The sequence below is a fragment of the Prosopis cineraria genome, unplaced genomic scaffold, assembly GCF_029017545.1.
Source record: "Prosopis cineraria cultivar Desert tree isolate PC_DT_omini unplaced genomic scaffold, ASM2901754v1 PC2, whole genome shotgun sequence".
NCBI classification, from domain to species: Eukaryota; Viridiplantae; Streptophyta; class Magnoliopsida; order Fabales; family Fabaceae; genus Prosopis; species Prosopis cineraria.
The window spans coordinates 39,453,843-39,525,931 of NW_026555333.1; the positions used below are offsets into that span (position 1 = coordinate 39,453,843).

At 29.8% G+C, this 72,089-nt stretch overlaps 3 protein-coding genes across 6 annotated transcripts in view; all 3 read left to right on the forward strand.

Annotated features, from left to right (window-relative positions):
* Nucleotides 1-8,829: 8,829 nt before the first annotated feature.
* LOC129304064 (uncharacterized) lies at nucleotides 8,830-13,616 on the forward strand. 3 transcript variants are annotated; one of them, XM_054943693.1, is made up of 9 exons: nucleotides 8,830-8,988; nucleotides 9,356-9,493; nucleotides 10,691-10,793; nucleotides 10,959-11,018; nucleotides 11,334-11,396; nucleotides 11,516-11,716; nucleotides 11,807-11,918; nucleotides 12,285-12,499; nucleotides 13,224-13,616. In XM_054943693.1, exons 2-9 carry the CDS (start codon nucleotides 9,387-9,389, stop codon nucleotides 13,314-13,316), a joined length of 954 nt encoding a protein of 317 aa, XP_054799668.1. In that variant the 5' UTR covers nucleotides 8,830-8,988; nucleotides 9,356-9,386; the 3' UTR covers nucleotides 13,317-13,616. The 3 variants fall into 3 exon arrangements, with proteins under 3 accessions (XP_054799668.1, XP_054799671.1, XP_054799670.1); XM_054943696.1 differs by having other exon boundaries at nucleotides 8,839-8,983; XM_054943695.1 differs by having other exon boundaries at nucleotides 8,942-9,093.
* A 12,790-nt stretch (nucleotides 13,617-26,406) lies between these two features.
* LOC129303649 (ABC transporter G family member 15-like) lies at nucleotides 26,407-35,908 on the forward strand. Of its 2 annotated transcripts, XM_054943103.1 has the most exons (10): nucleotides 26,407-26,524; nucleotides 26,645-26,969; nucleotides 30,111-30,190; nucleotides 30,541-31,002; nucleotides 31,795-31,917; nucleotides 32,854-32,985; nucleotides 33,617-33,901; nucleotides 34,013-34,285; nucleotides 34,402-34,509; nucleotides 35,331-35,908. In XM_054943103.1, exons 2-10 carry the CDS (start codon nucleotides 26,675-26,677, stop codon nucleotides 35,685-35,687), a joined length of 2,115 nt encoding a protein of 704 aa, XP_054799078.1. In that variant the 5' UTR covers nucleotides 26,407-26,524; nucleotides 26,645-26,674; the 3' UTR covers nucleotides 35,688-35,908. The 2 variants fall into 2 exon arrangements, with proteins under 2 accessions (XP_054799078.1, XP_054799077.1); XM_054943102.1 differs by having other exon boundaries at nucleotides 26,470-26,969.
* A 30,321-nt stretch (nucleotides 35,909-66,229) lies between these two features.
* The window catches only part of LOC129301495 (ABC transporter G family member 12-like), an 8,078-nt gene continuing 2,218 nt past the window's right edge, over nucleotides 66,230-72,089 (forward strand). Inside the window, exons 1-7 of the mRNA XM_054940061.1 lie at nucleotides 66,230-66,506; nucleotides 67,527-67,603; nucleotides 67,693-68,154; nucleotides 69,198-69,320; nucleotides 69,603-69,713; nucleotides 69,996-70,280; nucleotides 71,307-71,579. Of these exons, the coding sequence (XP_054796036.1) occupies nucleotides 66,278-66,506; nucleotides 67,527-67,603; nucleotides 67,693-68,154; nucleotides 69,198-69,320; nucleotides 69,603-69,713; nucleotides 69,996-70,280; nucleotides 71,307-71,579 (1,560 nt within the window). The 5' untranslated portion in view covers nucleotides 66,230-66,277. The remainder of the gene's footprint in view (nucleotides 66,507-67,526; nucleotides 67,604-67,692; nucleotides 68,155-69,197; nucleotides 69,321-69,602; nucleotides 69,714-69,995; nucleotides 70,281-71,306; nucleotides 71,580-72,089) is intronic.

The following is a 72,089-nucleotide window of genomic DNA, read 5'->3' on the forward strand; positions in this document are numbered from 1 at the left end:
ATAAAAGACCATATCAGCCAATTTAATATATATTTTTAAAAAATGACGATTAATTTACTTATATTATATTATTTTAAAAATTATTAATTTTTAAATTATATTATGTTGCATCCTTTAATTTCGAATCTTGACTCCACCACTACTAATGAGATCATTATCGTAAGAATCATCCTACACAATAATGATTTGGATTGGTCTGAGCAGGTAGTGGTAATACTTCAGATTTCCTTAAGATTCTTGACAATTAAATAAAAATATTAAAAAATATATAGAAAGTGCATTTATAGGTTACAAATAATGCTACTTATTTTAGATTCCGTGTAAATGCCTGTGTTCTACATATATCATACTACTTGGAATTGAGATGAAAATGTTAAAAAAATTAATATATTTTTTTTATTTTCAAAAATAATAGGTCACAATTCACCCTTAAAAAAAATTATATTTGATTCCTATAATGAGAAGTTGAATTGGACACCATGGATAAATCATTTTTAATTATTAGAAAATTGCAAAATGACAAGTTATTTCTTTGGCCAAATTGCAAAGTGACAAGTTGATGACAACTTGCCAGAGAGAGGTTAGCATACGTTTACGGCTTTTCTTCACAGAATTTACTAACTTTTGTTGTTTCTTTTTCCTGTCCTTATAATTTAACTTATAGACAATTTTAGTATACATTCCTAGATATGATTCAAATCTTTTTATTTTCTAAAATGATTTTTTTTTTGTAATAAAAGGTTGTTCATTTTCACAAATCGGACAAGATAAATGTTGTTTGGTAGGGTAGTTGGCTCTCTGTGAATCAATTTGGACGCTTGATTGCTCCATAAAGCTACCCCAAAAAAAATATTGAGCTTTCAAATTCTTGCAAAACGAAAAAATTAAAAAATGAACAAATAAAGTTTAGACTTAGATCGTATAAAAAAAAGGGTTTAGTCTTAGATCAGAGCTTTAGAAAGCTATAGATTTTTTTTTTTAATGAAGTGACTCACAAATATTATTTTTATGAAAAATGAATAACGAGCTTTCTTTTTTCCAGGGTATTTGCACAGCTGGCAGAGACTAATCTGTCAAAACATTTGAACGCCATTTTTTTTTTTTAAAAAAAGATCTTTGGGTTTCAATTGGATTGAATGGAGTGTCTTTCATATTTGCTAAGTTTGATCAATACATTGAGTCTTATGAAATTAAAGGGAAGTTTGTGACATTGTATTTATAAAGTTATATATAGAAATATCAAAATTAAAGTTATAATTTATGAGGACATTATATAAAAAATATAATAGTACATTAAAAAAGAAAAAATGACAGTTAGGTCTCAAAAGAATTACTAATAATAGTTTGGTCCCTAAATTTTTTTTATATTAGCTCACTAGCCAAAAAAAAATTTGTGTGCCTAGAAAATATAGATTAAATTTTTAAAAATTTAAAAGTATGATTGGTTTACATTCATATATAAAGAATTTATCATTGATATATAAAGAGTTTATCATTAAAAATTTATAAAAGATTTATTGTTGATATATAACAATATATCATTGACAAATATAATAAATCGGTCATAATACAAAATATAATAAATTTTGAGTTGTTTGTTTGGCTTAGTCCTATAACATGAATTATATATGCAAAAGTCTCTAAAATTAATTCCAAATATTAATTTAAATAGTTGCAAATAAAAATCTTATTTTCATATTGAGAGTTATATTTGATGCTTAAATTCCTTATTTACAATTGACAATTTTGAATTTGCAGTTATTTAAATTCAAATTTGCAATATATTTTTAAAAAAATTATTGAAGACCTAGCTGTTATTCATTTGCTCTTTTGGGATATAATTGTCAATCTCTCTTAAAAAAAAAGAAATAAGATAGAAATACATAAGACAAATAAAGATCTTCTCACGTCAAAAAAAATCTTTAAATAGAGAACTATAGACATATGAAGCCCAAAGAAGTGATTGTGATATTAGAAAACTGGCCGTACTCATTGAACCAAGCTGATATTTTTTTTAGGAATATAATATAATAATATAATAATAGAATGGGTAAAATAATTGGTGGTGGTGGGGCAACAAGAATTGAAGTGAAGTAAAATTGTAAGGTTGTGTGGTGGATATCACATGAGAGAGCTCTTTGTCACAGCTCTCACACCTTACATGTGGACTTATGTGTTTAGCAACTCTCACTTTGTACATTTTATATCAACTCACTTGCTTCCTTTCACACTCCATCTTCTCTACTTTCACTTTATTCACCCCACAACAAATATAATATTTGCAGCCGGCATTTCATATGCCCACCTTTTTTATGTTTTTTTTTTTTTGCATTTTTTCGAAGTATGATGACATGGGAATTTTCTAGAGACTATTTTTAATTATCTAGCATGCAATAGTTAGTGGATGACTGTTTTTTTTTTTTTCCTTTCAGGTCGTGTTTGGATTGATCGATTTAGATTTAAATTTTAAATTTTAAATTTTCTATTTCAAATCTCACAATTAAAATTTATGTATTTAAAATTTTCTATTTGGATAGTTCAAAAAATTTTAAATGAAGAAGATAGATGTTGAGATTTGAAACAAAAAATGAAAATTGAGAATGATGAGTTTATCTCTAGTCTTTACTCAATAAGAGATGGGAATGAGATATGAGAATAGATACAAGAATTATAGATGTATCAATAATAAAAAATAAAAAAATTATATGCTTTAAGTAATTAGAATTTCAAATGACTAAGATATAGATAAAATTTGAAATTATAATTGAGGTATAAAAATAAATAGGTTTTGATTTTAATTAAATTCAAATTTATAAAATTTTATATATTCAAATAAAAGATTTGGACTAAATCTAAATTCATACTAGATTGAAATTACGTCCCGTCAACACACAATTAGCACATAGAGCAAGGTAAACACTTGAAGTTGGCCAGCCTACTGGATTGAAATTACGATCCATCACTAATAAGGACTCAATTTCATGCTACTAGATCACAAGGTTGTTGGCCGTTGTTTAAAATAAGAGTAACCTTAGGCAATGTAAATATCAATTTCCTTATGAATCTAAGTAGATAAAAAAGATAGATTTATTTTAACAGTTTTATTTTATACACAAGAATTAAGAATTAAATTCCCAATTTTGATGGTAAAAAAAAATCCCAACTTCATGTTTAAGGGACAAAAATTCTTTCTACTTCATGTCGTTCTAATTTTTTTAATAAATCATTTTTATAAACAAATTACAATTGAAATCATTGGTTTCATTAAGGATTTTTCTTAAGATAACGTATGTTTTGTCAAATCATTTTTTGCTGAAAATATATTTTTTCTAAATGATAAATGTCTATTTCTATTTTTAGTTGATCGTAAAAATTATTTTAGTCAACATTCCGTTGAAGAATAAAATAAATAACTATTACTTTTGTTTCTAACGACATGTCCCACAGAACCATCGACACCGTCCACCAGCCCACTGCCAGCATCCAACGTGAGTCTGTCATATAGCAACTACCCATTATTTTTGACATTATTACCATCCCTGTCATTTACTTACCCCCACAATCACATTATTTTAACACACTTATTTTTTGTTTTATTTTTTTTAAAATATTATTTTAATCCTCAGTTCTCTTTTAAAGGACTTGGAAGAATAACATTAAATTCTCAAAACAATTAAATTCCTAATAAAATTTTTTATAAAGTAAAGTTAAAATATTAATTCAAATAATTATGAATTTATAAGTTTTAATTATAAATAACATTTTTAAATTCTGGATATAACTCTTAAATTATAATTGAAATTCTTATTTAAAATTATTTGAATTATTATTTATAATTTTTTTAAAAAAAATTTACCAAAAACCTAACTATCATAATTTTTTTTTTATTTTGAAACTTTATTGTAATCCTCCCATATATTTTCCCAGGTCTATATGTGCAATGTTTTCTAGGCTCTTGCCAAAGTTAATGAAAGGATATGAAGTGATATTATTTATTAATTATAAGATTATTTCTCTAGTTTTTTGAGCTATGAAATAACTTATTAAAAACTGAAGGTTAAAGGAGAATTTTTCCCTTCAATTATTCATGTTGAAGTGGCTGCATAAATTTTTTTGTGATGCAATGTTCTCATACAACAATTAAAAGCGATACAATATTTTTCCTGTTGTTAAGAAAAATTAACTTTGATCATTAATTAATTTAAAAATTATAGAAAATGAGCTAAAATTACAAATAAAAAGAAACTAAAAAATTACAAAATAAAGACTTTATAATAAAATTAATTTTGATTAAGACTTCTAAATTACAAATAAATATAACGAGACACTCTCTCTATTAAAAAATATAAAATATTTTTTAAAGAATTGGATGTTAAAAAATATAAGAAATTTTTAATCTTTTAAAATGCAATCATTGTCTTTTTTTAAAAGTGCTCCTATTGATAATAATTTTATATTTATTATAGGGTGTTTAATAGGGATAAATATAAAAAAGATAATATTAGTTGAAAAGTGGTTAACTAATTTATTGATAGATGAGATTTAATTAAAAATACCTTATATTTTTAAATAGAGAAAGTAAGTGTTATTTTTTACCATATAAAAAACTAAAATATCATTTGACTAACTATTTTGATGGGCTATCGGATGATTGTCAGATCATCATTGATGGCAACAACATAGGTAATTAATTAAAAATATATTTTTTACTAATAACTTATTACAATATTAATTCTTTGATATTTAATAAATCTTACCGATGTTTTTGGCAATATAAAGAAATGATATTATGATAATCACTCCATAGTTGGTTAAAAATAGTTGGTCAAAATAGTATACTAGTTTTTTACATAGGTAAAAATAACAATATTTTCTTAAAATTTATTTATAATTTAAGTAATTTAATTAATATTAATTTTTTATACAGTCTGATGTCCTTGTGAAACTTAATCTTTTTAACGTAATTGCACCATTATTATAAATTTAATTGTTCTAATCAGTGACTTTCAATCCAAGTGAATCTAAATAGTATAACTATGAAAGAATGTTCCCCTCGTTATCTTAAAGGCATGAAAAAAAAAATTAATGAATGGAGATAGTTTTTAGACATTAGGATCATTTGAAGTAACCAAATGAGCAATATATAACGAATCATGGTAGCGAATAAGTTGTTATGCAAGCATTTTTTTATAACATTTATTAATAAACTGAACCACGTAACAAAATATAATAATAAAATATGTTTTAAAAATTATATTATATTGAAGGACAATAAATGTATAAGATCAAAAATGGGAATTAGCTGTGGGTAACCAAATAATCTAGGCTTAAGATATGGTGTCGGGTTCCGTGGTATCACCTGAGGCTGAGGTGGACGCCAATGAAAAGAATCAAAAGTTCATGAGGAATCATTGTAGCCCACTCACGGAACCTTGTGGGTTCCGTTGACTCAGGTTGGTTCATCTGTAAAATGGGCCAGCTCAACTTGTGCTCTAATGCACTAGTTGCCTCACATTCGGCTTAGTTCGAGGTAATACATCCCTAATCTTCTTGCCTTTTTTTTTTTTTTAAAGAAAATCGCAAACAAGAACTTGCAAAAAATGTTATTTATATATAACAAACACTATAAAATAAATTATTATTAAAATAAAAATACAGACTTGCTTTTTCTCAAATAATGGCTTGTTATTGGTTATTGTTTGCAAATAACATTCTTTATAAGTCCTCGTATGTGATTTTCCCTTTTTTATGGGATAAAATGGAATGCTTTGTTAAAGAAGAATGATCTAGTTGGTAAGAATTTAACTTATAATTTACAAGCTCATTCGTGAGATCAAATCCCACTATTAATGTTAGGATTTTGTTGATAAGCGATTTATAAATCCCACTAGTTGGTAAATGACTGGTGTTTATGAAAAGGATATGTTGTATATGATAGAAGAGTATTTTTGAAGTATAATAACTTTACTCACTTTTAGTTGTGCATGTTAATTAATAGTACTAAATTATTTGATTACTAAGATATTTATCTCATCCCTAGTTATATTTTACAGGTGAAAGCTCTAGTAGGGGCAAGAGGAAGGAAGGAACAATTAAAGATTAAAGAGCTTTGTGTATATAGCTCTTCTCTTTTCTATTTTGGGTTTGTAATGAATATGTCATGTTGTATGCCAACTTAAGAGTATCACATTGTTTTGTTATCACTTGTATAAGGATTTATGAAATATGTGCATTTCTTGATCTAAGCCTGTAGTAATTGTGATTAAATGAGTGTGTGCAACTAAGATACTAGTACAAGTGATATATTTTTTGATGGTTTATATGTTGAATTAACCAAAATTATATTTTAGTTGAATTTGATGCACCTAATTACATTGTTAATAATTGAGAGTTTGGTGGTCAATTTGAATATGTATGACTATTTGTGTGATATGATTGGCTATATATGCTATGTGTGGTCTATTTGAGTTGGTCAAAGTGATTCTAGAGCAAATGGCACTTGGTGTGGTCCATTTGAGTTGGTCAAAGTGATTCTAGAGCAAATGGCACTTGATGGTGTGAGTTGGACATCTTTGAATGTGTTTTAAAGTGAAAAAGGACCACTTTGAGTTCAAGTGTTCCTCTTTTTAATAGATGATTATTTGAGTGTAGGACTAGTGCCATTAGTTAAAAAGCTTAAAAAGCTTCATGTGGACACTTGGAATTGATGAAATCAGATGTTGGATGGAAAATGCAGTACTTTGGAACTTCAGAGTGTTGTCATGATAGTGGACTCGAGCCACAGCACATAGCAATTGCATTGCGGTGTAATGCGCATCAAGGGACCCGTCTCTCTGTGCCATCCGCTGTGGTGGGTGTGGCTTGCATCACGACTGATGGGCCAGTTTTTGGAGAAAATTCCAGACTATTTCACATTGTTTCAAATGCTAATTGTTTTTTATGCTTCCGTTATTCAATTTGATTTATTTTAAATCATAGTTTGAGCTCAAATAATTTTTTAAAAAGGGTTTTCTTGAATTCTAATATTTTAAATTAATTACTTTTAAACTTTTGGGTTGTAATAACTTTTATTTAAGATTTTAATTAATCTGATTTATCATAAAAGCATGCTAAAGTGTTGTTCTGATAATATCAAGGAGGACATTACAAATGTCATTATAGTGGTTGGAACTTGGCTCAAGGTTCAGATCTTACTCCAATAGCAAGAAAACTACCAAGAAAAAAGGTGGAGAAGAGAGAGAGAGAGAGAGAGGGGGGGGGAGAGGACTAAGAGAGCTTAGCAACCTAAAAAGTCCTCCAAACTTGAGCAAGACAAACTCTAACAAAGCTCCCCATAATCCCCTCTCGACCACTCACTCAAAAATTATATTTTGTCTTTTGTCCAAATGTAATACTACAGATTTTAAATTTCGACATGTTCACCATAGCGAATAATGCTATCAATCGCAATGAATGACATATTTCAAGAACCTTAACTTAAACTCAATAAATTAGGCCATGGCGAATAATGCTATCAATTGCAATGAATGACATATTTCAAGAACCTTAACTTAAACTCAATAAATTAGGCCTATGGCCTAATAACATCCAAGGTTAGAAATAAAACTTATATAAGGCCTTAGAGAACCCAAAAGCCATTCAACTAGCCCAAATTAGTTTGATTAGAGCCTGCATTAGTCATTTAAATTTCCTAATTAACTTAATCAACTTTATTTTAAAATTTGAGATGTTATAAGGTGTAACCATAGGCAAATCAATATCCATGCCAATAACATCATTAAATTTATATCTAATTTCAACAAGAAGCTTTTGCCTTTGTCTTTAAATTAGTTTTCTTCACTTCCTTCCTTCCTTTCTATCCATTTTGTCATTTCTTTGCCATTTTTTTACTAGCTAAGGAAAATGATAGTCCTTCCACGACCTACATAGAAAGACCGGCAAATTGATTGCATCGTAGTTGGAAGGATTTGATCTTCCTTGGTGTAGGTGATTGGAGGATGCAAAACCCTAGTAGAGGGTTCATCGCTGCTTATCCTTCCTCTATGTTGTCCAACAAAGAGGCAATTAAAAGAATAAAAAATCATATCATTCTTATGATCCAAGGTAAGTAGAAGTTTGTAAATAAATTATACTGAAGAGACCCACCTATATTCCCATATTTGTTTACTCTTTGTGTTGACTTGGAATGTGTTACCAAATTTAAGATGAAATGAAATGAAACGTTTATTAATGAAATGTGGTAGAAATGTAATGGAACGCAACGTAGAGGTAAAAGAAGTTGATTGTTTAGGAGTTTTATTGTGAACAGAAATATTTAGTTATTATCTAGGACTAACTGCAAAATGAATAAAAATGGAACAAATTATAATCTTTTCAATATTATTGACTAACTAATTTCGAGGAACATAAAAAAATTGAGTTGAAGATGTTGAGCTATTCCCGACCATTCCACTTCCAAGGGCTTATTAGCATAAGGGCAGGCCAACTTCTCTATTTTCAAATTTACCTATGAAAAAAAAAAAGACCTCTTTTACTTTTTAGCTATATTATCGGGGACTGAACCTCGACGACGGATTTGGGTATGCACCCCTCCGACCCGATCATGCCCCATCAATTTAGGTTGGGCCAACAATCCTAAAAAAGGAAAAGAAAAGAGCAAGATGGGCTGTCGAAACCCCTGCTGAAGATTTCACTTGGGGGACGTGGGCCTTTTTTCATTCGGCATCGTATTATTAGGCCCATGACCCAACTTCACGACATGTGAAAAATAAAAAATCGCCACTCCGTCAAAAAATAGAAAATAAAAAATAAAAAAAAATAAACAACTGATCCCATGCGATTATCTATTATTTACAAACACGATTGGCACTGTCGAATCTGGAAAGTTGGGAGGAGCACCTCGATCCAGCACCCAGGATCGGCTTAGCAATCTGTGTCAGAGATCATATTCGCTTGAAAATACTGGGCCAGGTGACTCGGCTGAGTTAGGTATCGTTCATTCTGTCTTTGTTTTCAGGATCGGTCTAACGGCTACTGGCTTTCGATTTCCTTAACTGATTCATATTTGGCCGAGAAGCTTCTCTCTGTCTCCGAGTACTTTCTCTAAATCTTTTTTTTTTTGCTGTCAAATTCACTCGCACGATCCTTGTTTTTGTGGCGGAAATTCGGGTTATTTTTTGATCGATAATTGGTCGAGAATGGTGAATTTGAATGTTCCAGTTGTGCGTATAATTTGCGTGACGCGCTACTTGTTATTTCACCTCTTCGACAACTTCAATTTTTTTTTTAATGCCTGAAAAATCTGGGATTTTTCTGATGATGCGTTTTTTTTTGTTTTTTTGAATTTACGGTGCAGGGCAAAGAGAAACGCAGTAGCTGTACCAACGATGGTGGTGCCGTTGGTTACCTTGCTCCTTGTTGCTTTTATTCCAAACGGGCTGTTAGCCTTGCCATCCACTGTGCCTGCATTCCTGTGGTCGCCCCATCAGGACTTGTGGGCTCACTTACTTCGTTTCGTCTTTTCTTTTTTGCTGTTTTTAGTACTGTTAAGCTGTGTTCTTCAGAAATAAGTAAAAATATATGATAGTGTGCGAGGTACTTTTATAGATGAATTCATTGCTTGAGGTGAATCCTTGAACTATTATGCATACCGGAAGCTTCTTAAAGGGAAACAAAATAGATGGCTAATTTTCTAATTACCCTAGTAACAAGCGAGAAGTTAATGGCTACGAAATCAGTAGTTGCATAATTTAAGTCTGAGTAGTTCAAGAATGTAAACCTGGGTAAACATTAGATATAAGTGGGGTAGCTTGAACAATAGGAGGTAAATCTGATGGAAGAAAGAGATTTCATGGTTAAATCTGGGTGGTACAGCTATGAAAGCTAAATGAAAGAAAGAATTGGTGAAATTCAGGCGCCTCGTGTTGGGGACTGGATCTACAAGTTGGGCCTAAGATGTTACAAGTGGCTGGGGATGAATCGAGAGAGGGGAGTTAGGGCTGTATGGGAAATGTTAATAGATGTTTGGATGAGAAACCATGTACCAAAAGGCATCAAGAAGATTGGGAGAGGAGTATATGTAGGAAAAATCCTAGGCAGGTTTCATATTTGTAAGATTTAAAGTTTATAATAGAAGGTGAAATATAATTTACGTTTAGATATTAGTTAGATTTAAGATTAGTCAGATATTGCTGTTCAACGAGTAGCAAAGCAGGATATTTTGAAACACGAGGTGGGTTTTGCAAAGACAACCGAAGAAAATACAATATGTAGATTATGCAAGTGTTAAATTATGAGTATTGTTTAGATCTGTAAGAAAGCAATATGTATTGTTTAGAATGGAAGGTTAGATTGCTTATTCGTGTACCTTGAAGATAACCTTTAGGCTCTAAGTGTTTTCACTTCTTTTTCAAGCTTAGCTTGCCGTTTGTAAGTCCAAAAAAAAATAAAGAAAGAAAGAAAGAAAGAAAGAAAGAAGGAAAGAATGGAAGGTTAGAGGACTTTTCTGGGCAATAATTATGCAGAGAGAATTTACACAAATTACGCGTGGAGCAATAATAATGAATAGGGAAGGAAACATGGATAAAGAAGCAAAAAAGTAACTTGGCCGATGAGCTTTAAACTTTCTTAATGTTTAAGATTTCTGAACTTGTAGAACTACTGATAATTGTTTTTGTATTGGTCATTACAGGGTTCAAAACAATGGGCTAGAGGGGACTGTAAATTATCAAATTATTTCTCCAAAAGATCTAGCAAATTCTGTTATGTCACAAGCAGGCTGGTCAAATTTACTGGTAGTTCACTGCTTTCTCTTGACTGATTTCTATTTATGCATGTTAAATGTCTCCTTAATTTTCTTCCTTAAGGGAATAGTGCAATCTAATACTTCGCTATTTTGTTAGTTTCTTTTTTATTTTGCTGTTGCTGTAGTGGTTCTAACTTTCTTTTGAATCACATAGTGCAAAGGAAAGGAAATGCAGAAACCTCTGGATTTGGCACTTCTTTTTGTTGGGAAAGCGGTAATATTCTTGAAGCATCTCTTTGAATAGTTCATGTTGATATTTTCATGTTTACGTTTCCAGTTTATTTGATTTAGGGATTCCTGCCCATGAGTTTCATTAATTGAATAACTGGTTCACGTTAGCCCTGCTTTCAAAATTAGATTTTGGAACGAGTCATTTTGTTTAGTTACATTATATAACAATAAATGATTACCAAATCAATGTGATGATCGTGTGGATGTGAAAGTTCAAGAAACCTTTGCTGAAACTATCATTGGTTGCACATGAAATGCAGTCCTTATATATGCTAACTTTGATTTTTCTCCTTTGCAGCTGCAATCTTCAGATTTAAGCTTCAACAAACATGCAGATCCATCTCTTTTAGAATTACTGAAGGTGTGAGAATTGCATCACACTGTCTATCAAGTTTTTGTGTAGAGTATACACAACTTCTGAGGCTTAAAGAATTGATGTTCCAAATTTTGGCTTTGACTTCGTTCCTTTCTCTTGAGCAGAGTTCTTTCACAAAGTCCAACTTTTCCATGGCATTCCCTTATGTCTCAGCATCAGAGGAGGAGAAATTGGAAAATTCGTTGGTCTTAGGATTTTCTAAAGCATGTGGAGATGATTTGGAAATTGATGATGTTATTTTCCTTGGATCTTGTTCCTTGGAAGATGCAAATCATAGAGAAAATGCTGCTGTGCATTCAATTCAAGTAATAACAAAAGTATATGGCATCACTTATTGTGGAATTTTGGATCTTATAATGATGACATGATTCTTTTTTGCCCGTTATAACTGTTAGGATTTTCTGACGAAGAGGATGGAAGATAGTCACAAAGGGGCAACAGATTTGGTTGTCTTTTGTAATGGAGATTCTTTACCTTCAGAAAATGTTGACAATGCACAGTCTGAAGGTAATCTACTGCAAAGTTACATGTTTACTTGATAGATACTCCTTCCAGTCCAAAATATAAGTATTTCCCTTTAGCTAACTTTAGTTCAAAATATAGGCAACCTAGTACATGAACAAAATTTTCACCATTTTATCCCTTGTACTTATTAACCTAGATATTTGTGTAAGTGAATCTCTCACTCATCATAAAGTGCTTTGGTAATTTGAACCAGGGGTAAAAAGGGAAAACAATATATGTTTTTATGGGAATGGGGACTTTATTGATATGTGAATTTTTTTTTTTAAAAAAAGAACTGCTTATATTTTGAACTGGAGGGAGTATATATTGTCTGTGAAACATATATGTATTTTCTGTGTGTATGTGCAGGCAAAATCGTATCTGAGTTTCTCAGTTCTGTGGAGAAGTCTGGAGCAAAATACTCAGTACTCTATGTGTCAGACCCGTCCAGGTCAATCCAGTATCCTTACAGGGAACTACAAAGATTTCTTGCAGAAAGCACCTCAGTGAATAATGCATCAAATGTTACAATCTGTGATGAAGTCTGCCAGATTAAATCATCGCTTCTGGAGGGACTGTTTGTGGTAAGGCCTTATTGCTCATTTTTTACATGTGCTACAGGTTGATTACTTGGGGCTACCAGATGATGTTTCATTCTCTATGAACATACTCATATTTGTTATGCGGATCTGCTGCTTATTTTTGTTCTTGATTTTGTCATACTTATTTCTTTCCCCTTTATCTGAGATTTTCCTTACTCCATATCTCTCTTGCTATGTATTCAAGGCCAAAATTATCTTTCTTGTCTATACAAATATTCAAGGTTCCTATGGAACATGTGGAGAGCATAGAATTGAAATTTAGAATTCCAGTATAGGATCTATTCAATGCAATTTCCTTGAGCAAGCCAATTTTATAAAGAATCTTCAATTGCTGAAAACTCCTAAATTAAGTATAGAATTGTAGAATCTGGCCAAGATTTGTTTTTGGAGATTAGCTGTGTCATGGCATGTATGTTTCACTTTTCCCATTTTCCTGGTCTATTGGTTTCATCTCAAAGTCTTTTTCGTGCACTGTTGGGTTTTCTGGTTCGTTTCAACTTATGATTTTGTTTTCACTTTATTCTTTCTTTTGTGTTCACGCCCTCATACATGGTGTGTGTGTAACAGCCTCCTGGAGGAGGGTTGATTACAAGGGGGCTTCAATAATTTTTTTCTTATTTTAACAACTTTTATCTGACGAAGGTCTTGGATATGTTGCACTATGTCTTGTGGTGTTCTAATATCAACGCATCTTGCCATGATCCAGGGGATAGTTTTGCTCATAATTTTGATATCTGGTCTTTGCTGTATGATGGGAATTGACACACCAACAAGATTTGAGACGCCACAGGAGTCATGATCTGCTCTCTGTTCAAGGTGATAATGGTTGCGAACTTGGCTCTGCTGGGGTACTGTTTTAATATTATATTAGATCTTCCTGTTAGAGTGGTCTGGTTTAAGTTTCAATCTTGTGTCATTATTGATTTATACCTGGGATTCTGTTATGTGGTTAAATAATCAAATAATTTGCATCCGGTATATAGAATCCAATCTAGGTTTCAGTTATGAACATGTACTGCGGGTTATGAACTTTTTGTAGCAAGAAGAAATTTGAAACGCATTTTGATAGTTCAATTTAATTTACCAAATTGAGCTTGTGTCTTCTACGCAATTGCTTTATGATTTGTTTTCACTTGTACTTAACTACACTTCACATGAGGTTTATCACAAGTCAACCACGTTTAGAACTGGTAATATGGGCTAACTGCTACCCGCAGTTGAGGTGACATGTAAAATGACTTTTGCAATTAAACACTTGTTTTGCAATGTTAAGCTCTGGAGCAATTATCAAGGAGCGAAAATGAGTTTCTGCTGTGTGTTTTACAGATCCATCCTGCAAGACTTGCATATTTCTCCGATTCCAAAATTTCCATACAGCAAAGTCCAGTTTAACTACGATTAATGGCAAGCTGTTTTTTTCACAATGAGATAAACCCATTCAGGGAGGCTTTTAGTGAAAAGTTTATTTCACCACGGTTTTTTTTTTTTTTTGGTGGGTAGTCAAAATCTTGTATGACATTTAAATTGTCTCACAAACTCAAATATGTCAGGAATTTCCTAAATCTTTAAGCTCGGTCAAGAAATTTTTTAAGTTTATTTGAGTTGGCTTGTTAAGCTTGACTCGAGTTATGAGCTCTACCCATTTGCCACGTCTTGCATTTGTAGGCATAATCCAAAGAAAAACTCTAATTCTCTGGACACCTTTCCATTTCCATAGAGAATTAAGGCATTATATATATATATATATATATATATATATATAAGTTAAGATTGTCAGCCAATTTTATTATTTGGGAGAATCATAATCAAGTTCTTACAATACTTGTTATTTAGTTCTCTCATTGTATCTGTAGATGTTATGATATTTAACTGTATTATGGGAATCTAAATATAATTTTCTCATTTTATTTTTTTAAATTCCCACCTTAATTCACGTGATTTGATTAAAAGGTTTTTACATTGAGGATTAGATGAAGTACTCCTCCTGTTAAAAAATATAAAGTATTTTTTGAGGAGTTGAATGTTTAAAAATATAAGGTATTTTTAATCTTTTAAAGTGTAATCATTGCTCTCTCTTTTTTCCAACAATACCTTTATTGATAATGACTTTATATTTATTATAAGATGTTTAATAGAGGTAAATATAAAAAGATAGAGTTAATTAAAAAATAGATAATTAATTTATTAGGAGTGAGATTTGATTAAAAATATTTTATATTTTTGAATGAAGGAAGTATTATATTTATTTAGTCATCACAAACACACATATCTCACTAATATCCAGACCATAATAGGATGGGGCCTAGCCACGTGACAATTGTTGCCGTGACAATTATTACAATATTAGAATTTTTCCCATTTTTAACAAAAAGCCTACGGGTAAGCTGTTTGATTACATAATTATAGGATCTCATACCTTCACATTTAAGTAAGGTAATCAAAACTAGATTAATTATTAAACTAATTAAGCCACTATTGATTTAAGAATTAATTGTTAAAACTGTACTTAAATCATAATTAAACTGGTCATGAACAAAATATTTCATTTTAGTTAAGGTACTAGTTTAATATTTTATGGATTCATATTAACCTGGTTTTCAATACTATGCATGTAGGTGATCAAGAATACTCACTCTATCCGATAGCATACCAAGAAATTGAAATTCCTTAAATAAAACACAAAAGAAATCAGGAAGAATGACATTTAAGGCTTTATAAAGGAAATTTATCATAATAAGGGTCCATAAATTTTACATTGGATATTATCGTATCAAACATCTATATGTTATTATTAAAAACTGAAACTATTTATTCTTTGAGTTATTTTTAAGGAATTGCTTGATATGAAGGATGGAAGCTGTTGGAAAAGCAATGAAAATAAAAAAAATAATTTTTTCAATTTAAAAATAATTTTCTGGCACAAAAAATTTAAAAATAATTTTCCTTGAATAAGAAGAAGAAAATAAAATTAATGATAAAAAGCTTTAACGAGAATCCAATAAATAAATATTTTAGTTATTTTTTGTGTGATAGAAAATGAAGAATTTTTTTCCCCCTCTTACCGAGCATGCACACGTGTAGAATCAAACGTTTGGGACCACCAAATGACACTTGGGTTCTGGACATTTGGCTCCCTGTTCTTTCTTTAGACAAGATTTTGGATTTGAAGAATATTATAAATAGAGGAAAATACTTTTTTTGGGGAAAAAAAATCATCTTCAAATATTAGTTGGCATATAACAATTCTGACAGTGAATTCTCGCGTGTGAAAATTTCAATTTTTTACTCTAACCTTGTGAAATTTAACTTCTCATAAAAGGGGTGAGAAGTATTTTTCATCACTTCTTCTTTATTTCTTTTAGCATTTTCATGACAGAAATTTTTGAGAATAGTCAAGAAATTAAGAAAACAACTTTGTTAGTTAAATTCTCTGAGGAAACACGCTGATAGCATATATTTATTGGTTAGATGAGACTTGTATTTGCCACTCTTTTAAAATTATCATTAATATTGCACAGGGAAAAATAAGAAACAAGAGTTTTTTAATTATAAAAAAAAGAAACAAGAGCTTTTTTTTTGTCAAAAGAAACAAAAAAATAAGGACTTGTTTGGTTTTTTTCTTTTCTGTGTTTAGAAATTATTTTGCAAACTAATTTTTAAAAATTATTAAAAAATTCCATTTAATTATGTTAATTTAAAAAAAAAATTTAAAGTTAAAAAAGACCAATAGTGGTGGTCATCAACAGCTAATGATGATGGTCTAAGATATATAGTAGTTCACTATAATTAAAGATAATTTACATTAGTCAAATATAATGTAATTTAAAAATAAAAAAATGAAAATAAAAACAGCTTTAAGTTGTTTCAAAAAAGAAAACAATTTTAAAAATATTTAAATTCAAAACACTTACACAAACATTTATATAATGCGAAGACATCATATATATCAATAATATCATCATTGATAATATCAATTTCACATAACGAGGGTTCAGATTATAGTAGTCTAAGACCATAAATGGCGGTACGAGTGAAAAGGGTAAACACAAGAAAATTTTGAGAAAGATGATTAATTAAGAAGATGAGAAAATAAGCCACAAATAATAAAGTCAATAAAAACATTTATGTATATTGGGAAAAAATATACCCACCTATTATTAATAGATGCCATACTTCATTTTCTGGTGAAACGTGTTTTGGGCCTAGGTATTCTTTGGTGTATGATCAAAGACTAATAATCTCTTTTTAAGTTATAGAGATCCATGAAGTCACTCTTACATGTCTCAACAATATCAATGAAGCCAATTTTTATGCTCATTATTTAGCCACTATTCTAATGCATTTAACTGGATTGGTGTTACCTACAATTTTGTTTAACCTCCACATTATTGTAGGAAGGTGGTGGATGAAGAAAAGTGTTGACTTAGCTTCTGATTAGGACGCGTTGTTACTCTCTTGAGTAATGGATATTTCTTCATTAAGAAAAACAATACTTCTTTTATACATATAGCCAAGCATCTCTCTTACTGCATGTTTTGGGGATCCAACTATCAATCAATTAGTGGAGAGACTTTTTTGGTAGACTTGAAATTTATTGTTTTTGCTAAGTAGTGCACTGAAATATTTTTAAGAAAAAATTAATCAAGTTTTTATACTATTTTTATCCTAAATTATAATACACTTTTGTAAGAGATTTGACGTCTCAAAATATGAGACACTTTGACAAAAATAAAGTTTGGTTAATGATGCTTTTATAATATTACCTTTCCCATTATATTATTTTTTTAATATTTTTTATAAATGGAGTATTAAATGAAAGGTATTTTTGAAAGTTTGTACTTTTATTTCAAAAAAATAAAACAACAATGTGTATTTAATGAGTTTTATTGGTATGTATAATTTTATCTAAAAGTATTTTGTAATTTGAAAGGGAGGGAGTAGTTTATTAATCCCTTAAAATTAAAATTATTATAAATGAAGGATTAATTTTCTCAAAACAAAAATATTTTTATAGTTTATAGAAAATTTGATATAATATCATGTTTACATTAATGTTGAATTTTTATGAAAATTCTAGATATATAAACAATATTTAGATGATACAACCTAATTATATGAATTTTGAATTTTAATAAATCTAATATATTTAATTATAAGAGTTTTTGAGTTTTAATAAATATAATGGATCTAACTATAAAGGTTTGATTAAAATAAATTAAATTATGAGGACATAATTTAAAATAAAAAAATTATAAAGACCTGTAAATTAATTTTTTTCCTATTTTTAAAGAAAAGTGGCAATTTCAACACCAACTAAGAAAGATATTGGTAATTTAGTTTTACGAATAATTTTGTGTTCATAATAATTTTAGGAATGACCTAGGAGTTACTTACTGGTAAATTCACGCGAAATTGTTGATTTTAACCTTTTAGGAATGTAATTTATTAAATTCATGGGATTAAAGTGACAATATATTCCTTAACTGGTAAATTGTTATTTTTCTATTTTTCACTAATTGTTATATGTGAATGGTTTGAATTTTTGAAATTTGAGAAATGTGCCGCACTATTTATATTTTATAAATAATATATTTCACTATATTTTGTATTTTATATTAATAGTTATTCTCTTAACTACATTTATGCCACTGGACAGGATGTATGTATACGTGTAGCGCAATTTTTTTCGGCCATCTATGAAATGCAATTATGTTATTCAATTAAAAAGGGATAAATGATTCAGACATTAAAACATATAGGTGAAATAATTTCTAAATTTATAATTATTTTAAGGATTAAATTTATTATTAAGTTTTATGTAAAAATTAAAATGCTAAAAAGTGAATATAAAATTATTTAAAACCATAGGTTTTCCAAACTAATAGAATTCAATAATATAAATAAATTTAATAAATAGTTAGTACTATAATTTAAAACTTTTCAAGTGAATTTTGGAAAATATTTAAATTATACTTGGCGGAAGGATTCATTGAAAATGGAAAAACATTGCATTGATTTATTTTTAATCAGAAATAAAGTAATTAATTTGATGGCCCCATAATCCTTTTTGAAATTCTCCACCCACTAAGGAGCTAACGTTCTGTCGGTTCTGGCCCCTCAACATTTAAACCCAATCTCATCTTCTCATTGGAACGTCGAACTTTCAATTGTTTACCATAAACACAATAATTCTTTAACGCTTAGTTAATTTGTAAGAGTTTGTATAACATTAATTATTTTATTTCAAATATGTCTTTCTTTTCAGTTTCTAATGAGGAGATAAAAAATATTCATTCCGTCCCAATTATAAAATACTTTTAAATAAAATCTCACATATCAATAAAGTTTTATTAAATACACTTTATTATCTTACTTTTTCAAAATTAAAATATAAAATTTTAAAAAATACTCTTTATTTAATATTTTATCAATGAAAGAATATTAAAGAGAGAGAATATATGAAAAATGTAATATTAAAAAAGTATCATTAATGAAACATTATTTTTATCAAAGTGTGTTATATTTTGAAACGTTAGATCTTCTTTAAAAGTATCTTATAATTTGAGATAGAGGGAGTACTTGTTTTTAATCTTTATGTTTCTTTTTTCACCCTAATTTATAAGATTCTTTTTTAAAATAAATTTAAGCGCACTTTATTAAATACACTTTATAATTTTTTAAAAAATATAAATATAATTTTTTCAAAAATATATTTTTTTAATATAATTTTATTTGTAAAAAATTAAATATATATATATATATATATAGAAATATAATAAAGAGGGAAATGTAAAAAAAAAAATTTGGCATGAGGGAAATGTAATATTAGAACAAGTATAATATGGCTGTTAGTATAATTTAATTTTATTTAATAGCTCAACAGAGTTTTAAAATTCTGTGCAATGATTAAATATTAGGAAAAAGCTTATACCCTTTCTCTTTTCAAAATTTTAAAGCATTTTTCTTTATCTTTTTATGTTCATGAAAATAGTTCATCATAAAAAGTTACTCCTTCCATTAAAAATATAAAACTTTTTTAATTAAATCTTACCCTCAATAAAATAATTACTCACTTTCAAACTAATTCTATCTTTTTATATTCACTCTTATTACCTTATAATAAATATAAAGTAATAGAGGCATTTAAAAAAAGACAATAATTACATTTTAAAAGATTAAAAATGCCTTACATTTTTTAATATCCAACTCCTTAAAAAATGTCTTATATTTTTGAACATGGGGAGTATCAATTTTATATTTATTCTTATTTAATGGAATATTTTAATCAGAAATAAATATGAAAGTTATTTCAAATCAGTGAATGAAGATTAGAACCATGGTTAGGAAAGGTTTAAAAAAAAAAACTGCCAATAAAAGAATACATACGCACAACAACAAAAATATGAAAATTTCTTAATTTCAAATATTCATTTTTTAAAAAAACCTCATCAACCAATCCTAAAAGGTACGTTGGTTTAAAAAAAAAAAAAAGCCAATCCTAAACGGTACTAAAATACTTTATGTTTTTAAACATGATATCTTTAAATAAATTCCTTATAATTATGAATGTAATGAGTACTTAACTTTATATATTTAAAGAATAATTATTATTATTAACGAATTCATAAGTATTTTAAGGATACTTTTAGCGTTTTTTGCATATCATATGACTTTTAACTTGAGACCTTAAGATTATTTGATTCCTTTAACCAATCAAACCCAACACCATTTAATTAAGGCACCTACTTCTAATTAAGATCAAGCATATGGATTTTTATAGATTATTTATATTATAATAAAATCTTGTTATTAATATTATTAACACCCTAAAATTTATTTATTTTAATTAGATTGGATGATAGTATATTAAATATATAAAGGTAGGCATATAAATATTTCACTAAATATTATTATTATACTATCTATTTACTATTTTTGTTCAAGATATTGCAATGGAGGGTTGCACGAGTTGAAGTCAATTTTTTAAGTAGATGCATAATTTAAAAAAGTTAGTGAACATTATAAAGTGATAAAGTAAAACATAAAAATGGTTTTATTTTTGCATAATGTATCAATTGATTATATTAAGAATTTTGTTATAAAGTGGTTATCATTTAATTAGATTTTGAGAATTAATTTATGAAATTAATGTAAAATATTCCTTTGTGAATGACCTATATGGGTGAAATCAAGTTTCTCATATTAAATATTTAATTAAAAATAACGAATCGGATGTGTATTTTGGTACTTCTAAGTTCTAACATGTTGGTACCCCCCAAAAAAAAAATTTATTGCACAAGTTTTTGAGTTTTTAACATATATTCCCTCTAATTTTATTTATAGAAAAGAGAGGGAAAAAATTTTTTAATCATATTTATAAGTTACATCATTAATTTTTTTATTATAAATTTTTTTATCCTCCATTAAATATTAGAGAGAGAAAATATATTATTAAAGTATATATATTTAATAAGAATAAAATTTAAAATTTATTAAATTTTAAAATAAAATTAATAAATTTTATTTTTTATATACTTATAAAATATATTAAAAATAATTTATAAATTAAATAAGAGGAATATATTCTATACTCTAACTCATCCTTATATCATTGACATTTACTGATTGGGGGGCCACTTTTTCCTAGCTTTGTTCCCCCTGTCAAGCGTGTAAAACGAGAAAAACTAATTGAAGCTTGAATTTTATTGCTTTCAATCATTAAATTAGAGCCTAATTTTTGACCTTTTGAATGTGACATTTTGTTTGGCTTGTTGACAATTAATAAAAAGAACTCTCTTCAGGCAGAAAGCTCAACTACCAATGTTAAAATATTTGATTTTAAAGTACAAAAAATATTATTTAAAATTAAAGATAAAAGAAAAATTTGTCTTATAAGTTTTTTACTTGATGCAACTAATATTTTTAATTTTTAATTAATACAATATTATTTTAAAAGTTTAAAAAATAATACAATGTTATCATACAGTAATATTTGATAGACATTGACTGATATTTTTGAAAATTATAGGAAAATTTTGTCTCAAAGGTTTGTTTAAAGAAATAATTACTATTTTAAACTTTTAGTTCAATCTTTTTGAATTTGTTTGGCCTTGGACCCCATCCAAATTAGAATAATGATCCAGTAATATGTTGTATAAACTTGCCAATGACAAGTTGCCTTAGTAGCAATGCCATGTCCCTATGGCCATGAGCCCCATGATTCAAACCTTATTTTGGCAATTGAGTGCATGGGTATGTGTTTAAATTGATCATTTCAAAAAATGTTATAACATAAAATCAAAAGAATATATTGGATTGAATTATATTGAATGCCTATGAGTCATAATTCAAGCTAGTCTATGTTTCTCATGGGTGGATTTAAAAAAGTTTGTATTTGCTCACAGTTAAACTTGTGTAACTTGAGTTTGCTCATGGACATATGTTGGGACTTACTCGTGAGCAAAATAAGAGCAGGTCTAAACTTTGCCCCAAGGAGATTCTATGGAGTGCTTTGGGTAGAGTTGATTGGTGTCCAAGTAATCTTGTGTAAAACCTCTTTATTAAAATTTAGAAATATGAACCCCTTTTGAACGTTAATAATGAGTTGTAAGATTTTTCTTTTTAATTAAATCTTAATAACCAAAAAATATTGTACTAATCAATTATTTATTCAAAAAAATTTCTGAGCAAAATTACTCTTTAACCTCATTAGAATTTTTCAACTAACAATCACTGGTTGTCACCCAGAGTGAAATTGCCCCATTTTCAAACTTTTAGGATAATTTATGTCAATCAAAAAGTTAAAGATATTATTTGCAAATTGATGAAAAACTTTCGGGTTAAATTTACCCTTTTAATCTTTTAAAATTTTTTATTCAAGTATTCTTTTCAAGTCAATGTTGCTTTCTTTGTATTTAAAAATGATAGCATGATATACTTGACAGCCCACTTCGATGACACGAAATGTTTGATCACAATTCAGGCATACCCAAATAATCATTGGCCACAAAAGTCAAATTTACTACATTTATTTTAATTTCGTAATAATACATTGCTTCAAGATATATATTTTTAAGAAATTGGGGCAATTTTGAGTATTAATTTTTTTAAATTGATGTAAAATATTTTTTATGCATGGTATATGGAAAATCAAGTTTATTACGTTAAACTGTTGGCCGAAAAGGTTGCTTACGTTAAATATTTAATTCCAAAAAAGAATTGACCCATTTTGCTGAAAAAATATTATTTATTCTAATAAAACATGCGGTTGTCTTTTAAAATGGTGCAAATTTGAGGATTAAATTTTTTAAGTTGATTTAAAATGCTTTTTTATGCATGATCTGTCGGTAAAGTCAAGTTTCTTATGCTAATTATTTAATTAGAATATAGAATAAGGCCCATTTTGCTGCAAAATTATTTACTCTAATAAATCATGTGGAATAAAAGAATATATGTAAGTTGTGTATATGTGTATTCCATTGCACTAATTACTATGAAAAATATTTATTTTTTATAGATAATTTGTTTAGGAGATAACTTTAATTGGTTCCAAATATACAACTTATATAGGTAAAGAGTGTATAACAACAATGAATAACTCATTCTAGTTCTTGACACTGATTATCATGTGACAATTGTTGCTAATAAAATATGGAGAGTAATAACTAAAAATGCTACTCTATACTTTTGGTAGCAAAGGAACAAATTGATAACACATAAAATGAAAATAAATTGTAATGTACTTGTTTTTTTTTAGCTATAGGTATTATGACAATAACAATCCTTTTCCACTAGTAAAGTCAGTTACATAAATTAAATGAGATATTATTTATATTCATGTGAGATTTGATAGGGCTTTTATGTTAGTTGTTAAGGATTTAACACAATCCTTCTCTTTTATCATGCGTTGAGATCGGCTATAAAATATAGATTATAAATAGATAATTGTTAATAAAAATGCAAATGAACGTTGGAAGGAAAAAGAAAACAAATAATTATCAGTGCTTAGCAGCCATATTCCTAACCTAAAGCATCTTCATTCAATTCATGTCTTGTATAGTGATTGAGAAACAAATGTCATAGAAAATTTTGTCTCATGTAATAGATTTTTTATTTTTGACTGATTGGAGAGGTGCATACATCCTCATTATATTTTTGTCATATTTCAATTAAGAAACCTGTTAACAAATGAAGATTTCTAAACTACCAACTTTAAGTCATTTGATAAATAGGGTAAATTCAAGTCCTCTTAATATAACGTTATTATAAAAACCTACCGCTCTATTGGAACAAGAAATTCAAGTTGAAAATTTGAAATAGAGTAAAATATTACATTCAAGGTTTATGAATATAAGATATTTTAAAAAAACGGTTCTCCCGCTTATCAAATTCATCCAAACTCAATTTTGAGAGGGGAAAATTTATATACTTAGTATTGTATATTTAAAATGCCTATTTTTAATTTAATCAAGACATGTGAATCTTTTATTTATTATTTATTCTATAACAAACTCTTATTAATAATATTATTAGCACATTAAACTCTACTTATATTGATTTAATTGGATTAAAAATATATTACTTTGAATTCAATGCAATCAACGCTAATATTAATATTAAATAAAAAATTATAATTCATCAAAAAGTAAATATAAAATTTATAACAAATTATACTATAAACAAGAATTTATAACAGATTATAAACAAGAATTTGATAGTGAAATTAAATAAATTGAAATAAAGATAGGATGAGTGAGTTGTGGATATAGATGAATATATTTTTTAACAAGTATGATCTGGGTTATATTTAAATAAATAAGTTGCTATACATACATACATACATATATTATTTTAATTATGTAATTATATATTGTAATAATTATTCACTCTCTTCATCCATATTATAAGTCTCATCAGTTTTAAGATTTGTTTTGTTCTCAAGAATAATTTTTATTATAGCATATTTTTATATGTAATTAAAGTATATTGTCAAAATTACCCTTATAGAAGATATCCCACTTTTTGAAATTTAAAACACTCTTAGCATTTAATTTAGGGTAGGAATGAGAAAAAAAATTTATAAATCACCCAAGTTTTAGTAATTTTTTTCTTCCATACGTGTGTTTTGAAAATTTCCTTATATTTTATAAAACGGCATAGTAAGATGCAAAGTGATTATGAATAAAGGCAAACTTTTTGGAACTTAATGAGCTCAGGATACAAGTGAGTACGTTATGAACTTGCTCATTGTCAGTTTGCATAAACTAGCTTGAAATTTGAAAACCTTAGAACTCTATCAACTTTTTAATATAAAAGAAATTATCATGTATTTATTTGTTTTTGTTTATAAGTAAAATTACAAAATTTTTCAAATTATTTCTCATTAAGTCAATGTTTATTTATATTATAAATTTTTTATTAATCATATGGATAATTTAGTCCAAATTTTTAATTTCACATATGATTATTCTTAATCAATTCTATATATAAGTTATCTATTTTTTTAAAACAAATTGATAGTTTTTTTAAGGTTAGAGTGTACTTTTAATTCTCTAACTTTATATAAAATTTTATTTTGATCCATTAATTTTATAAAGCATCTTTTCAACCATCTAACCTTAACATCATTAGTTTTTTTATGATTAATTTTTATCAATCATGGTTATTTAAAAAAAAAACTTAAACTTATATATCAACGTTTAAGAACATTTTGTTAATATTTAAAAGTTAAATGTAAGAACTTTTTGTTAATGAAACTAACTATATAAGAATTAAAGGATTAAAAAGACACTTTAAAAAATTTATAGGCCAACATTAAATCTTGTATAAGGTTAAAAGATTAAAGGTACTCCATAGTCTTTCTTTTATAAATCAATTTACAGAGAAAGATAAATTATTATTACTTTATTTCAATTTTACTTTTAAACAATTGTTAATAAGTAGAATAAAATGTTATATATTAGAAAATATATTTCTAAATAAATATAAATTAAAAAAATTATTTAGATCTTCATGACCAATGTAAATTTGTACTATAATATTTAAAACCAAATCCTCTCTATTTGTTTGAATCAATAAACAATTTATAGCCTGTTTGGATTCAGCCAAAAATCAATTATTGAGCTAAATAATTGATTTTTGCAAAATTTATCCAAACAACAACCAAAGTTAATAATTGATCATTGAGCTAGAATTATGTTTTGAAATAAACTCTGAAAGATTGTTTATAGATTTAATTTTATTTTTAAATAATATATTTTACTTCTTAAATGAAGTTTAAAAAATTTAATAATATTAAATACAACTTTGTCAATAATTTATTTTAAAAATTAATATCTTTTATGATAATTTATATAGTTAAAATTAATTTTAATATCCAAACAGATTATGTTATAATATAATTAATTATAATTAAAATTAATTATATTAATTAATTATTTTTATAATCAATTATATCCCGCTAAAACTTATATAGGCGCTAACTCATAACTAATAATTTAATTGTAGTTTGATGGCAATTTTGATTATTAATTTTTATTAAACTAGGGTCTTGAAAAGTTTAATGACAATCTGACTTTTAATACATTAGCTTGCAAGTTAACCAGGTAATTATTATCCTTTAATAAAACAAAATGAGAAGATTGCAGTTGTAATAGACATGAATCACGTCATGATTGGTTAATGCGTATGAAAAACAGTTAACCGGCAAACTGAAAGCAACACCGATTAGTTATGGAGGCATGACGAGGAGCTTAAGAAAAGTCATATCGTTTCATTTCATGAAGCACTTGGATTGGATTGGCACATCTATCAATCTCTCCTCATTAATATCCCTCACTCGCCACCTACATCTTCCTCATCTGCATTCTATCCTCTCCCTCCATTAATTCTCTCTCTTTCTCTCTCTTCATTACTCTCTCACTATCTTCCTACTTAACAAGCTTCTCCCATCCCTCCCGCCATTAATGGTTTGGTTTAGTTGTTCAGTATTTGTTACCAGTCACTCTGGTTAGTAAAATCCATGGCTATTCCGTGTTTCCCTCCTTCCCCTTTATCCTCCTTTTGAGACTTTTTTTTTCTTTCTTATATGTTCTTTCTCTTTGTTCGCTCTCGTCTATCTGCCTGAAGAAGGAGTTTGTTACTCTGCTTCTTGCTGTTATGGAGATAGAAGATGCGAGTGGTGGAGGGAGCAATAGAGGACGGAGATATAATGAGAGCAACGGATTCGGCGCTTCATCGACCATCGAGGCTTCCACGGCGGTGGTGTACGGTGGACTCGACAGAGGAAGCTGTTTGGTGTGGGAGGATCTGACGGTGGTGCTTCCCAACTTCGGCAAGGGACCAACCAAGAGGTTGCTTAATGGCCTTCATGGCTACGCCGAGCCTGGTCGAATCATGGCTATTATGGGTCCTTCTGGTTCAGGGAAATCTACCTTGCTCGATTCACTTGCAGGTTATTCCATCGTCTCCCTGTACTACTTCTTTCTTGTGCTAGCTAGCTCAATGAGCTTTCGATTTTGAATTTGGGGATTTTTTGAAAACTATCATAATCAGATTTAGGGCAAAGTTTCATTTCATTTTCGAGTTTCTCAATAGTTTGATTGATCGGAGCTCAGAGGTCACGCCCTTCTCATGGGGTTCGTTTTGGGTATCATGTGATTTATGATGCTATGCGATTTATTCATTTATTTATGGTGAACTAAAAAGTGATAGAATCAGGTCAATATTTGCCTTTCTATCTGGAACTGAAACGAAACCCTTGAAAGGCAGCTATTAGCTAGTATCTCTCTCTCTCTCTCTCTCTCTCTCTCTCTCTCTCTCTCTGCTTTGGCCTTTGGGTGATTTATCTTTTCATATTGAATCTTGTTGGGTGTTTTCTGGTTGATGGCTACGTTTCGTTTATTGTTGAGTGATTTTTATGTTCAAACATTGGATGTGTGGCCATCTGACCCAAAAGTGAGAGCTTCATTGATTAGTTTCGTCCTTGTTAGGGTAGTATAGGACGTCCCTTTTCCTTGAGTTATTTCGGACTCTTGGGAAATATGAAGCCTCCTGGTCTACCGGGGCTCGGTATTATCCTTGTGTTCGCGAGGGTTAGGGAATTCAATTAATTAAAGCTGCATAGTTTTCTTTGTTATTCACAATTTGCCCCCCAAAAAAAGCTGTGTTTCTATTTTGGTATAAGAAAATGGAATTCATATTGAATTTTCCTCCTTTTTTTTTTTTTTTCGTAACACAAGTCTGGTAAACCCTTTTCAGATCTTTCGTTAACTTTCCGAAGGCATCCTTATGTGCTTTTTATTGTTGGGTGCGAACCTTTTTTTGGGTTACTTTGTAAAATTAATATGCTTCCTTTCTGAATGAATTTTCAGCACGGACTCAGTTGTTAGGATGTTGAATTGTTATAGTCGATGTTGTGGATGGTATTTCTACTTTCTAGTCAACATGCCAAGTGTTTACCGAATATGGCTATATATTGTAATTTAATTTTTTTTTTTTACATCTTTAATCAATCACCGCCACCTGGCAACAAGAGGATGGTGGTTTGTTGATCAAAGATAACTACTAATCCTTCCATTAAAAAAATATAAGATTTTTTTAATTGAATTTTACTTTTTAATAAAGTAATTATCTATTTTCAAACTAACTTTATTTTTTTATATTTATTCCCATCAAACACTCTACAATAAATATAAAATCATTATTAATAGAGACACCTGAAAAAAAGGTAATGATTACATCTTAAAAGACTAAAAATACCTTAAATTTTTAAACATCAAACTCTTTAAAAAATACCTTACATTTTTAAACGGTTTCTTTCTTTTTTCCTATTGGTTATTAATACCAGTTACGTTTTCCATTTAAGAAAAAAAAAATCCAATAAATAATATTTCATGCTTAATGATATAACCTAATTCCTATGGGCTAGACTACAATTAAATACTCTATAATCACACAGTCAAGTATATGAAACAGAGGGGTAAGGGCCTGTTTGGTTTCTAGTTTCATTTTTTATTTTTAAAAACTGTTTTGTAATACAGTTTTAAAAAATAAAATGAAAATTTATTTGGTTATATCAACTAAAAAAGTTTTAAAATTTAAAAAAGAACTGATAGTGATGGTTATAGACAATTAATAGTGGTAATTAATAATAGAAATTTATTAAGATAGTTATAATTTTTAATAATCAAAAGCAGTGAATTTTAACAAGAAAAATAAAAAAAATAACTTCTATTAAAAAAAAGATAATGATTACATCTTTAATCAATCACCGCCACCTGGCAACAAGAGGATGGTGGTTTGTTGATCAAAGATAACTACTACTACTTTTATTAAAAAAATGTAAGATGTTTTTAATTAAATTTTACTCTTCAATAAAGTAATTACCTACTTTTAAACTAACTTTATCTTTTTGTATTTATTCTCATCAAATACTCTACAATAAATATAAAGTCATTATTAATATATAGACTTAAAAAAAAGATAATGATTACATCTTGAAAGACTAAAAATACTTTAAATTTTTAAATATCTAACTCTTTAAAAAATATCTTACATTTTTTAACAGAAAGAGTATCTTGTATTTGTTGTAGAATTTCTGTATGGCTTTGTTTTTTCTTTTTTTGTGGGATAAGGTTTCTTTCTTTTTTCCTATTGGTTATTAATACCAGTTACGTTTTCCATTTAAGGAAAAAAAATCCGATAAATAATATTTCATGCTTAATGATATAACCTAATTCCTATGGGCTAGACTACTATTAAATACTCTATAATCACACAGTCAAGTATATGGAACAGAGGGGTAAGGCCTGTTTGGTTTCTAGTTTCATTTTTTATTTTTAAAAACTGTTTTGTAATACAGTTTTCAATAATAAAATGAAAATTTATTTGATTATATCAACTAAAAAAGTTTTAAAATTTAAAAAAGAACTGATAGTGATGGTTATAGACAATTAATAGTGGTAATTAATAATAAAAATTTATTAAGATAGTTATAATTTTTAATAATCAAAAGTAGTGAATTTTAACAAGAAAAATAAAAAAAACAACTTGAAATTGTTTCTATTTTTTATTTTTAAAAACAAAAAATGAAAATAATTTTAAAAACAATTAAATGAAAAACAGTTATCCAAACAAATTTTAAAATTTTTTTATTTTCAAAAACAAAAAACAGTTTTTAAAGACAGAAAACAAATAAGCCCTAAGATTTGTATTGATTTACTTTGCTCACGTATTTTGTATTTTCTAGTCTTTCATTTTTCTTTTGCCAACATTTTCTAGTCTTTCTTTGACCATTATGGATAGTCAATCTTTGACTTTCGAGAAGGTAAAAAAAAAAATCGTTGACTTTGCATCCAAATCGTTGACTTTATAAGCCTGTGAACACCCTAAAAGCTAGATCTACTTAATTTACTGCTATTACTATTTGAGTTATTGTAGACGGATATCATGTTAAATTTTTTATCATTAAGAAAGGTTGTATTTGGGTCTATTTGATATTTTATGCTTTTGATGATGGCTAGATAATTTTTAATTCGTTGTTATACTTTGGTAGTATCATTATTTAAATTTACATTTCTTGATGTTGGTGCAGGGAGACTGTCAAAAAATGTGGTCATGACTGGAAATATATTTCTCAATGGAAAGAAGAAAAGACTGGATTATGGTGATGTTGTAAGTAATGCTATAGATAAAAAAAAAAAAAAAGTAACTTGGGACCAGTATATTTCGTTGATTCCTAGTCAACTACTCTAATCCAGACTAAGAAATGATTAAATTGATATTCACGCTATCTTTGGGAATCCAAAATGTGGTTTTCTCACTTCATCTAAACAAGTTTGGTATTGAACTTATGAACAGCATCCCAAATAGTATACAGTCTAATCTATCTTTCATACTAAAATAATAGGAATACTGATTAAATACTAATAATTATTAATATTTATTGATATCAGGTTAAGTATATAATACTATCTCTTACCAGTATGGTTTTCCTGTTTTTTTGCTCCATGTTTAACATTTAGGCTTATGTAACACAAGAGGATGTCTTGCTGGGAACTCTCACAGTCAGAGAAACCATATCTTATTCAGCACATCTACGTCTTCCGACAACAATGACCAAAGAAGAAGTTGATGGGATCGTTGATGGAACAATCATTGAAATGGGTCTCCAAGATTGTGCAGATAGGTTGATTGGTAACTGGCACTTGAGAGGCATCAGTGGAGGGGAAAAGAAAAGACTCAGTATTGCGCTTGAAATCCTCACAAGGCCTCGCTTATTGTTTCTTGATGAACCCACCAGTGGCCTTGATAGTGCCTCTGCTTTCTTTGTTGTTCAAACTCTTAGAACTGTTGCTCGTGATGGACGGACAGTAATCTCTTCAATTCACCAGCCAAGTAGTGAAGTGTTTGCTCTCTTTGATGACCTTTTCTTACTATCTGGTGGTGAAACAGTGTATTTTGGGGAAGCAAAGATGGCTGTAGAGGTATAAATTTCATCATTATGATAATAATTTATGACGTAATGAAATACATGGACTTTGAAAAATAAGCCACGCTGCTCATGATTTATATGCAGTTTAACTTGTTATAGATTTTATATCTTATATTGATATTGACATTGATTGATATTGCCTCAAGAAACTTGCATGACATATGCTGTTTTGACATGTCATCATCTAGTCACAAAAAGTGGTGTTAATGTGTACTCTACCATGGGCTCCGGCTGGTCGCCTGTGGTGGATATTTTTTTTAAAACAGATGAAGTAAGGATATTTTAGTAATTAAACATGAAATATATTTAAAATAAAAGATTTGGGACTTGGAGGTAGTTTGTCCATTTCACGAGACCTTATTGTGATTAGAGTCCCGACGAGGGACTTTGGAGTGCTTTTCCCTTATTCTTTTTTATCTACTCATCTTCACTACTACTGTCAGCTCACATTTATGTGCCTATTAATATTACATGAATTGATTCTTTCTTGGAAAGAATGATACCTGTACTGTAAATTAACCATTTTCTTAACACAAATAACGAAGAGATTTTCCTATTGAAAGGGGTTAGTTACAAATTTAAAATTGAGGAGTCTACAAAGCAAGTCCTCAAAGTTGAAAATATGGTTTTGGCCATACCTTGTGCAATCATTTTCTTTCTTGTGAAGTTTAATGTCAATTAATGGACGGTTATATTCAAGAGATGAAGATTCTACTTGATTGATTAAAATATCAAAGTGAAAGTCTCTTCATCAAAATGTAACATGGTCCAATTGTTTCAACAGTTCTTTGCAGAAGCAGGATTTCCATGTCCGCACAAAAGAAACCCCTCTGATCATTTCTTACGTTGCATCAATTCTGACTTCGACATTGTAACTGCCACTTTGAAGGGATCGCAAAGAATCGGGGTATGTAATAGTTAATAACTCCAACCATATTCTTTTGGACTGTTTGAAATTATTTTTATTTTATTATTTTAAAAATTAATATTTTGTAAAACATGTTTTAAATAAAAAAAATAAAAATAGGTGCTTTTTTATCCTTCTTTATTTTCCAAAATAATAATTACAAAACACTTAAAAGTTATTTTCATTTTTTTGTTTTTCAAAACAATATTTTATTTTTTTTATTTTTTAAAATACTTTTTGAAAATACATTATTAAATAAATTTTTTTGTTTTCTTATTTTAAAAAATAAAAAACTATTCTCAAAACATGTTTTCAAACAGGTCATGACATGTTTTTTTTTTTCTCCTCTCTTTCTTTCTTTTTTGATGAAAGACATTTGAAAATTGGACTCATTTTTCAAATGAACGTGCAAAACCCATAAATGTTGATGACTTGTGAAACCTAGCTACATTTCTTGTGAAACTCTAATCTGAATCTATCGAATCTTGAAAGCGAATGATTTTGGTGGTGATTTGACAGCTTTGAAAAAACTAGTCACAAGGCTTATGATCTGAGCATCAACTGAGACTAGCATATACTCATTATAGAAGACGACTGCCATTGTACTAGTTTGACGAAGATACTTTATTGACATATTTACAAAAGAGTATTGCAGCATGCCATAAAACTGCTTCCTTTATCTTAGATAAAGGTTTTAAAAACTAGGTCTCCCAAATAGCAAGGTGGGATCAATTAACTAATGAATTTGGTATATCATGAAATTCGCTTGTCACATTTGAAATTACATTCTAATGCGATTTAGCATTCTAGTGCAAAGCAGCCCTCACTTATGGCAACCCTCATTAATTTTCTGTTCATTTCATGGATTAATTGTTTTCTATTCTCTGTGCTTGTTAATGGCAACGCTAACTCTTGGGTTTCAACTGCTTGTTTTAGGATATTCCAAATTCAGCAGATCCTTTCATGAACATGGCTACAGCAGAGATTAAAGCTATGCTAGTTGAAAAATATAGGCGTTCAGTTTATGCTAGAAGGACAAAAGAAAGGACTCTAGAACTTTCCAACATTGTAAGAATTTCTACTCTGATGTAAATATATTTGATATTATTTCTAATGTTAAATTGAAACTCATTGGACAACATGTTTTCTTTCTATCATAAACATGATAGTCTTTGAACACTTTTCCATTGCATGCACTTTTACTTTAATCTAGCCAATGTGCATGATATCATTGGTACATTGTGTCATCCAAACCAAAGCATGATGCTACTTCCGGTCCTTACTATCGGTCACACTCTATAAGGTTTTTATGGTCCTATATGTAAGTCACACTGCAAATGTCTGGAGCATTATTTGTTTTCCACAAATACCTTTTCATTGGAAATCATATGTTAATTTCTCTCCTCAAAAAGTTGATGTGAGAGTTTAATGAATTTAATTTTGAGCAACCTTGCAAGGTAGTGATAATTTTTTTTTTAAAATTAAGTATATAAATTACTTTTAAATATTTTCTAATGTGTATGAAGTAGTTAAAAGTAATAAGAATAGGAGAACGTAACTTTTCTCTATGCAATTTGCTCCATTTACAAGTAGAACAGCGAGCATCCCTAAGATTATTTAGCAAGATGACTAGCATTGTAAAGCCTGGACATGATACAATCATCAGATATTAATGATGCTTATGGCTAACTTATTGCAGGATGGAATAGAAGCCGAAACACAAACTGGTAGTCAAGCTAGTTGGTGGAAACAACTTGTAACGTTGACAACAAGATCATTTGTGAACATGAGCAGAGATGTGGGTTACTACTGGTTAAGGATTATAATATATGTCATAGTTTCTATATGTGTGGGAACTATTTACTTTGATGTTGGGTATAGCTACACTTCAATCTTGGCTCGCGGGGCATGTGGTGGATTTATTTCAGGGTTTATGACATTTATGTCAATAGGAGGCTTTCCATCATTTATTGAAGAAATCAAGGTAAATAATCTGATATCTGAATGAAACACAGTAAATATTACACTGTTTCCATTATTACGTGGGTGCATTTTTATTCATACTTTCCATATTGTTGCTTTTCTTATGTAACAGGTTTTCCATCGGGAAAGGCTTAATGGATATTACGGAGTTGCAGTATATATTTTATCCAATTTCCTTTCTTCTCTCCCATTCTTGGCTGCAGTTGCTCTAACTACTAGCACCATTACTTATAACATGGTGAAATTCCGGCCGGGCTTTATTCACTTTTTGTTCTTCACTCTCAACATCTTTGGTTGCATAACTGTAATAGAGAGCCTCATGATGGTCGTAGCTTCACTCGTTCCTAATTTCCTTATGGGAATAATTGCTGGGGCTGGAATAATTGTAAGGACAGTAGCCTTACCATTCATAAGTTTGCATTCCTCCCTCCAGCTCTGCTCCATGTCAATAGGAATATCCCAGTGAAATTTATTTTTTCCAATTATTGGCTGTTTATGCAGGGAATCATGATGATGACCTCTGGATTCTTCAGGTTTCTAGATGATCTTCCAAAGCCAGTTTGGCGCTACCCGATATCATATCTTAGTTATGGTGCCTGGGCAGTACAGGTATAAGAACATCATTCATTATGCAAATCTGAATTTCTCCTTCTGTTTGGCTTATCATTAAACACTAATACAAGCCCTTGTATTTAGAGATGCTCATCATGTTCTGGTGTAACACCAGATCAACTTACCAATGACTGAACTTAACATATACAGATGCTTTTAAAGTAGTATTTTGAGTTGAGTGATTGGAGATGAGTGATTTCTTAATAAATGAGAATCATTTGAGGTTCTAATTCATATTTTGAGTTGAGGAGAGGCTTTTTTACGTTAACTCTTAATTCCAGGTCCTTGTTAATGATTGTTTTATGTCCTTCTCAAGACTTGACCACCAAATAATGAGAATGCTTCAAATCTTCTAAGTGGAGGAGGAATTCTTAGTACCATGTAGTGCATTTTTACATGCATGTGTTGCGACCATCATTTAATCTTTACACCTGAGATCTACATATCAGATAGTGGAGAGTTTAAATGCTGCTCATTGCATGAATGTGCAGTGTATGTCAACTCAGAATTTCTCATGGCTGTTGATTTCTCCTTCACTTCCTTCTTTGCTCTTAGATTATTGATAATTGAGTGGCAATTTTCGTCTGTTATTCTGAAAGACTAATGCCTAATTGCATTTGAAGAAGGGGGTTGGGGTAAAAGAAACAGATCCATGCACTTTGCAAAGTTGGAATTTGAAGTAATAGCTGTCTCTCGCTGAATATCTTCAATATGAAATATAAAAAATAAAAAATGAAGAGAGTTGCGTGGTTTAACAGTAAGACTCATTTCAGTTTCTGTGCTAGTAATTTTTAACCTATTATTAATTTGAAATGTAGGGTTCCTACAAGAATGACTTGCTTGGGCTCGAGTTTGAGCCTATGTTACCAGGTGACCCAAAATTGAAGGGTGATTATATCATCACGCACATGTTGGGCATGCCACTAGATCATTCCAAGTGGTGGGACTTGGGAGCTCTTTATATCACTCTTTTGGGTTACAGAATTCTTTTCTTTATTGTTATCAAGTTCAAGGAGAGAGCTTCCCCAATGTTTCAGAGACTCCATGCCAAGAGAACATTACAAGCACTTGAAAAGAGGCCTTCTTTCAGGAAAATGGCACCTTTTTCTTCAAAGAGACATCAGGCCCTCCATTCGCTGTCTTCTCAAGAAGGTCTTAATTCTCCACTCCACTAGAACCAAAGAAAACGAAGTGTTGTTTCTGGGATATTGGGTTTATCTGTTAATTTTCCATCAGAATTGCTTACACACAAAAATTTGCTGTTTTGTTGTTAATTATGAGTTTTGTATAGAGAAAATGTTTGACACCCCATTTGGATTGATGTACGAATACTAATAATCAGACTGGGTTTATTTACCTGTCTATGACCCTATCAATCCTATTGGTTTCAACTCCAGTATATATTCATGGGAATCATCATCATCAACAATAACAAACTTTATCCCATCAAGTGGGATCAGTTATATGGATTGTATGATGTTATTGTGTTCTATCATTTATCGAACTTTTAGAAATGTTATTAATTAAGAGGTCTTGGTCAACAACTTTTATAAGTATTATTCTCTTTGGCCTTCCTCTACCTTTCTTAACAAAGTTCAAAATTATCTGTTTCACTATCCTTACTGGTGCCTCTCCTGGTCTTCTTTATACATGTCCAAATTATCTCAAATGATTTTCTACCATTTTTCTCTCAGTGGATGCTATGCTCGCTTTTTCTCTCATGTATTATTTTGGATTTTTTCTTTACATGTATGCATGTACATCCATCTCAACATTATCATCTTTACTACTTTAACTTTATGCTCTTACTATTCTGTCAAAGCCCAATATTCTCTATCATATAACATAGCTAGTTTTATAGTAGTTCGATAAAACTTTCTTTTAAATTTATTAAGTACCTTATGATCGCAAATAATTCTTTTAGCCTTTGTCCAATTAAACTATCTAACTTGTATCTTATGTGCAATATTCTCATCATTTTTTCTATCATGTTGAATAATAGCTCCTAAATATTTAAGCTTTTCTACTTGTGATATAATCTTATATCTCAATTTCACTTTTAAATTACAAGTATTATCAAAATTATAATGTAAATATTTCATCTCATTCCTACTCAGGTGAAAACTTTTTAACTCTAATGTCCTGTTCCGTAATCCAAGTTTACTATTAATCTTTTCTCTTGTTCCCATAATAAGAACTATATCATTCGTGAAAAGCATGCAATTGGTGCTTTTCTCTTGAATGTGTTTAGTCAAAACATCTAGAATCAGGTGAAACAAATAAGAACTCAAAGATAATCCTTGGTGTAGTTCAATTCTTGAAGGAAATTCCTTTGTTTCAACGCTAGACGTTGTTATATTAGTTGTTAACTACTTATATATATATATATATATATATCTTATATAGTTCTAATATAAGCAACCTGGACTTCCTTTTTTTTCAAGGCTTTTTAAAGTACTTCTCTAGGTATAGTGTCATAAGCTTTTTTCAAATCAATGAAAATCATGTATAAATATTTCCTTTTGCATCGAGAATTTTTCATTTATCTCCTTAATGGACAAATCGCTTTTGTAGTCGCTCTACCTAACATAAAACCAAATTAACTCTCAAAAATACCAGTCTCCAATCTCAACATATATGCAATCACTTTTTCCCACAAGTTCATTATATGTCTTAAAAGTTTAATCCTTCTATAGTTAGCACAATTATAAATATCCCCTTTATTTTTGTAAATAAGAACTAAGATGTTTCTCCTTCAATCATCAAGCATTTTCTTGAATTGTAAGATTTCATTAAATAGCTTAGTTAGTTGTCACACCTCTTCTTTACCTAAACATTTTCATACTTTGATAAGAATACTGTAACATCCAAAAACTTTAAATCTAGAAAAAATTAACTAATTAAGGGATAAATTAGTTAAAAATATGATTAATTTATTTAATTATATTTTTGGGTTGCTAATTGGATTTTTGGGTTATATTTAGCTCTAAATTGAGTTAGGATAAAAGTCAGATCAAGTCGGGAGGCATCGCAGGGAGCAAAATTAACTTGTTGCTTACTGCATCATGAGCTGCGACTTGTGTGGCATGTTCTGCAGCGCATGGCATAGCAAGCAACTTAAAATTTCAAAAATCATCAGAAATTAACAGTTTTTAAGGTGGAAAACCTAGAGCACGAAGGGACAAGTTTTGGGCACTACTAGGGCATCATTTTGGGAGGATTTTAAAGATAAATTGAGCCTTTAAACTCTTAAGTAAGTTTCCTACCCTTCTCCTCTACCTTTTCATCTCATTTTTCATAGGATTTGAAAGTGAGAGAATTTGCTTTGATTGAACTAAGCTATGAGTCTATGTTTTAAAGGTTTTTATTGACTCTAAAGGTTTGATTTAGGTTTATTAATCTTAGATATGTGGTAATATGAAGCTACTTTGTTGTTTGGTGAAAGTTGGATCAAGCCCTAACTTGATCATGGGGTTTTGAAGTATGATAAGTTGAGATATTAAGTGTTATATTGTGAGGAGTTTTAAAGGGATTATGTGAACAAATTCTAATCTTAACAAGCTTCTTTGTTGAGAATATGAGTGAGAAGTGGGAGAATTGAGAGGTTATTGATAGCTAATAGTGCTCATGTTAATTGAAAATTAACATATAGTACTTGTTGATGTAGATTGTGGTGTGGGAAGACTTACCTTGACACAAGAAGAGATTTAATATTACAGGTAACCCTTTTAGTAACAAAAGGGTTGAGGTAACTAGATAATTTGTATTATTTATTACCTTGTATAAGTTATTCTCAAGTTGCTTTTCTATAATTTGTTGAGCATATATGTATAAATTCTTTAAAGGTTAACTATTTTAGAAAATGAGTAGAGTATTAGTTTGTGAAATTCCATATTTTTGAAGTAAATGGTAAGATTTGTTATGTTTGTTTAGAAAGTTATTTATGCATAGTCAAGTGGAGATATGTAGTGAAATATGGCATATTAGAGGGTGGGAGGTCACCCTAGTGGAGTCGGAAAGATTAAGCCTATATGGCATTGCTGGTACCTCGGGACGTCAGGTGCAGCACTTACTCTCCTTAATGCCCAAAAATGGTTGTGGTGTTAGAGACGTACTCTCCTTAGTACCCAGAATGGTGCAGAGTTAGAGAATATGCTCCTTAGGATCCGTAGGATGCGGTGTTGGAGTAACGACACCCCAATTACTTGTAATAAGGGGAATCAGTATTCCAGAAGTGGTTTAGGATACCTTGGCCAGGTAGTCTTACCATGGATGGTGAGCTTAGGAACTATACATGTGGTTTGGTTCTGTAAAATAGCCTACCGATTAGGTCGAGAGTAGTGGAGGACTGGATGGATAAGGATCATGTATGTAACTTGTGGTGATTTTATATGTTGTGCTTATTTTACTTGATTTAAGGCTTGTCTATAACTTGGCATATTAATCAATAATGCAGATTATCTTAGTTATTGAGATTTTTATCTCACCCTGTGGTTATCATTTTATAGGGCCTACCACTGAGACATAGCCAAGGAAGGAATCAGGCAAGGGCTAGCATACTAGGTACAATCTCATTGTAAAACTTGATTTTATTTTGAATTGTATACATAAACTTATATGGATGATATTATATGTTGCCAACTAGGAATGCATATCATTTTGATTGGTTGCACTTATTTCATACTATGTTATTTTGTATTTTAGCCCAATATTGTATATGATGTGAATATATGGTAATTTTTGTGGTGATAGGCTAAAATACTTTTACAAGTACAAGGAATATTTTATCTATATGGTGACAATATATAAGTAATGTATTATGTGGTAATAGAGGTCAAATAGTGTATATGATATTAATTTGGTATTTTCGCCATATTGGGTGAAATGGTTATTGAGTGGTCAAATTTTGTGTTTGGTATGTTTTTATGTATTTGAATGCTCACTCGAGTGTATTTTGGTTTATTAGACTTAGTTCAAGCCTCACAATGGGTTAATGGTATAAGTTATGAGTTTTGGGTACCTGAATGCTTGAAAATTACTTTAAAAACTGACTTTTGTATTTGACTGTCTAAAATTCTCATACAGTGTCAAATTGTAATGAAACTTATACCATTAGTTAGCTTATTGAATAAGCTTTACGTGGGCGCTTAAATCACTCCAATCAAACATCGGATGTGAAAATGACAAGCGTTTGAAGTTCATTCAGAAAAGCTGTCATGATAGCATTGCTTTTATGGACGCGTACGCCGCGGCACATTTCGTGCAAGTCGCGGCACATGGTATGGTGAGAAAACTTGCCTTTCTATGCCACATGCTGTGGTGCATAGACCAAAACACTGAAAAATGATATTTTTGGCCTTGTTTTGAAGTGTTTTACTCCCCAAAACTTTTTCAAGCTTCAAATACCTTTAAAAATTATTAAGTTTGAGCTCAAACTACAAATTTGAAGGGTTTTTATGGTATCCCAAATTTTCTAAAATTATTTCTAAAAGATTATTAATTTTAACCCTTATGTAAATAATGTGAGCTTAGGAGCAATCTTTGCTCATAATTATGATTGTTTATTGTGATTGTGAGGTAAATTTTGGTAATGTCAAGGTGGACATTATAAATACAATCAGGTTCATTGGCTCTACTATTTGCCATTTTCTTAAAAGCTTCATTTACCTCACTATTGCGTATCTTTTGATAGAATAACAAATTTTGTTCTTCTTTACAAGTTATTAAATCTTTTAAGTTACTAACGAACTATCGTTGAGAAGTTTGAAAAAGTAAGTTTCTAATATGTCTTTAATATCACCACCTATGTCCTAAAGACTTTCCGTCTTCATCCTTTATGTACATTATCTATTCCAGATATCTTGATTTTCTTTTACGCTTAACAATCTTATAAAATTTTCATTTTTCATCCTTTGTCCTAAGATTGTTGTAAAACTCTTCAAATATTTTAGAACAAACTTTACTCAGTTTTTTTAGTTTCCTTCTTAGCCATATGATATTTTTCTCAATTTTCATCATTATTGCACAATTAGATGGCTTTAAAACACTCCTTCTTATATTTGACTTTTTCATGTATACTATCATTCCATTACCAAGATTCCTTATCTCTCAAACCAAAACCTTTTGATTCTTCCAAAACTTCTTTAACAACCTTTCTTACCCTCTTAGCCATTTCCTCTCACAAGATATTTTTTTACACTCCCAAATTTCTTTGGCGAAAAGATTCCACTTAAATTTTTTTCACTTCTCACCTTTTAACTACCACCACCAATCCTTAGAGTTACCACTTATTGATACTTTTAATTTTTACTCGTAATACGCACATCAAGGATAAGGATCCTATATTGTACCATTACAGTATCCTTAGGAATCACACTATAATTTTTACAAGTCTTTTATCCATGTTTCTTATCAAAGGAAATCATTTTGTGACATTGAGGCTCTACTTTTGCAAGCGATGAGATGTTCATACTTCTTCTTGAAACTAGTGTTAGTAATCTTGAAATCATATGCTCAGGAAAAATCAAAAATAGATTTTCCTTCATTGTTTATCTCCTTAAAACAAAATCATCATACACCCTCCCATAATGACCTACCTTCTTCCCGACATGAACATTAAAGTCTTCTCTAATAAAGATATTTTCACTTTGTGGTATGCATTAAATTATCCCTTCCAATTCTTCCTAAAACAATTCCTTAAGACTAACTTTTGTCTTAGTTTGAGGTGTCTAAGCTCTAATGATATTAACAATCTTATGTTCAATAATTATTTGTTAACTTCTATCATGTTCTTCTTTTACTTCTTATCAACAATGAAACCCACCCTATTGCGGGTTCTTACTTTCCTTGTATACTAAAATTTAAAACTTTAAATATCCTTAGCTTGTTCACTGGGCCATGTAGTTTCCTACAGGTGCAAGATATTAATTTTTCTATGAATCATAACTTCTGCCACCTTCATAGATTTACAATTCATGGTCCCAATATTCAAAGTACCAAATATAATCTTGCTTACATAGACTAATTTCTTTAGTCATGCTTGTTCAGAATAACATGTTGCCTTTGCTTATTTAACACTACATCCGGGTGCCGATGCAGCGACTCTAACTCACTTGTCATTGCAATCGAGCCATGCAGTGCATTATTTATAGGCAATGACCTAGTATTAACACAAAAACATCAATTGTCCATATCCATGAGAGATTCAACAAAGTTTTACGTTAGCTGTTGAGAACTTAATATAACTTTCCTCCTTTACCTAAGCTTGGGACCAGCTAGAATATAGGTAGAGTGATGCATGGGAATCATCACTTGCAAAATTTCATTCTATAGATATGATTATATCGAGTCCTTGAATTTGTCACATCTCTAACAAATGATGAGTAGGATCATACATTTTGACTTCTCTTGTTATAAGGGCAGGTTTGGTCTGTTTGGTTGTGGAGAAATAGAAGAGAGAGAAAGAAAAAAGTTGAATTTAAAGTAATTAATTGAAAGTAAGTGATACTGATGGGGGTTGGTCTAATAGAATAGGCTAGTATTTTACAATGTAGTGAATCAAAGTTCGAATCTTGGTTGACATTTTATCTTAAACCTACTCAACTTGTATGTATCCTCCTCCTCTTACTCCATCATTATCATCATTTTATTTATTATGTGTATTAATAAATTTTTATGGAAAGTTACAAGCTGATGAAAAAGCCTGATCACAGCACCTAAACATATCTTTTACTACTGTGGGCAATTTTACAACAAAAACATTTGAATCCAAAAATAATGTTAAGAAACTACCAAATGCTTATATCAACTAATAAAAACTTGTCCTAATTTAATTAGAGGCCGTTTCAGTTTTGGAATTACCGTCACATTAAGTATTTGGTGTGATATGTGTTTTGTTAAGAGAGCAATATTTGAGAGTGGATCTTCACTTTCTTCCCTTTTCACTTCCTTTCTACTTCCCAATCATAATCATTGATTAAATGCATAATTCCTCTAACCTTAATGGTACATTCCTTTCAACATCACTTCTAGCATCATTTTTTCATTTCTAGGAAAAACTATTACAGTATATTTAGACTCTTTTTAACTATTAACAACAAAAGAATCCACCCCAAGTCTTAAAAAATCATCTAAACCTCTCAAATTTCCTAACTTAGGATTTTGTTAAACTCAATGTCATTGATAAAAAAAACTTCAACCCACATATATCCATTCCATCAGGATATCAAGATAACCCCAAACAACCTATTTAAACTTGTTTCAATTGGTGAAAATACGTCGTATTATGAAATTCCCAATGACCCACTAAAATCTTGAAGAAAATGAAGTTTAAAGAGTACATATTCACATGAGAACACTGATCTTAAAGTTTAGAGGCTCCAAAATGTCACCCAAAGCTCAAAATGTAACCTAGCAAAGTCCTCTCAAATTGCTGACCCTCTTCTCCTTTCTTCCCTTCTCTTTCAATTTTTTTAACAAGCTGCATTTTTATGCAGATTTCTTCAGTCACCATGGCCAACAGTGCAACGGTCACAACCAACAATACAGAAGACTTCTCATTTCTTTCTCCAAAAATTTAGCTTTATTGGCCCAATACACCCCTTTAGCCCAATCTTAGATGCTTCAAAGCCTCTAATATAATACTCTTTCCAAGTCTTAAGTTACTTCTAAACATTCCCTAACTCAAAAATTTAAACTGAATTAATGCAATGAACAAAAATTTGGATGTTTTGGACAACACAGTTGAGTCGGGCTTCATCTCAGCAATTGCTGAATCATCCATCTTCAATAGGCATGGAATCAAGAGAACTATTGAGCAATGTTATGGAGTGACGATGATTCTATATGCTTCAGAGTTTCCATCATCCTACTTTTTATGTGTTTTCATAGAAGAAGTCTGCAAAAGTCTGCATTAAATGTTCTGCTTTGATCTGCTATGCTACAATATATCTGCTGTCATAACTCAGTTTCAGAGTTTTCTAGCCTTCTTCAGAACCCTCTGAGGGATTTAACAGTGCACAAAGCCACTTTGTTAGGATTAGACAACAATTCACATTGATATTGGCATATATTTATCTGATTTTATTTATAAGTCATTTCTAACATGTTTTATTAAAATCAAGAAAAACCTTCAAACTCCTTAACTCTATGAAAAATTTGATAAATTTACAACTCTATTCATCTTAAATATACATCATTTAATGATATATTTTTCCTCACTAACATTTAGTGGTGGGTTAAAAAAGAAAATCATAATAAAAATTTAATGATGTGGTTTGTAAATAAGACAAAATTCTTTTATTTCTGCCTTATAAATAAAATTGAATATGTTAATAATTTGTTTAGAGCTTCTCATTCGTTACGCATAGTTTGAGGAGCTGAAGTTTGATGCAACTAGTGTCCACTTAACCTTTTATCTGGATGGGGAGAAAAATATATAAGAAAAAAGCTAGAAGAGAAAACTCCAAAAAATAACAAAAAAAAAAAAAACTATTTTTGAAAATTTCTACTTATAATCCCCCCTCCAACAATTTTTTCCTCCATCCAAACCAAGCTTAAGTTCACTACCTGCTGTGTCTTCAATAGTGTTATCATTATGTAAGGTCCATGTGGATTCCTCTGAGTTTTAATTTGGTCTTTTTTTTTATTAGTTATTTGGTCTCTTTTAATTCTGTTCTGTTGTTTATGTTCCCCTTTTCTTCTTGTCTATCGCATGTTGTCAGTGCGTTACTTTTCTTTGTTTTGGCCCAAGTTGGACTATTAATATAAGCTTGTTGGAAAGATTCTTTGATATTTACTATGAAGTGTTTTATAGCATGTCAAGTATGTTTTTCTAATAATATTTTTATTTATATTTATTAACTATGAAAGGGAGTGGAATGCAAATTTAAATTTTTTTATTTAAATAAGAGTAAAATTAAAAGTTTTATCTGTTTTTAAATAAAATGAATAATTTAACTACCTCTTTTTAATTTAAAAAATATAGCTAAAATTATCCTATACTTCCTCTTGTCCTATTTTCTAGGATAGAGAAAGAAAGTTTTTTTTTTTATTTCATTTATAAGACACGTCATTAAATTTTTATTATAAATTTTTTTATTTGACCTTCATTAAATTTTGAAAAGAAAAAATATATTATTAAAGGATATATATTCAATAGGTGAAAAATTAATAAATTGTTAAATTTGTAGATAGAGTTAATGAATTTTGAGGCTTTCTTTAATTTGATAAAATATATTAAAAGTGCCTCATAAATAAGATAAGATGGTAAGGGGAGAGGTAATACTGTGCAAAATAGCTAAGGCACGTTTGTTTAAAATTAAAAAATAAGTAATTTTTAAGTAGTTTAGAGATTTTATATAAAAAGATTTATTTTGTAGAAATTTTATAAAAAGTAAAAATTATTTCTTGTTTAGTTACAATAATAAAAAAGTGATTATTAGACAGTTATTTTTGAATTTTATGATATCTTTCTTGATTTTTATTTTATAAAAATAATTTATTATCATATTATTTAAAAATTTTATAATATATTTGCATATCTCATCTCTTTAAAACACCCTCATATATATTACATTAAATTATTTTTAGAAGCTCCTCAAAGTAGCTTCTTAACATAATTAAAAATTTATTTGTTTAGATTCTAATTATTTTTAAAAGTTTAAATAAACATTTTAAAAACTTGCAAATTCTATTTTTTTAAAAAATGAATAATTTTTTTATGAATTAAGTTAAAATAAACGGCCCTTAATTGGATCCAAATAGTTAATTCGGTGGGCAGGTGAGGAGGCAGTTGAGTAAAAGCAGTTTGGATATTCAAAGCTCCAGACATAGGGTCCCCAATTTGAATGGCAACCTAATTGTACGAACACTCACACATTATTTGTGTTCAAGTTTGGTACTACTTGCTTGCTCCGTCCCTCCATGAATGTTATGACGGAAATTCTTGCATGTAGCCGGTATATCATGTCATTCAAATTATAATAGTAATAGAAAAAAAATTTAAAATTTAAAATAATGATACACAAAGTTTTATTTAATTGAATTAATTAAGAATGTTTTTTAAAAAAGCTCATTAATTATATATTAAAAAACTAAAATTATCTGATATTTTTTAATTTCCAACACAAAAAATTGCTTTATATTTTTATATGGAAGGAATACTAAATAATTTATGCATATGTAAAATGTATACTAATGTTTCATTTAAATTTTGTTGTCTTTGTTGAAAGATTAAATTGCTTCACTCATACATATAATGAATTAAAATACCTTTATTTTAAAAAATAAAAAAAATAAGTATGTATTCACATTTCATGAATTTTCGCTATCATCTGGAATAATCTGCCTTCTCAGCATCACATGGCTTTTCCTCAATTTGTCATCTAACCATCTCATTTCTACTTGCCTCTTATCCGGCTGCTTGGCCTCTTAGGGCCATAGCCTTTGAGGAATCAATTCTATGAATCTAAATATTTTAAGTGTCTGTTTGGATAGCATTTTAATCGATTATTTGAGGTAAAAAATTAATTTTTGCCAAAACTATCCAAACACCCATAAAATGGGTTAATCAATTTTTAGGCAAAAAATTGATTTTCTTCAGAAGCTGAGAAGCTGAGCATTCGCGGAGAAGCTAACCAAAAATATTGGGAAAAATTATAAAGAAAAGCTCAAGAAAAAATTACAAACAAAGCACATAATTTAATAAAAATAAAAACAAACTCTCTTCTCTTCTCTCTTTTTTTTCCTTAATAAAATTCAAACTTTGTATCCTCAAAAAATTAATATTTAGTATTTAAGAATTAAATTATATAGTAATTTATATAGCTAAAATTTATTTTGATTAAATTATCCAAACATCTTCAATTCTGTTAAAATCAATTTTAGAAAAACAGTATCCAAACAGATTGCGTTATAACATAATCAATTATGATTAAAATCTATCACTTAATTAATTATTTTCATAATTTATTATACTCAACTAAAATCCAAACGGACCATAAGTTGATTGTGTTTTTCAAATCCATCCACCTTTATTGACAAGGCAGTGGGTTGAGCCTAAAAACCCACATATTTCTTTTAAGAAAAATTTCATTTAAGGATTAGAGTAGCAACATATTTTTAAATGGATCCTAAAAAATTTTAAAATATCAATTCAATTTTAAGGGATTGAATTGAAAATAAGTTAAAAGTAGAAAAAATTAAAATACCCTCAGTTCAAATATTAAAAAAAATCTAGCCACTATCACCAGAGCATCGTCATTGGTGACCAGAGCTTAGTCGTTGATAGTAGCTACTAGACCTTGATCGTCGTAGCTCTGGCCGCCAACTGGACCATCGTCAATGGTGGCTGGAGAATTATGAAGAATTAATTCCTTCAAAGGTGGCCAAGGTGAGTGTAGAATATAAGACCCTTAGTTTATAAAAAAAGTTTTGAACTACAGAGCCATTCAACACATTCAATTATATAATGCATAAAATTATATATATAATGAACCTTGTTTTCAAATCACTTGATTATTACTTTACTTGTTAATATTTTAAAAAAATTTGTTAACTATTTAACTTTTCTTTTAATCCCATGACTCCTGCAACAGAAATAAATTACTTGTTAATCGCGTAACTATAATTTTTAATACTTTAATAAGACTTATCAATTACTTAACTCTCCTTTTTAAGTTCATGACTTTCACAACATAATTACATTACTTATTAATCGCGTAACTATCATTGCTAATACCTTAATAGGATTTGCTAATTACTTGAATTTACTTGTCAAATTCATGACTCTTTCAATTGAATTGCATTACTTGTTAATTATACAACAATATTTGTTAATTACATAGCTTGGCTTGTTAATACTATAATAAGACTTGTTTAACTATTTTTTTGAAAAAGCAACCAAATTACTTGTTAATTGTATAACTTTACTTGTTAATTCCTCAACAATATTTGTTAATTATTTATTATCCCTTGTTAAATGAATATGTAATTTACATAAAAAATTGAGTTTGTCAGATAACAAAAGTGATGATAGTTCGATCTCCCTTATCAGTATTCATCAAACTAGATATTCAATTATATAAGCATATATATATAGAGAGAGAGAGAGAGCAAGTAGTACCCTAAAAAATAAATATAATATTAACAATTAAAATTGAAGAAATGATAAGTTATATTAGGCTTTTAACAAAATTATTTGTATAATAAATCTTATTTAAAACCTCTTGAGTATTATGACAAGAAGCATACTTGTTAAAATATATTAGGTTTTAATTATATAAGATTTTTCAAACCTCTAGTTTGATGAATACTGATAAGGGAAACCTGATTGTCATCGCTTTCATTATCTAAAAAACTCAATTTTTTATGCAAATTAAATATTCATTTAACAATTGATAGTAGATAATTAATAAGTATTGTTGAGTAATTAATAAGCAAAGTTATGCAATTAACAAGTAATTTGATTGCTTTTTTGAAACAATAATTAAACAAGTTTTGCTATGGTATTAAAAAGTCAAGTTATGGAATTAAAAAATATTGTTACGTAATTAACAAATAAAGTTTTATAATTAACAAGTAATGCAGTTCAGTTGAAGGAGTTATGAATTTGACAAGTAAATTCAAGTAATTAATAAGTCCTTTTAAGGTATTAACAATGACAGTTACGTGATTAACAAGTAATGTAGCTATGTTGTGAAAGTCACGGGCTTAATAAGGAGAGCTAAGTAATTGACAAGTCTTATTAAGATATTAACAATTATATTTACGCGATTAACAAATACTTTATTTCTATTATAGGAGTTGTGGGGTTAATAAAGAAAGTTAAGTAATTAACAAGTCCGCTTAAGGAATTAACAAGTAAAGTTATGCGATTAACAAGTAATGTAATAATCAAGTGGTTTGGAAAAAAAAGTTTATTATATACATAATTTTATGCATTATATGATTGAGTGGGTTGAGTGACTTGGTGGTTTAAAAATCTTTAGTGAACCAAGGAGTCTTGGGTTCTACACCCAACTTGGCCATCTTTAGAGAAATTAATGAATTGTTCATAATTCTTCAGCCATCACCAATAATGGTCGAAGCTCCGATGATCAAGGTCTAGTGGTTGCCATCGCTTGTGAAGCTTCAGTCACGGGCAACAATGCTCTAGTGACGGTAGCTGGTGATGTTTTTTTAATATTTGAATTGAAAATATTTTAGTTTTTTCTATTTTTAACTTATTTTTAATTTAGTCCCTTATTTTAAAATTTTTTGGAACCCACTTGAAGATATGTTGCTACTATGATTCTTAAATGAAATTCTCCCCTTCTTTTAATCTAACTTTCTAATTATGTTAATACTCAATTTAACAAGTTGTGTCATTTTAATATATTAATTTAAAAATTAAAATAAATAAGTAATATCAACAATTTCAACCAAACAATAAATTATGAGATGAGGACTCGTTTCATGCCTCTTGCCTTACACCGAGGGTGAGTGAGAGGGACTTTTTTTTGGGGGGGGGGGATGCTTAGTGTTAATATCCACATGTTGACCCCAAACAAAAAAATTGTTAGTTCAATCTTCCCTATTTTTAATGGGTTTATAAGGATTGAGTGTAAAAGTTCTTTTATGTAAAAATCCTCTTTTTTTTTTAAGCTCAAGTCACAAAAAAAAAAAAAAACATGGCGTAACACTCAAAAAAAATCAAATATGTCCTATTAATTGTCTAACTAAACCACATGTTTATGTTATTGATAAAAATCACCAATAAATCATCATAGTACATACATACATAACATTAAAGAAAAACCAACTACAAGAGATAAAAATGCAAAATAAGATAGCTTCGAGTTTTTTTCAAAAATAATGAAAAACTTGTTCGGACTAGTTTTTTTACTGGTTTTTACCATTTCGTTTTTCGGCCAGTTATGGCACATCCATTTCTGATAGGCATACTTTGGATATATACAGATCTAAAATAAGATATTACCCAAACAAAAGAGAGAATCACAATGCAGGCCCTAGAACAGTAACAAATTTTACTTTAAACCCAATATATTCTGATATTACTCTATAAGTTTAAGGGTCCTTGTCGCAATTTTTTTTAAAGTGAAAGTATAATTTTTCCCTTATGTAATTTAAAAATTCAAATCATGCACAACACGATGTTTATGGATGCATAACACAATATTCATACATTTTCAACTAAATGCCCATGCATAGACATTGTGTGCATCACTCATATATTTTATTAAACCTACTGATTAATTTGACATGTAAGGACATTGTGTCGTACATCGATGAATATTGTGTTATACATGATTTGGGTTTTAAAATTACATAAAAGCAAAATTATATTTTCGCTTTAAAAAAAATTATAACAAAAGCCTTAAGCTTGCAGTACAATAACAAAATTTATTGAATTTGTAGTGTAATTTTTTACTCTTTTAAGACATGCAGTGTTTTTTGCTCAAAAAAAAAAAAAGACATGCAGTGTTATTCTCTAAAAAAAAAAAATCTAATCATAAATGTTTTAAACATCTTTTAAACATCCTTGTGATGCTTTAAAACAATTAAAACGTTGAAATGTTCTTTAAAATATGGATAAAAATGACAATGACATGTGAAGGCCCACAATCTCATAAAATTATTTGTAATATTATACTCTTTTTAATTCAAAACTTGTTTAAAAAAATTCAAGATGATTGAGCTTTGAATAGTATCATTCATCTTCCTTCGATGTCGTCGTCACTGTCTTACTCAAGCCCTAATCGACATGGCCACGACGATTCAGCCAGAATATATTCACTGGATAATAGGGAGACAAATCAGAGAAGAGCTGGTGCGACGAGGGTGAGAAACCTGAGAAATTAAGAATTAAGATACTATGAGAAGAGCTTGTACCTTAGAAGAGCCAGTGCGACGGATGTGAGAAGATCCTGTGATCTGATCATGAAGAAGGTAAAAGCTTTTACCTTGGAAAATTTGTTCATTGGAGAAGAGCTTTCTTTGAATCTTCAACTCTGACGACCTACAAATCCTTTTTGTTTAATCAAGTCTGACCTTCTCACCTAACTGTCGGTGTTCGATGTGAAGGAGAGGGAAATAGACACTACAAGACAGTGACAATGGATCTAAGAAGACGATGGCATTTGTGTCTTTTTCATTAATTTTTGTTTGATTTGAGTTTTACTTTTTTTTTTCATCTTTTGATACATCAAATATTATTTAAAAATTTATTCACGCTCACGATACCATTCCCAATTCTTTAAAGCATTGTTTGGTTAGAAAAAAGAAAAGAAAAAATTTTAAAATTTTTCCTCCCCTTTCACCTTACCAAACAAGGGGAGGGGAGCCTCTCCTCCCCTCCCACTCCTCTCTCCTTTCCCTCCCTCCCCTCGTCTCCCCTCACCTCCCATCCCCTCCCCTCCCTTTCCTTTCCTTTCCTTTGAATTAAATAAACCCTAAAAGTTAATATCTTATATCAAACAAGGTCTTAAGTTGGCTTTTTTTTTAAAAAAAAAAATTCCTCTTTTCATTTTAAAATAATGGGATAATACAACTCTCTGCGTTAAGAGGAATTATTAATTTAATCTTTTAAATATAATTTTTTATTATCTTAATTTTTATTGTTTCATAAAATTAGGTTGATGGCATGAATTTCCCATAGGATGCAATGATGACCCTTAAGTATAAATTGCACTTCCAAGACTCAAGCTAATACAACAATTATTTTTATAAAATAATAATTTGACTTTATTTCTAGCTCACTCAAAGACACAGGCAATGAATTTCAACAGTTGGGTGTTCAAAATGAGTGACGGTGAATATACTGAAATAATGTCTTAAAGTGATACCTTCTAAATCACAGAACTCTACTTAAAAGTCTTAACTTTTTGTTGGTTCATAACCTTAAGTTGGTTCCTAAACAACCATATGTTAGTTCATGAAAGTTTAATAATTAATATTAACTAAGGATTTTTTATATAATAACTTATTATAAAAAGAAACATTCTTTTACTATGTAAAATTTTCTTGAGATACATTTCCTTTTATCAAGTGATATATTTTAGTTTTATAATCTTTCAAATATGCCTTTAGAATTTAAAGAGATATGACTTTGGTAATTATAACTCTCTACATAACTCTCCATAAAAATTTCTCAATTCATGAGGACATGACTTTTAAAGAAGACATCTCTTCATTTTGAAAATATTCCAACATTATTGATTTTAATTTGCCACATCATTATTCCATTAGTCATGTTAGTGTAATTTAAGAGTGTTAATTTCTCTCATGAAACCTTTTCTTTTCATCCCTATATCTTCAGCTCTTCATAGAGCCATTCTCATGAACAAATAACATATTAATAATTAAGACTAGGAGATTTGGTTTATGTGTATTAATTAATCCATGTGTATATTCTACATCATTAACTTGATTTACATGCCAAATTTTCTAAAGGCTGACTTGTCGTGCATAACTTAGATGACTAATTCGACAACTAAAGTCAGATGTTAAAGACTAAAATGATAGAAATTAAACTTGAGAAACAAAATTGATAACTCTCTCAAACATAACGGCTAAAAGTTCATTATCCTTGAAATGATTATTGAAACTTTTGAATTTTGTTTACATTATTAAAAAAGTAATTAAATAATATAAAGGGTAAAGGTGTAAATTTAATTTTGAACTATTTTTTGAGGAGCATCAAGTAAGTTATACTATAAGGTGGTGGAAAATAATTCATGAACTAATAAAAACAGAGCATCCAACACCTTCTGTCAGTTTTGATCAAACACCATTTATTTTCAGACTTATGGTCCCACCACAAAATACACCTTCCAGCTTACGAACACCTTATCTTTCGGTGCCTCAAAATGCTTTTGTAGAATCTTTGACTCCCTTATCCATTGTGCTATGTCATTGAAGATTGGCCCTCCTAGTGTAAGTTGTTGAGTATTGGCTATTCAACAGTGCAATGGAGGATTTGAATTGTTTGAATTGAGATATCTGAAGCCCTATATGAAATGGACTATACCTACCATGATGAATTGATGAACCTACTATTGCAAAGTTTGCACCATGTTGATAATTTGATCTAAGTAAGTTCAAATATACACTCAAGTAGGGAAGCTTCAATTCTTCAGTTGTGTAGGTTCACAAACGAAACACATAAAAGAAATGTATTTATAGTTAATTTATATCATAGAAGAGGCCAAAATGATCCCATGAAAGAAAGGCGAAAAAAAAGAGTGAAAAGGAGAAACAGAGCATGCTATGCTTTATCGCTTACTAAGAAAATCAATAATAAGTTGACCATTGCAAGCCCTTCCTAACAGACTTCCAAAGAAGCTTTTTCCATTAAGAGGATGAACCACTGTGAACATTGCAGATCCAGCTCTGATGTCAAAATTTAAGTCCTAAAAGTTGTAAATTACTGGAAACTCACAAGTTTTAAAACCATAATCACCACCCCAAACCCCATATGCCAAACCCAAAACTAAACATTTAATTATATGAATGTGCTCGCTAGAGTTCATGATCATTTTTTCCTTCTTATAAAATGGTGGTAGATCACTAAATGGTGAGTTCATAGAAGTAAAACTTGAAAGAGGTCAATATTGTAGAAAATTTGGCTTTTTGAGGAGTAAAATTTTCATTCCAATTCAATTTGAGATTTGTTGTTTTAAAGCTTGAAATTCCTACACTCTTTCAACCCCTAGAAGCAGGGATTTGAGATCTATCAATGTGATCTTTCTCGATGGTGAAATCAAGGAGCTTCGAGCTTTAATTAGAGTTCTAGAGTTGATCCTCGAGAAGCCAAACTTTTGCATGATGAACATGTGGTCCCTTCATAATGGATGGTGATTTTTTGCACTTAATGCCAACAGAGTTCAAATTTTCTAACATGTACATGATGTTCCCCAGAAAGAGGCTTAACTCTATGTTGACTGTCATTAGTATAGGCTCATTGTTGCTCACAACAAACATTACAGAGAAGAAGGTTAGCCATAAGAGAGTGAAAAGGGAGAAGGGTTAATGGAGTGAGAAGAGAGGGACCAATTAAATGAATGAAAAATTGCCATGTTTCAGCATTTTGGTCAAAAAATATTCAATGATCAATGTTGTTCAAGGTTAATTATAAGCACTAGATGCTCTATTTTAAATAGTTGATAATTTATTTTATACCATTTGATAGTATAGGCTACTTAATACTTCTCAAAAAATAATTTATGACTAACTTTGCACCCTTACTCTAATATAAATTATAGCAAAATCTAATAATGTGTAACTAAAAAACTTTTATTTTAGTTCTTAGTCTTATTGTTATCGTCAAGTTTGAGTCAAAGTTCAAGGAGTCTTCTATTAAGAATTGATTTCTAAAGTTGTGGTTAACTTTAATTAATTCCTATATTATTATCAAATATTATTTTTACACAAGGAACATGACATTCTTCATAACAAAACTTGACTATAAATCTAACATTATTATAGAAAAAGTAATAATTCAGACCTCTTATTGGCATGTTCTTTGTGCAATTGTTCAATAAGTTGAGGCGAGGAAGAATATTGGACAATTAACATAACAAACATCCAATATTTAAGCTATATATTGGATGGTTCTTTAAGAAATCATCCAATATGTATTAATCAATCTTGAATTCAATAAAATTAAATACATATTGGATGGTTAAAAGATATAACCATCTAATATGTATATGCTATATTTGATAATTATATTAGACAACCACCAATGTATAATTTTAAATCCCTAATTTTAGCTTAAAACCCTACTTTGTCAATGTTCTTTTCTTCTTGGATGAAATCCCCCACATTCTCCCTTTGATTTCATCTCAAAGCACTGGCCAACCACCATAAAAACCTCTGTCGAACTCCTCTAGCCATTCCCCCTACTCACTCCAACCTTTGTTTTGCTTGCCTCCTTCATTTGAAGCTTATGCTAGTGTTTTTGCTTCACGGGTTGGCGTGGAAATTTTTTGCCTCCTTTTTGCCTCATAAAATGAAGTCAGAATTTTTGCCATACCAAAAGTATCTTTCAATAGTTCTAATAGCATTGGCATTCCTTTGTTGCTAATACCACACAAACATTTAATATGAAATAATTTAACCATAGATAACTTAGTATACCTATCACACCTAGGATATAATGGTTGTTTCTTGTCCATTATAAGGTCAAGAAAAAAAATCTTTCACTTCTTGATTCTTGGCATACTTAAGATCTAGATCCTATACTTTGTCATCACAATCCACTTTAAAAGCATCACCAACTATATCAATTACATGAGTTGAACCTTATCCTTGAATAGTTGTTTAAGAACAAGAATTTTACAATATTTTTCAGTCTGCATACAATTATGGGAATGAATTAAAAAAATTAAAAAAGATATATCTTAATAGCATCATTGTTCAAATTATGCCTTTCACCATACATTACTCAGTATGTATAGCGTCGTGGGAAAGTTTTAAATATTAAATGCTCTCTAGCCACTGTTTTGGATGCCACTTCTTAAAATGACATTTTGGACATGGACAAACAATATTTTCACTAGCACTTGCATGTAAGAAAACAAAGTCCAGATGCTCGTATAGTCCTTCCAAGTATTCTTTAGTAGTACAAAGCATATTTATCCATGATCGATCCATTTCCTCATTTAGTATTGATCACAAAATGAGCACCAAAAGAGAGAAAAGAGATGAAAGAAAGTGCCCAACAACCCAAATAAATGCCCCTGATATATATATATATATATATATTGCTGGAGTACAATTATTAGTAAAAGCTTATTTTCAAGAAGGAAGAAACTCACCAATAGAATTATTAATAACTGATGAAAGAATAATAAGTAGTGTTAAAGACAGTATTTTAGGAATATTAACTAGAAACTTTATATCAAAAATTAAAATTTACAGTAAATACTAACTTTTGTATTTCAAGAGCAGATGAAAATATAAATAAAACCCTATTAATTTATCATAAATTAAGAGAAATAAAATTATTATCAGGATCAAGAATAATAAGTATATAATGTATGTGTGTGCGCGCGCGCACGCCTTTAATTTAGTAGCAACTTACATAACCGCTACAATATTTAATGGTTGAAATTTTGTAATGGTTTGGCCGAACTACTACCAAATTCAATGGTTAAAAAAATTTATATTGGTTTGACCAAACCACTGCAAAAATTCAACAGTCAAAAAGTTTGTAGCAATTTATGGCAAACCTCTACCCTAAATGCTATGAATTTATTTTTAATTTTACAAAATATTATTTAATTAAATAATAAATCATATAAAATTAAAAAAAATTAAAAGAAATAAAATCCTATGATTTCGGGGGAGGATTTTGCTGCTTTGGTGGTTGACTCTAACGAGGACCAGTATTGCTTCTCGTGGGCTAGTCATGCGACTGACTCATACCTCTTGGTTCTCCTACTAGAAAGTTTGAGAAGGGTTGGTCAGGGAATTGATTTTCTCACATTAGCCACATTATTTAACAATACTTATTTTTTTGACAAAAGGCTAGTTGCAATATATTAGAGGATAGATTTGTTAAATTTAGGGGTGTTCAGCTTGTCTCCATCCCTATTAGCTCAATATTATCTTGATCATATCGGGACAGGTCTCGTCCCAGCTCGAAAACAATCGGGACAGGACTTTGCATCTTGATCATATATATATTATTTTTTATTTTAAAAATATACATTAAATATGTTCATTATATTAATATAATTTATACTTATATTAATTATATCAATTATAATTTCAATACATGTAATTCTTATTTAAAACTAAAGCTTTTTATATTAATAATTTTAATGACATAGAATAAACAGAGCGACTTCTCAATGGCACCTACATTGTTCAAGTTCAGCGATGGCAACGGGGAGTTTGGCTACGTTGTTCAAGTTTGTTGAGAGAGAGAGGAGAGGAAAGAAAGAAAATAAAAATTGATACGCATGAAGAGGATATATATATATATATATATATGCACTGTCAAAAATTTTATTTTTATTGTTATTTTTTATTAACATTTCAGAGCACTCTAAAATGTTTCGTTTACTATCTTTACCGCCATCAGAGTCAATCTATTATCTATCATCAATCTATTCATCCTTGCTGTCAATTTGTTCATCCTTGCCGATGCATGTTGCCACTGAAGTTGCTCGAAGGACATTACCAATTCTTTATGCACTGTCACTGCACGTTGCCATCTACACTCTAGGTTTTTTTCAATAAATAATATATACTTACATACATAATACATACATACATACATACATACATATATATCATTTATGATTGATAATATATAGATAAACTGTGTTCATAATTAATTTTTTTATTTTAATTTCATGTTTGTTGATCTTCAACTTGAAATTTTTGTGTTTAGCATTTTCAAACTAAAGAACACACACTTTTACACTTAGATATGACTAATTTTAGACCACATAAAGAAATTAAAATATTGATGTGGTAATAATAATATAATTCTGATAATAGTAATTTATGCTCTTGGTTAATTTTGCCATGACATTACATTACTCTTATTTTAGTTTAAGTTGATTTTGAAATAGAATGTAGTTATTATTGAAGTACAGGATATTCAAATTTGAGAGGAAACTCTTGCTTAAATTTTTTTGTTATATTTGTGAAATGTTTTAATAAGCTAAAGACTATAATTATATTAAGCTAATAGATAAATTAAAGATAAATTATAATATTGTTTGACGGATTTTAGTTACATTATGTTAAAAAATTTCTGTTTGGATGAACTAATATATTATATTATTGGATTTGATTATTTAGGATGTTTCACTTTTTAGGGGATTTTGCTGAATTTGTTTAAAAAAAATTCTAAGTCTTTGTTTCTTGAATTTTTATGACTACATTAGTGATATTGATCGTAAGTAAATGTTAGTTAATCAATTGTTTAGACAATATTGGGATAGTGTGGATGAATTCATTGAGTTTGCATTTTATTGTGATCAAGACCTCTGTGAAGTCATATGTCCTTGTTTAAAATGTTACTATGGAAGAAGAGTAAGACCAATATAATTGAAAGATCATTTGATATGTAATGGAATTGATCCAACTTATACTTGTTGGACCATGCATGGGGAGACAAGGAATAACACTATTCATTGAAGGGATATTATGACTTATGCAGGATTTAATCATGATAGTGAGACATATGATATTGATCATTTTGAAGAGGTGATTGATATGATTGAAGAGGATTTTAGAGACTGTTCTGAGATATTTGAGAAGTTAAAGAGTGATGTTGAAAAATCATTATACCTAGGTTGTAAGAAATTCACAAAACTGTTAGTTGTTTTGAAATTGTATAACCTAAAAGCAGTTTCATGGATGGAACAAGTTTCATGGATTTTCTTGACCTCTTGTATGAGATGTTGTCAGAGTACAACAAACTTCTACCTAATACTTATAAAGCTAAAAAAGTGCTTTGTTCTATTAGGATGGATAATGAGAAGATACATGTATGTCTAAATGACTTTGTCCTCTTATGAAAAGAGTATTCAACCTTAGATAAGTGTCTAAAATATGATACTCCGTGGTATAAGAGAAATGGATGTAGCCTAGAAAAGGAGTTTTGATATTTTTCAATCATATCAAGATTTAGACGCTTATACAACATTGTATAAGACGCTAACCATTTAACTTGCCATGCTGCTAAGAGAATTAAGGATGGCAAGCTAGACACCCTACAGATTCTCCTCAATGAAAAAAGTTTTCTCTTATGTACTTTAAGTTCAGGGTTGAATATAGAAACCTATACCTTGCATTAGTCACTGACGAAATGAACCCTCGTGGCATGCAAAGTAGTATTCATAGTACATGATCGGTGATTTTGATGATCTATAACCTCCCTCCAGGATTGTGCATGAAGCGTAAGTTTATGATGTTGTCATTATTAATTTCTAGGCCTTATTATCTAGGAAATGATATAGATGTATACTTAGTTCTATTGATTGAAGATTTGAAGATATTATGGAGATGAGTATGGAGGTCTATAATGGGTACAAGGGAGAGCATTTCATCCTGCGAGCAATGTTGTTTGTCACCATAAATGACTTTCCTGCCTATAACAATTTGCTAAGATAGTAGGGATGTTCAGTCTGGACCCGTCCCGACTGGCCCGGTATCGTCCCAATCATATTAGGACGGGTCTTGTCCCGGTCCGAAAATAATCAGGACGGGACTTTACGAAACGAGGACAGGAAATGGGTTTGGGACGGGACGGGACGGGACACGGGATTACCATCGGGACGTCCCGTCCTGAATATTATATATATTATTTTTTATTTTAAATATATTAATTATATTAATATAATTTATACTTATATTAATTATATCAATTATAATTTTAATACTTACAATTCTTATTTAAAACTAAAATTTTTTTATGTCGATAATTTTAATGACATGGAGTAAATATGACGATATCTTTTTTTATAATATATTAATTATATTAATATAATTTATTCTTATATCTATCTATTTAATAAATTTTATTTACAACATATTTCTTGCTTATTTTTAGAAGAGTAATTAGCTTAATACATCTTCATTAAAGTAGAAGAATAATGATTTGATGTTGTGTTTGATTTACCTATTGTTGCTAATCTTATAGCATAAAGATCACTTATATTTGTTATTATAATATGTAGTTGTAATTAATATAATTCAATAACTAATTTTAAATTATTATTATTTATGTGCTTGTGTTGTTTTGATTTTAAACTTAATAAATTATATGATTTAAAATTTTAATGAACATTATTACCCAAATCTTTTTTTGATATTATTCCATTTATTGGGACGATGGGACATCCCAATCTTATCCCGGTCCCATCCCGACTGTTAACGGGACGAGATGACTTTTGGGATGGGACGGGGCACGGGATCAAAATTCAGTCCCGATCTTTTTTTCGAGACGGAACACGGGACGGGGGTGTCCCGGTCCCATCCCGTCCCGTGAACACCCCTAAGATATAGTACCAAAGGGTGAGATGCATGCCCAACTTGTAGGTGCATACTTGTTTAGTGTGATTAGAACATTATAGAAAGAACGTCTTCATTGCTCATCATTAATTTATGCCACAACATACATCATTACCTATTGTTGAAGAAGGCTTTCAATGGCCACTCAAAAAAAGGTAGAGTTCCTTTACTATTAATTGGGGAGCATCTATCTGAAAAAGGTCAAAGACTTGAATATTGAATTTGGAAAACTATTTGTAGGTAAGGTTGTTAAGAATGGTTGGAAAAAGAAATCTATCTTTTTTGAACTGCCATACTGAAAGATGTAAGCCCTTACTAAACCATAACTAACCCTAAAATTTAAGGTAATCAAGGAAATAACTTAAAAAGATCACCAAGTTTGTAAATTTTACAAGGATGGCATCCTAAGTTTTCAAATTTTCAAAATACTTTAATATACTAATATAATTCACAAATCAGAGTACCAAAAGTTCACAGAAGCGTGGGGTATTTATTTATAACAAAGCATTTGCATTTGAGTCTAGAAAATATCATTTTAACACAAATGATAGAGGTGTACTATGACTTACTACAAACACACCATGGCATGTTTGCCTCTGTGCCATTCATCATAGCAAATTGTATGAATTTTGATAGCATATTTGTTGTCATAACACAACACCTAGGGTGAACTTTTGATATGACTCGTTTCTTTATCTGACATTTGATTGAGGTGATTTAGATGTTTATAGAGAGCTTTTTCTTAATTCTAACTAGTAAAACTGATTTTACAATAAAAATTTATATACTCACTTTCAAACTCACTCCTTTTTCTAGGTGCCCAATATACAATTCAAGTGCTAAAAGTTTACATCAAACTATAGACCATACTCAATAAATTATAACATACTCGTGCAACAAACTACAACAACCAAATAACACATATATCACTTTTTCAACGCTTAACCCCTTGATCACAAAAACATAAGAGGAAGCCAAAATTCTCATAAATTGAGATATAAATCATTATATTCATTCATTTACATAATATCGTACTTGCTCTAGTATTTTAGCCCTATTTAAACTTTACAACCACATTATATACAGTCTAAGGCAAAAAAAAATGCTATTTCAATCAATTTCACAAGTAGTGCAAGTAGTAAAAAATCATATGAAATCCTAATTGACAAATTATCAATGCAAATACACATAAATATAACTACGAGGCCCATTAATAGGATTTCCACTAAATCTTATGCCTTGGGTCATTTTTCTCAATCTTAGTCTGATGAGCCAGTCCTTGTAATATTGAATAAAGATGAATGAGTACAACTACTCAGTAACAAGGTTAATCTAGTCTATACAAATATGAATGTCAATTAATTATAGATGCAAATGGCAATTACAATTCTTTCAAATGATTTATTTGCTTTTAAAAGGTTGCCACGATCATAATGCTAACAATTCTGTGGCAGTTACAAACACATAATCACACAATATGTATAAACAATAATACATATATGGGTCACAATACTAACAACTATATGCTCTTATCAAATTATGCCAAATCATAATGATGACAACCATGTGGCCAGAATATGAAATGCATGATCAATGCTAACCTTGTATCTTCTTGATACTTCTGATATAGAATAGATGGCTATTTAATAGCTACATTCTTAAACTTAGATTAACCAAGACTTCTAATCATAAGGAGTTTCTCGCCCAAGACTACTATACTCACTTGTGAGACCTAGTTTTCCTAGTACTAACAACCATAGGGTGTTGTATTTCTAAGCTAACCTCCTTACGAATCGATAGAGACTAGTTAGGTTTGAATCCCTCAAAGAACTAGTAGGATAGTCCCTTATAAACCATGGAACGATGGCTATATCTCGATTCTAAGGTCGACAGTCTAGCTAACTTTCAATTCCAACAATAAATCACCTATACCATGCGAATTTTATCACTACTTCTCTTCTAGGCAAAATCCCGCCATAAATGATTATGTCATGTACAAGTTAACACATAGTATACCATTCTATCAAAATTAATCTCAACATAACATACTCAACACATATTTCTTTAGCATGTGCACTCTTGTACACTTTTACAATCTCGTAACAACATCCATAAATACAAATATATTTACAAACACCAAGCTCATCATTTCCATTATATCACATAAATTATTCATATTGCCACAATTTGCATCAAATTTAGATTTAAAACCATCAATTGGTTTTCAAATAATTCTTTTCGATAAATAATCAATTAACAAACAAATGCATAAACTAAATTTTTTTTGGGTACCTCAAACTTTTGAGAGGTCAAATATTTGCCCCCTAAAATAAACTTCCAAATCTCTCCTCAAGCTTAAATGGTACCTAAAAGTCATTAAATCTACAATCAATTATATCATTCATAAATAATATCATCATTCATAAATAATATCCTTATTAAGATAATTCACAACACTAACTCATCATTCCTAGCTTAACAAAATCACAAATGCACTTTCAATTATACACATTGGGTTTACTAGGTTCCTTTAGCTCACACTATTATTAATGAACCATTAAACCATTGTAATACCTACTTATTTAATCACAATTAACATGATAATCCATGGTAATCAAAGGATTAACCCTTAAACAGATTACCAAGTTTGTAATTTTAAAATAATAGGACCCTAAATTTTCATAGTTTAAAATAAGTCAAAACTACACATTTGACCTTTAATTAGAGTAAAATAGTATTACGAAAATATAGGATACCTCAAAGGAGTGAAATGAGTTGAAAATAATTGAAAAATCTCATGTTGTTAAAAACAGAATAGTGCGCCATGGCTTGTGCACATTGCGCTGCTACTTGTCATTCTTTGTACAACACACTGTAGCATAGGCGCCATGTGCCATGGCGTGTTACATGCTCATGATAGCAAGTTTGTTGTCAAATGACAACAGAAACAGAGCAACTTTTGACATACTCTAATTCTCTATTCGACATCTGAATGACATGATTTATATGCCTACAGAAAATTATTTTTATAAACTATCTAACGATATAGATTTTACTTTCAAAACAAGTCATACCAGGAAACTAGACACTCAAAAATTTACTACTTTGCTCAACTTTCACAATAAAAAGGGTGTCCAAAACCCTACACAAGTGCTAAAAATCATTCTTAACACTCAGCCATATTCATTAAACCTAAGACTACTTGCAACACACCACAAGCACACATATACCACTATATCACAATTTTATTCCTCAACTCCTTTAATACCAAAAATAGAAGGGGGAGGTTTTCGCATTGCATTTCATTAAAAATCAATCATATCATACTTAAAATAACATGACTACACTTGTACTAGTAAATTGACTCTATCAACATTTACAATTGATCATAAACCACTCCTTGGGGCTCAAAATACATCCATACATCATAAACCACTATATAGTGCAAGTGTAAAACAAAAATGTATCCTAATTAACAATATTAATTATGTTACACAAAATAAATAAAATTATAGAGGCATACACTAGGAATACATAGATTCTTAAGCCTCTAAAGCTTTCTCCCTCTCTGTACTAGAGCTAGAGCTTGTAAAATGTTAAAAAAGAGGCATGAGTCTAGCCACTCAATAGTTAAGGTAAGCTTACCTTATGCAGTTGTATATCAGTTGAAATAAATACATGGGTGCGAAATAGATTTTTTTAAAACATGCATTAACACGTAATTCCTAACTTATCATTTCTCAGTTAACTTATTTTCATCTCAACATAAAGTATATTATCACAAGATATACAGACATGTGATTATAACCTGATATATTAACATGACTTGCCATAACTTAATCATGTGACACATCATATAGGCATGATCAACCATCCTTATACCCTCTTTATTTTTTTCGACTGAAACCATGGGTTATAACACTGAATAGGGCTCCGTCCATATGACTAGACTATCCAAACTCACCAATTGTGAGGTGTAACTAAGCCAAAGATCACATGACTCATTCTCGAACCATTGTTTCCCCCACTCTTTAATATTTGAGCTATTGTATACCTTAGGCTAACCTTTTCAATAAATTGGTGAAGATAGCTAGGTTTTAGTCCCTTAATAAACTATGGGACAGTCCTTATTAAAATGTTGGCTATAAGAGCTCTTTAAAAGCACTCTTTTTAAGGGGGGGAACGACCCCAAAAGCTTATTTTGTAGTAATATGCCTAAATCTATTTATAGAGGCTTAAAATAATAATAATAATAATAATTTAAATATTAAATCCTAAATCTAAATAAAATCTTAAACATAATGATATCTAAGATAACAATAAAATAAATAATCAAAACTGATTCAAATAGATAAATATCTTTCTTTAAATATATCTACTGGATAATTTGAATATCCTAATTCTAATCATATTTTATCCCATATTACATCGTTTTCATACTACCACCATTACCTTCAACCCTTCCCCTTTCTGTTTTACATCAGTATGTTATTCAACTTTAATTATATGTGATAATGAATTTTGCTCAACTAATTAACTAGCTTTGTTGTTATATTATATTATTGCAGTATTACCTTAGCTCTTATTGTAAAGAATTCAAGGACGCTCCTATTAATGAAGTCATGCAACAATGGTGTGAGGATATTTTCTAGTTGTCGGCAACAAATAAGTGAGTGGGACATTTTTTTTATGTAGTTTTTCTTATTTATGTTTTAAGTTGGTAAAGTTTTGGGATATAAAACTATTGACTATTATAGTTTTAATAAAATTTTTAGCTTATTATTGTTGGGTATTTCAACTAGAAATAGGCTGGATTTATTGTATTTATGTTGTACTATTGCAAAAAGTTGTATTGATCAAAAAAAAAAAAAAAAAAAGCAGAACATATTGATATTGAAATGTTATAGCCACAACCATGTAATATATAGCTTCACATATTGGAAGTTAATAGAAATAACTGTCCAAATCAAATAAAGCCTTCCATCCTAAAGCCTCATATGCCGTACCTCATATTAGATGCTATCAAAAAACTGTTTTATATTGGCTCCAAATATTAGATGGTTCTAATCATTTAATATTTATTTTATGAATATATGAGTGCAGCAAATTGGATAATTCTTAACCCTTCAACATAAGTTAAAACAACCATCAAATATAATTAATTTTGTGGTTGTGTAAATTGTTAGATAAAAATCTATAAATAAGATTTTATGTTTTCCTGCATACTACTGTTTCACATGCCCTATCTAATTATTTTCATTAAGCAAAAGTAAAATAGAATAAAAATAATTAATATTTTATTACAATTGAATTTAAATCCCCAAACATTTTAAAAAATGAAAATCACATAAATTTCCAAAATGCATGATCGGATTCATACCGGACAAAGACATTGGAATATGTGCAAGCTTGGGAGATGCAGGTGTCATAAGGAAGAAACGAAGGGAAAAATATATATATATATATATATATATCCCGACCTTGAAGCCTCGAACATTGAATATGTTCCATTTAATTCAACTTCATGTCATCAAAATGGAAAGAAGAAAAAGGTGAAGACCTCTCCGATCTTTCTTCTTTCTTCTGCACGTTATAAATAAATTTCCTTACTGGTGAACCCTCCATTATGGAATTTATTGTCAAGCAGGTTTTAGTTAGAACGAATTACTATCCCCCTTCTTTCAAGCTGAGTCTATATCTTCCCTCCCTACTCACTTTTCACTTTACTATATCCTCTACTCCGTATACGTTCCTTTTTATTTTATTATTTTGTTGTAACATATTTGGATGTATTGAATGAAATAAAAGACGTACGTACTATATGACCATTGATCAGGGTAGTTTTGGAGCCTTTATACAGATTTTTTCTGATTTTTTCCCCTTATGAAACACTCACATTATTGATAAGAATGTGATTCAAACTCTATTGGTTGGTCACATTCTTGGCAGCTGAACCAATTTCTTTGATTGTTTAAATAGGGTTTTTTGTTGCACAGGGAAGTAATGGGACTTGACCTCCTGTCCGCTAGGTGTTCTATGTTAAGTTCTTTAACAATGACTTAACAACCAATACCTTCATTCAACTGTTATGTGATTTTTTATTTTTTAAATTGCATCACATATTTTTTTTAATTAAAAAAATAATGGTAAAGTTTGATATTGGGTTTCTTGTTTGTTCACAGTTTACTTGCCGTCTGTCAGTCTGCCGCTGGTGTGACGGTGTCTGGTAACGGGACTAATTTATTGCTTGCTAAGTGTTTGATGCTAGTTCTTCAACATCAACATCAATAATAGTGTGGCACAAAGCACTACTACTTTTTCAACTTATCAATTTGTTCTTGACTTATTTAATTATTTCGCTTGTCACGTTTACTAAATGAATTTTTTCTTTAAATAGATTTCCTTAAGAATCTTAATAGGAAATAGTAATCGAATTGTGTTAAAGTCTTCTTCACAATAACAGATTACAAGAAGCAGTAGTCCATCTATATTGCTGATCAATCCAAATTCTTTGAAGTCACAAAAGTAATTGGATATATATATATATATATATATAGTTAATAAAAGAACGCGTGAGATGATGTTCAAGAAAAAACGTAAGTATCTTGTCTTCGGCCACCCCATGATTGGAGACCACTTAATTTAATGTGTCTATTTATATGGGCCAGCTCCCTAGCTCCCCCTCTCCCACCTCTCTTCTTAAGGGCCTCTTCTCTCTTATAGTTAGGCCATGGAAATAGAGCAAGACATTGCTGTGGCCCCCTGCAGTGGAGGCAGAAGTACTGAGAGAGGACTGTATCTGGTGTGGGAAGATTTAGCTGTGGTAGTTCCAAACTTCGGCAAGGGACATACCAAGAGGCTGCTTGATAGGTTGAGTGGATATGCTGAGCCTAACAGAATCATGGCCATCATGGGACCTTCTGGTTCTGGCAAATCCACTCTTCTTGATGCTTTGGCAGGTCTCTCTCTCTCTCTCTATCCACTTCTCTCTCCCATTGTATGCGTGTGCAAGATACTTCAAGCTTTTTGTGTTTCATCAGTTGATCATGCAAGACAACATAGCTTGAATCCGGTTTTATATCAAAGCAAGTCTCTTTATACTTCTGTGTACTGCACATGTGCCTGGACTACATCAAATTGCTTCTTGTTTTCTATTTTGATAACTTGTTTCCTCCGTTCATATCCAAACACGTACAACACTTGGATTACATTCAATACAGCAGAATGAGACAAACAAAAGATGGCTAATATCTGCTATGCATCTGGAAAAATAAAATCTCAGTTTCTTTATTTTTCTTCCTGTTTTTCTGCTTTGGTGCAGGGGAGCTTCATTGATATGATCTTCATGTTATTGCTCAGCTGGTTGTTGACATTTAATCGCAATATTACAATTCTAATCTAACCCCTTTATTTGTGGGGTCTGTTTCCTGTGTTATCATCTTAAAGACAATGTGTTGGTTCATTAGTATTAGTACGTTGAGGGCTGTGTGTCAGAATAAAGAATTCTAGGTCACTCGTTTAAATAGTTCTTAACTGTTACATATTTAATATGCAAGATAGAAAATTTTCTCTGGCCCGAGGTTTTTTTGCCTTCCGTGGTCGAAAGGGACAAGTTATATATGCCCCTACAAACAAAAATGCAAATCAATGCGTGTACGATATTTTTATTCGAAGAAACATCTTCCTGGTACATGGTTGAAGGTCTCGCAGATGTGCCCATTAAAGTAAGACAAACATACAGAGAAATGAAGCCATTGAATTAAAGTAAAGCAAGAGATTTACGCACACACTCCCTCTCATCTTGTTCCTGTTTGAAATGCTTTACTTCTTCTTCACAACCTATGAAGCTGCAATGCTTCAGAAGGACAACATATTTTAAATTACAAATAGTGTCACATTATTCAGTGTTTTTCTTATTCTTAATCATGAAAAAGCTTGTTTTAAGGATTTTTCAACAAATGATTCTGGACATGTTGCAGGTAGGCTTCCTGGAAATGTTGTCATGACTGGGAATGTGCTAGTAAATGGAAAGAAGAGAGGAGACCATGGAGTTAAAGTAAACTGTACTAAAATTTCTCTCAGTAGTTTATTTTATTTGAGAACTTCCCTAAAAAGCTGTGCTTTTCTCCTCTCTGAAATTTTCAGGCTTATGTGACCCAAGAAGACATATTGTTGGGAACACTAACAGTGAGGGAAACAATATCTTACTCAGCAAAACTAAGACTTCCAAGCACCATGACAAAAGAAGAGGTGAATGACATAGTGGAGGGAACAATTCTGGAACTGGGTCTTGAACAATGTGCTGATAGGCCAATCGGGAATTGGCATTTAAGAGGTATAAGTGGTGGGGAAAAGAAAAGACTAAGCATAGCACTTGAGATCCTCACAAGACCTTCCCTCTTGTTTCTTGATGAACCTACCAGTGGGCTAGATAGTGCCTCGGCATTTTTTGTTGTTCAAACCCTGAGAAATATTGCTCATGATGGAAAAACTGTTATCTCCTCCATTCATCAACCAAGCAGTGAGGTCTTTGCACTCTTTGATGATCTTTTCTTGCTCTCTGGTGGTCAAACTGTGTTTTTTGGAGCAGCCAAAATGGCAGTTGAGGTGCATTTATTGTTCCCGGATATTTGCTTTTGCTTGTCGGTTTTTACTTTTCAGAGTAACTACTTTTTCAGGCTAAAAATAGGGTAACTAGTTCTTCTCGCTTGTCTGCGTTTGCATTACATATCAGGAGAGTGTCATCTAATGACCTTCTAAAAATATTATTTACAGTTAAGGGTTTTGAGATTTTGAAATTAAAAAAAAAGATCATAATTGTTAACTGAAATTAAATTTTTTTCTTAGTTAATGTTTTTAGCAGTCAACTTATATATTTTTAATTTCTATCTTTCATGTTTTTAATATTGAAAAATATTTATCTTTAATTCTTTCTAGTTCAAAAATTATAGAAAAAGAGTATTTGAAAATGCTACTGAAAGAACTAAAAAAGAATTATTGAAATTGTTAAAGATAACTACTAAAGATATAGAAGATTAGTATTCAAAAATTCAATTAAAAATTTTTTAATCTTAATTAAAAATCATAATCTTTTTTTGAAATGTCATTTTTTGTGGGGGTCTTATTTGTAACCAATATTTTCAGAAGGTCCTCAAGTGTCATCTTCCCTTACATTGTGTCAATGACATGCTCATTACATTAATTGTGACAAATAATTGGGAAGGTTAGTACTCCCTCATATTTTATTTATAAGACATATTTTAAAAAATATATTTGATCTTATTTATAAGTTATGATGTGACTTTTTAAATGATATTTAAAATGTATTTTTAAAATTATCCTTAATAAAAAAAATTACATGATATCATTTTTTAAATTTATTATATAGAAATATATTTAAAATTTTATATATTTTTATTTTTTATATTTTTTTATATTGATATTAAAGAGGTTGGTAAAAATGGTTTATAAAAATGACAGGAGTAGTTTAAAGAAGTTCTAAGTAACTTGGACTTTGTGCGCGCGCACTTACACGTGTTCATGATTTATTGGTCAGTCTAAATATACCCACATATGGGACTAATGAGATTGATCATGCTGGAATACCGGCATTTCCATACTGACATTTTCTTTTTGATCTGAGTCAACAGTTCTTTGCCAAAGCAGGATTTCCATGTCCAAGTAGAAGAAATCCATCAGATCACTTCCTTCGTTGTATTAATGCAGATTTTGACAGAATCACAATGACCATGATGGCATCTCAGAAAATACCTGTACGTATGTCCTAACAAGTTTTGCTGTCACATGTCGGATCTCGATGAGGCTCTTAATTTGTGATTTATTTATTATTCATGGAAAAATACTCTTATCCTGAAATCCAGCATTTTAGTGTTTCAGGCACCAAAAATAGAAAAAAAAAAAAAGAAAAAGAAAAAGAAAAAGACAAAGAAAAAGACAGAGAAATCCAACATTTTAGTGGAAAATTGATTTAAGTTTTACTGTTCTGACATGCTTTTCCCCTCAAAATTGCTTACTATCCAATTTTGTGAATTCAGGAACAAGATAATCTATCAACTGGAGAAATCAAAGAAATACTTGTTGAGAAATACCAATGGTCAGAATATGCTGCCACAGCAAGATCAAGAATAAAAGAAATCTCAAAAACTGTAAGTTGTCTCAAATCTTGTCAGTAGCACTTTATCAAACTTCAAAAGTGTCTTGTCTTCTCTTTGATGGTTGGTTCAGAGAAGAACATGAGACAAACCTAGGTGAAGTCATATTCATAATTTCCTTATCTTAATTTGAAGATAGTCAACACTGAAAGCAAATTTCGGCTCCCAAACTTAGAATTCAAAACTGAATTTTCAAGAACTCATGCTCTGTATCCAAGAGTATATTTTATCTTCTCTATAAGAATAGACAGTGAAGGCTAAGGAATTGTGTTGCAGGGACAAAAAGAGAGTGAAAGTAAAAGCAAGGACCAAGCCAAATGGTGGAAGCAGCTGTCAACATTGACTCAGAGATCTTTTGTGAACATGTGTAGAGATGCTGGATACTACTGGATAAGGATAATAATCTACGTGGGCTTATCTTTGTGTGTTGGAACTGTCTTTTTCGATGTTGGAACAAGTTATAGGGCAATTTTCGCCAGAGGATCTTGTGGTGCATTCATATCTGGTTTCATGACATTCATGTCCATTGGAGGCTTCCCATCTTTCATAGAAGAGATGAAGGTATGAACTGTTTGATACAATTTCAGAAGGCTCAAATACAATTCTTAGCAGCCAAGTATAGTCAAATTTTTTATTTGATCCATGTAATGAAAAGGTTGTTTCTGAATATTTAGTGACTATATCATCTAGATAAAGATGAAAGGAGAAATCAAAACATTTATATCATTAGATCATACTTGGCGAAAGAAAGGGTTTATTCAGTTCACAAGACATTCTAACATATTATTTGACAACAATTGCGAAATACTCCCATGCATCACGTAGGTGTAAAGCCATTAATAAAGATTTGGCCTTTCGAGTTACTCATTTAGATCTTGCATTTTTTTTTTTAAGGCTGGAGTTGAAAAAAAACATGTACAAAAGATTTCTACATAAAGGGGCCTTTAAGCCCAACTTGCATAAGCCCTTTAAAGTGTTTGGCCAAAAAAAAAAAGCCCTTTAAAATGGGCTTAAACTTAACCCTTTTAAGCCTTGTTTTTTGTTCCTGTATGTTTTTCTTTTATTCAACATATGGTTGAAATTTTTAAAAAATTGTTTCTTTTATTTTAATTTTTGAAGTAATATATGAAAATGACGCAATTTGTTAAATTGTATGTTAGTATAATTAGAAATTTAAATAAAAATGATTATTTGGGATATGAGGGTTTTTGAGCTCTTAAGGACCCTTTCTGATAGACGTGGGTGAATTGCTGATTTATTCTAAAAGATGAATTCCCTAACAAAGTAACATTATTAACCACTTCCAAACTGACACCAATTCCCACATAATATTAAATGACCATGTATGCAAGCCGTTTCATTTCTTTGTTTGTTTGAAGAAAAAGCTTATGGCAAGGCCATACAAAAGAAAAGTGAAGGTACTGACTGATTTGTAGATCAAGGGCCAGGAAAGGCCAACAATCACGCAGAGCTTCATTAAGAATTATATAATCTGCTTCCATGCATGCAAAAACAAAGGACATGAGAATACAGTTTTGGTGTTTGTGAAGTTTTCATTTGTTAGTTTTTTTTCTTTTCATGAAGCAGGTGTTTAAGAAAGAAAGGCTCAATGGTTATTACGGCAATGCAGTCTATGTTCTGTCAAACTTTCTGTCTTCTCTTCCTTTTGTGTTCGCCATGTCTTTCGCTACTGGGATTATAACCTTCTATATGGTTAAGCTTCATCCTGGCTTTTCTCTTCTTCTGTATGGATGCATCGATCTTTGTTGCTGTATTGCTGTTGTGGAGACTGCAATGATGATTATAGCTTCACTCGTTCCTAACTTCCTAATGGGAGTCATAGTTGGAGCAGGATATGTTGTAAGAACTCATATAAGCTTGAATGTTTCACCCACATTTATTTTTGGGAAGGTGACATTTAAAGAGACTTAGAACATTAATCACATTTAAGAATCTTGAATTTTGAAATTTCATATAAGCATCATGGTCCTTGGCTGGAGTTAAAAATTTTTTTTTGAGTTAATTCTTTTCAGTGCTTATGTTTGAGATTTTCAATACTCATCTTCCACAGAAACATTTCAGCAATTAATTTTTCAATTTTTTTTAGTAGTCATCTTAGATGTTTTCTATATTTATCTTTTATGTTTTCAGCAGTGAAAAAAAAAACCAAAAGTAATGGTCCTTGGTTGGAATTAAAATTTTTCAGGGTTAAATTTTTTTTCCAATACTTATGTTTCATATTTTCAATACTCATCTTTTATATTCTACATTATCAGTGCTTAATTTTTCAATTTTTATCTTAGATATTTTCTATACTCATCTTTTATATTTTTCAGTTCTGAAAACAATAAACAATAAGTGTCAAAAATA

Excerpts from the sequence above, each read along its gene's own strand:
- LOC129304064 (XM_054943693.1), top strand. The coding sequence starts at position 9,387 with ATGGTGGTGCCGTTGGTTACCTTGCTCCTTGTTGCTTTTATTCCAAAC. Across the intron at positions 9,494-10,690 it reads TGGTCGCCCCATCAGGACTT|GGTTCAAAACAATGGGCTAG; the intron begins GTGGGCTCACTT and ends TGGTCATTACAG. Across the intron at positions 12,500-13,223 it reads TTCTGGAGGGACTGTTTGTG|GGGATAGTTTTGCTCATAAT; the intron begins GTAAGGCCTTAT and ends GCCATGATCCAG.
- LOC129303649 (XM_054943103.1), top strand. The coding sequence starts at position 26,675 with ATGGAGATAGAAGATGCGAGTGGTGGAGGGAGCAATAGAGGACGGAGA. Across the intron at positions 26,970-30,110 it reads CTTGCTCGATTCACTTGCAG|GGAGACTGTCAAAAAATGTG; the intron begins GTTATTCCATCG and ends ATGTTGGTGCAG. Across the intron at positions 30,191-30,540 it reads GACTGGATTATGGTGATGTT|GCTTATGTAACACAAGAGGA; the intron begins GTAAGTAATGCT and ends TTTAACATTTAG.